The 52903-nt window shown below is 42.4% G+C and overlaps 2 protein-coding genes across 3 annotated transcripts; one reads left to right on the top strand and one right to left on the bottom strand.

The window, feature by feature from the left end:
- Positions 1-23108: 23108 nt before the first annotated feature.
- KLF3 (KLF transcription factor 3) lies at positions 23109-33675 on the top strand. The gene is made up of 5 exons (XM_083368077.1): positions 23109-23187; positions 24982-25468; positions 27242-27386; positions 29518-29678; positions 33163-33675. Exons 1-5 carry the CDS (start codon positions 23131-23133, stop codon positions 33342-33344), a joined length of 1032 nt encoding a protein of 343 aa, XP_083224203.1. The 5' UTR covers positions 23109-23130; the 3' UTR covers positions 33345-33675.
- A 314-nt stretch (positions 33676-33989) lies between these two features.
- LOC310643609 (toll-like receptor 1) lies at positions 33990-48977 on the bottom strand. 2 transcript variants are annotated; one of them, XM_083368082.1, is made up of 2 exons: positions 45444-48977; positions 33990-36222 (listed from the first exon to the last, which is right to left on the bottom strand). In XM_083368082.1, the coding sequence occupies exon 1, from the start codon at positions 48796-48798 to the stop codon at positions 46681-46683; it is 2118 nt and encodes a 705-aa protein (XP_083224208.1). In that variant the 5' UTR covers positions 48799-48977; the 3' UTR covers positions 33990-36222; positions 45444-46680. The 2 variants fall into 2 exon arrangements, with proteins under 2 accessions (XP_083224208.1, XP_083224207.1); XM_083368081.1 differs by lacking the exon at positions 33990-36222 and adding an exon at positions 43176-44694.
- Positions 48978-52903: the final 3926 nt, after the last annotated feature.

The raw sequence follows: 52903 nt of genomic DNA, 5'->3' as shown, positions 1-52903 counted from the left end.
AAAGGCGGGGGTGGGGTGGGGGGGGTTACTGCGAGGAAGGCTCAACGTGTCCATTGCCAGGCGAAAGGGGTCTTGGAGCGCTCGGGCGGCGCGGCGGAGCAAACGGAGCGGTCCGAGACGGGCCCCGAGGTTGCTCCGCGATGGAGAGAGAGGAAGCGAGCGCGCGGCTCTTTTTTATCGACGTGGCGGGCCAGGACAAAAGTGCCTCTCGGTGAAAATCTTGGCAGTTGCAAAAGAGAGAGAGAGAGAGAGAGGGAGAGAGGGAGAGAGGGAGGGAGAGAGAGAGAGAGGGAGGGAGAGAGAGAGAGAGAGAGAAGAGGGAGAGAGAGAGAGAAGAGGGAGAGAGAGAGAGAGGGAGAGAGAGAGAGAGAGAAGAGGGAGAGAGAGAGAGAGAGAGAGAAGAGGGAGAGAGAGAGAGAGAGAGAAGAGGGAGAGAGAGAGAGAGAGAGATGGGGGGGAGCTCAGGGAGGAGATCTCTCCCCCACCCCCAGAGCCGGTGGAAACTCGGGGGAGGCTTAGTGGGAGGACTGGTGGGGGGGAGCCAGCAGCCTTGTCCCCCCCCTCCCCTCTCCTTTCCACCGGGATCCGTGGCCGGAGAGACGCAACGGCTTGGCCATTTCCAGGGATCTCCTAATCTGCGATTGGCTGGGAGGGGGGGGGGGAAAGGAAGAGATGTTTTTAGGGTTCGGGGGAAATCTTTGTATGTGTGTTTTTCTTCCTCTTCTGTCAGTTGGGTTAGCTGGGGCGGTGCGGGGGGGGGGGGGATGGAAGGAAAGGAAAGACATTGAAACAAAAGGCCCCCCCTCCCCGGTGGTTTGAGAGAGCTTTTTGCAACAACAACAATTGGACTATTTGTAGGGGGGCATTCCTGGGAAAGAGTCTTTGTGAGCTTCTCTCCCCTTCCCCACCCCCCTAATGGGTGACCTGATTTCTTGACACCCAATGTGACCCTTTCAATTCCCAACTTGGGAGAAATCCATTTAAATCAGTGCCTGCTTTTTTTTTGTCCCTTTTAACCATTCCTCAGTCCCGTTTCTCTGGATTTCTCTCTCCGGACATCATCCGCCAAAAGATGGAAACACCGGTGGGTTGTCATTATTTGGAATTGGCAGGGTCCCTCTTGGGTCCCTAAATAAACACGGCGATTTGTTTTTATTTACTTAGAAAAATATTTTATCGGCCGCCCGTCTTACTTGGACAAAATTAACACACTCTTAAAAGAGTTAAAAGGGACACGGTGGCTCAGTGGGTTAGGACACTGAGCTTGTCGATCGGAAGGTCGACAGTTTGGTGGGTCGAATCCCGAGTGCCGCGTAGCAGAGTGAGCGCCTGTTACTCGTCCCAGCTTCTGCCAACCTAGCAGTTTGAAAGCACGTAAAAATGCAAGTAGAAAAATAGGGACCACTACGGTGGGAAGGTAACAGCGTTCCGTGCGCCTTTGGCGTCTAGTCATGCCGGCCACATGACCACGGAGATGTCCTCGGACAAGCGCTGGCTCTTCGGCTTTGAAACGGAGATGAGCACCGGCCCCTAGAGTCGGAAACGACTAGCACGCATGTGCGGGGGAACCTTTACCTTTACCTTTTTAAAAGAGTTGGGTAGAATATGAGTCCGTGTGTTTTCATACCCCCCCCCAAAAAAAAACAACAAAAAAGATTGGATCTAACTTCAGAATACATATGTTTTGATATGGAGATACCGTATTGCGGTGTGACATTGCTCCTGGTTTTTAAAGCGCACACACTGTGCGTGTACACATATAGACACCTATATTTATGACATCTGTATTTGTGTTAAAATGGCAGCAGTGTTTATATAACACCCCTAGAAATGCCAGATTGATGGGTAAATAGTAGAACATTTAAATCTAATTGGAAAAGACATCAACGGTTGACTTTTTTTTCCCCCCTTCCAAATATTGCTTTTGTGGTTGTTTAAGAAAAGTGTAATGCTGCTTATTTGGAAGGCTTGCGAGATGCAGAGTGTGTGTACTTATCCTTTGAAGGTAATTCTTGAATACGTTAAAAACTTGCGACCCCCTGTTTGTTGCAGAAATTGGTATCAAGAGGGGAAAATTCACGCTTTTCTACATTATAGTTATCAGTGGGTAATTAATTGTCATTTAAGTTCTTTTTGCGTAGTTGCAAATGTCATAGTTTACACCAGGCTCAGGTGGGTTTCTCCCCCCCAGTTTCTGGGAAAATGTAAACGTTGACGTTGAAGTCAAAGTCAGATAGTCAAACTATTGATGTGAAGTCCTTAGCACATAGAGTCACAGTTTTTAACTTACAGATTTTTCTTCTGTTGTCATCAAGGTTGCTTTTCGGCATCCCAGAGTAGTTTTCAAAGCTTCAAGCGTTTGGCCAATTGTTAACCACAGACTCGATCAAAACAAGCTTCTGTCAATCTAATGTTACCGCCGTATTTAGGCGCAAGTTACGTGTTTTGTGTGTGCTTGTGTGGCACGAATGCTTCAGCTGACAGCACGAGTGCCACACAAGGCACAGAGCACACAAAATGTACAATCACCCGGGCGCTTGCCAAAATGAACCAACAAGTTCAGACTTCTTCTAGCTTTGCATTTTCCCGAATGTTACACCGATAAAGAAACTTGACATTGAAAATAAACTCGGAGGATAAGAGTGATTAATAAAGAAAGCTGATTCTTTGAACCTTACGCCTTTCTTTCTTTTTTTTTTTACAAGTAGTCAGAAATAACACTGTGACCTGTTATGTAGAGAAGAAAGTCTGTTTTCCTGTGTAAGATAGTCTGCTGCAGATCCCACCCTTCAAGTTATAATAATAGCTGGGCCTCTGCTGTTCAGGTTAGTAGAGATAGTATAATCTACAGGGCAACAGGTTAGAAAAAACTGGAATATTTCTTTGGGGGAAAAAAGAGGTAAACATATTAATCAAAGGTTACAGCACTGGGTATATATTTACTTTGGGGTAAGCTGCCTTTAACTCATTTTTGACTTCGTTCCGAATAAGCGTGGACTGTGTGTGAGATTGCTTGATGCACAACATTTCTCTTTATTATTAATTAAGAGTTGGGTCCCCCTAATCCAGGAGTCTTCCAACCTGGCCCTTTTGTGACTCGTGGACTTCAACTCCCAGGATCCCTCAGCCAGCCACATGTCATAAAAGGGCCAAGTTTGAAGACCCCTGCCCTAATTTAAGTTGTTTAAAAAGTGCTGAGTAGCTGAGAAAGTGTGGACTTCACTAGTAAGCTATGGAGATGGGAGATTGAAAGCTTTGCTTCAGTTTTCCGGGCTAATGCAAAGTGAGGAGGGTTTGTGTGCAGTTTTGCTTAAGGGTGTGATTGTTAAACATCGGTATTATTTTTAAAAAAAAAACAATGCAAAGTGTAGGCACCGCTTTTCAAAAAGAGCTCCGGTGTTGCGATAGACATGGCAATCTATGGTTTACTGTGACAGAAGTGTACCGAAGGTCAAGCGAATTTAGAAATGGTGTTTGCTCCTAAAGGTTGGTTAATCCTTATTATGCTTTGTTTGAACAGAACCAGCTTCGTCACTGGTCCAAATGTAGCCTTCCGTTTACACCGGTTCATTTACTGACCGTTCAAAGCTTCACCGCCGCTGCAAAAAGTGACCTACCACCGTTTTTCACAGTTACGACCTTTGCGGCATCCCCAGGATCGCATGATCCAAATTCAGGCACCTGGCAACTGGTTCATACTGATGACGGTTGCTATGTCCCCCGGGGTCACGTGATCCCCTTTGACAAGCAGCATCAATGGGGGAAGCCAGATTCATTTCACAACCGGTTTACTAACTTAACCAGCTGCGGCGATTCACTCGAACAAATGTCACAGGACAGGTCGTAAAATGGGGCAAGATTCACTTAGCCAATGTCTCGCTCAACGGCAGAAATTTTGGGCTCAGTCGCGCCCGTAAAGTCAAGGACTAGCCGCGTACCTGAGTTGCGGCATATTTCAAGCAAACAATTTAAGAGGAAGCCTTGCTTTGTTGTTCCGTCACAAAGCTCAGTGAATAAAAACCAGAACGTTAAAGCTTCTGAATTTCTCAAACACGACCTAGATAGAACAAGAGAGAGAAGGTGGATCCACATGTCATCACACCGTGTAGATATCACTAAATCCTGCGTCGCTCGTTTACATTCTAAACAAAAGCTTAGCTTAAAGTTTCAAGATTTAGTTGCTGGTGTATTATTATTTTGTTTCCTAAAAGATAATCTTGGATAGAGACAGGGCTGTAAGTTTTCAGCAGTTTTGGACTGAGATCTCCACAAACTTAAGCATCATCTCATCTGGTTAATACGCCGTAAGATCCCAGATCTGTAAAACTGGATGGGAAGTCAGAAAACGCGCAGAAGTTGGCAGTGGTAAACCTCTTGTTTTTCTTGCCGCTCAGAAAATTACACGGGCATGTTCAGATCGTCACTGAGCTGAGGGTGGCGTTGCCTATTTACTCCGTAATACTCAAATTGTGGCATTCTCAACGGAGATTCTTCTATCGAACTGATTTGCGTGAATAGATGTACCAAGGTAGACTAGAGACAGGACAGCCGTTTGTCTGAAACGATATGGGGTTCTCCTGCTTGAGCGGGGTGGGGGGGGGTTGGGCTAGAAGACCTCTTAAGGTCCCGTCCGACTCCGTCGCTCTGCTAGCCTAAAACGATGCTCCGATTTTATTTTCATTTTTATGTGGTCGACATAACGGGAATCACCCTTAGGGTCCCCGTTCGTTATTTTTGGATCTTACGTTAAAAGTCGCTTTAATGTTTTGGAGCAGCTTGGGGTGGAGAAGAACCATCGGCGGCGGCGGTGGCGGCGGCGTTGCCTTACGGCAGATCCTAATCCGGTTTCCTAAGGAATAGAGAGACTGTTGTTTTGATTCCTCTTCATTGACCGACGACTGACTGTGTTTGCGAGTTTGTTGGTGGCAGAAGCCGTCTGCCCCTTCTCCGTCTGACAGCCGGGGAGGTCAGGAAAGGTCACCTAGATGTTTCTCCGGCCTTCTAGCCAAGAGAGAGAGAGAGAGAAAGAAAGAAAAAGAGAGCAAGCCACCAGCCCTGTTTCCTGTTCTTTGTTTCAAGGCTGGTCTTTGCGTCACACATTCCAAGTAGCATATGTGTGTTCTTTCCTGTTTCAGGCTGTTTTCTGCTCGATCAGTAGCCCAGACCTGTCCCCCTTGTCGCTGCCCCAACAACGCACAATCTCCACCCAGCAAATTATCATGTCTCTGCACACTCCCGGATTGCCTTAAAAAAAAAACAACCGCCTGCGTTATGTCACCACCGAAGAGTCGGGTCTTAACCCTTTTTAACTCGCTGCAGGCGGCAATCTCGTTTATTTTAGCCTATCCAACCGAGGAATGATTTCTTTTCTGGATTGGATTGCATTTTTATTTTTTAAAAATTTTTGGAAGGAAAGGCGTAGAGGTGGTGCTTTTTTTATTTTTAATGGGGTGGTGATATATTTGGGAAACGAGAAGGAAAGCCGTTTGGCAGTTTCCACCAACACGCATCAGCTCTGCAGGAACGTCGGGCGATGAGACCTCTTTTAATTCTACTTTTCAGGGCACCCTGAAAAGACGCTTTTATCTGCACATGACCTGTTAAATAACAACGCGTAAATGTACACCTCTAAAAAAATGGGGGAGAACGGTTGTGTAAGCTTGCGCTCACAAATGGTTGCTGATGGTTTCTGTCCTTGGGGGGGGGTAGGGTTTTGCGTTGCTCATGTTATTATTGATTGTGTGTTTATTGCTCAGGGAGACTGACTAGATGGACAGACCGAGAACTTTATTCTGCCTGGCTGTCCAGTCAGCCTCAATTTTGCAAGTTTTCCGGGAATCGTTTAGGATTAGTTTCAACAACCGTTTGCGACAGAGATTCTGAGCGATCTTGGCACTTCCTCACAGCCCCTGTGTTCACAACCCGAGGAAGCAGAATTTCAGAATTCAGGATGAAAAAATAATAATAATAATCAAATGTGTAGGAATTAGGAAGGCCCTGGGTATTTGGCTGAGTTCAGATTTTGCACTGGGTCCTGTCTGTGCATCAACCTGGGGAAATAGACACGATGCAGTTTAAAACTCTTTCAGAAAGGAATCCGCTTGATGGTTCTTCCTAATAACAGAAAATTATGCTTAGGCTATTTGATCAGACACATTCCCTGGCCTATCAGCTGAGAAACAGGACACAATCAACAGTGTGAGCAAGTAGGCACAAAATGCTGACGGGGAAGTTTCAAGTGAGAACTTTAAAAATCTACATGATTATTGCTCGGTGTTGCTAGCAAATGAGCTAAAGTTGCATTTTGCACACACCGCATCTTCCTGAGGACTCGATGACTATTTATAAATAAGTGAGACGAGAGGGCTGAGACAGTGTCCCCAGTCAGCTGTAATTCCATACCATTAAAATACTAATTTCCTCACCCAGCTTTGTATGAATTAAAAAAAAAAAAGTAAAAACATACAGAAATTAAACAGGCCCACTCTGGTGTGTTTGCGTACAGAAGGAAAGGTTGCAATTCTCTGCATTTTGTCCACATCGAAAAATAACTTATTCAAGGAAACTACATTGTTCCATTATTGGACAAGGAACAGCTGGAAGTTTTTCAATAAACAAAACAGCTTAAATTCTTTCACTTTGCTTTTTTTTCTTTCATGTAATAAAATTTCAGTCCTTGATTTAGGTTGAGGGACCGCACAAAGTTAACAACAAGTTAACAACAGCACTGAAAGAAAAGTGATTTATTTATAACCATTTTTCCACACCACCGTTACGGCATCCCCACGGTCAGTTGATCAAAATTGGGACGCTTGGCAGTGGACTCGTATTTATGACAGTGGCAGTGTCCAGCGGCCTTGTGATCCACTTTTGTGACCTTTGAACAGCCAAGTTTTGCTTAATGACCGTATTCCTAGCTTAACCGCTGCAGTGATTCGCTTAATATGCGTGGACAGAAAGGTCGTAAAATGGGGCAACATTCCCTTAACAAACGTCTCACTTAGCAACTGAAATTTTACTCAGTTGCGGTTGTAAGTCGGGGGGGAGAGACTACATGTATTATCTTTTACGTTGTGCTGTCTCAGTCAAGAGTAAAAAGTTTATGCGGAGTAGCAGATGTCTATATTTGCAGGACTTTGAGCAGGTCATAGACAAGGTGTGTATGTAGCCACCCAGTTGCACTGCCAGTTGGATTCTTTTGACACGCAAAGAGGCGGGAAAATTTTTTTCACAACATCCTTGTCTTGAGGAGTCACAGCTAAAGGATGCAACTGAAGGCAGATCAGGTTGTGCGTGTTGTCTAAGGGAGACTGTTTCACACACGTGCCGCCGTCTCTGGTAGCTCGCCGCTTTCTGTCACATGAAGCTCCACCCGTGATCAGAGCTGGATGCAACATTTACCTCAGTGGAATGTTTGTTAGCCTAATTGATTTGGAGCTGGGGATTGCCATATTTTACCACTAAAACTTTGTGGTGCAGTTAGCTGGATTTTTCTGGCCAGTTACACAACGCACAAAACCTGGGGTATCCAACAAAGAAGAGCAACAAAGATGATCAAGGGACTGGAGGCTAAAACATAGCGAAGAACGGCTGCAGGAATTGAGTATGTCTAGTTTAATGAAAAGATGGATTTTGGGGGGACACGATAGCTGTATCCCAGTATCTCAGGGGCTGCCCCAAAGAAGAGGGAGTCAAGCTATTCTCCAAAGCGCCTGAAGGCAGGACAAGAAGCAACGGATGGAAACTAACCAAGGAGAGAAGCAACCTAGAACTAAGGAGGAATTTCTTGACAGTTAGAAAAATTAATCCGTGGGACAACTTGCCTCCAGAAGTTGTGGGTGCTCCAACACTGGATGTTTTTAAGAAGAGATTGGACAACCATTTGTCTGAAATGGTATAGGGTTTCCTGCCTGAGCAGGGGGTTGGACTAGAAGACCTCCAAGGTCCCTTCTGATTCTGTCATTCTATTCTATTCTATTCCTATTCTATTCTATTCTTATTTCATTTCTATTCTATTCTATTCTATTCTATTCTATTCTATTCTATTCTATTCTATTCTATTCTATTCTATTCTATTATTCTATTCTATTCTATTCTATTCTATTCTATTCTATTCTATTCTATTCTATTCTATTCTATTCTATTATTCTATTCTATTCTATTCTATTCTATTCTATTCTATTCTATTATTCTATTCTATTCTATTCTATTCTATTCTATTCTATTCTATTCTATTCTATTCTATTCTATTCTATTCTATTCTATTCTATTCTATTCTATTCTATTCTATTCTAGGCAACTTCAAGACCTGTTGGACTTCAATTCCCAGAATTCTGGGGGTTGAAATCCACCAGTCTTAAACGTTGCCAAGGTTGGGCACCCCCGTGTTAAACCACGATTTGGGAAGCAGAATAAATTTTGCTTCGTGTTAGGGTTAACAGCATTTTGAATCTTACTGACTGGCGGATTGCAAGCAAATAAACAGTATTTAGCTTAGGAGAACTTTGAGCCTAAGCTGGTTTCTTTAATCTAACCCCAGTTAAACATAACTGTCGTCCAAAAACAGAATGAGGCAACGTGGAAGTAACTCCCCCAAAGAAGCTTAATCATTCTTTTTCTGATCTATACAAAAGAGAGTCGAGGCTTGTTACAGCCTGTTGCTATTTCTGCTTGTCACTCTAAGCAAGGTTTTGCAGAGGGATAGGCAGAATAAAAATATCTAGAGCTGATCGTGGGGAAGGTAAAAAAGGGAGGGAGAGGAGAGGAGAGGAGAGGAGAGGAGAGGAGAGGAGAGGAATGGAAGGAAGGAAGGAAGGAAGGAAGGAAGGAAGGAAGGAAGGAAGGAAGGCATAATAGGCAAAAGAAAACGAGGGAGAGAAGGAAAAAAGGTAGGTTAAGGAGAATTCATGACTAGAAAATGAGATTACGTTCTCAGAAGGTTAAAAAAAACTCAAAATAACTCGATTTTTTTTAGCATAAGATGAGACAGACAAAAACCTAGCCATCCTGTCCATATTGCATTAATTCACAACAATAAACTAGCATTTCTGGAATCCCTACAATATCTGTTTCTCCATCTGGCCTACTTTGAAGGGCTGGGGCATCGTCGGAAGACTAAGCCAAGCGAACAGGCTAAGAGGATGTAGACTTGACCAAGATCACATCGTGGAATGCTGGCCAATTCCAGCTTACCTGAAGTAGAGCAGAAACCATCTTCGTCTTTCTGTTTACATGGGAGACGGGTGTGTGTGTGTGTGTTCACCAGCTTAGTTGGACTTTGCCTGCTAGACATGCATGCTCTTGAGAAGGTTGGGGCGGCCCTTTTGCAGAACTGCCGTTAAGTTGCAAAAAGCTTTTCCTCGTGTAAAGGAGTATGCTTTGCACCTCAAACACCGCAACGTAGTTTGCCTAATCCTGGTTGATTGAAATCAACGTTAATTGGCTGGATTTGCAAAGCTTAAGCCACCTTGGTTGGGTTTGCAGAAGGGGTGGGTCCTCAAGCGGGCCACGTTTCATTACCCATCTGGAGAAGGTCATCAGTGCTAGAAGGCTAAAGCAATCCCCACTCCCTACTAGCACTGATGATGTTCCCTAGTTGGGTAACGAGACGTCTGCAAGAAAAACTCGGAGAACATCAAAAAAACCGCTTCCGAGAGAAGATATTTTTGTGTTATGTTTTTCACTTGGATACCACTTTGGATTTTGTGCTTGTGACAAAAAAGAGAGGGAACTTTGGTTTTGTCGATTAGATACATTTGTCATGATAGAAACGGCTAGTTCTATATTAATGTGAAACAGCAAACAGTTGAGACTGGAGTGTTGCTATCTTGTACTGTGCTAAAACAAATCAACGCCTTTTTTATTTACTTATTTATTTTCCCTTGTGCCTCACACCTTCTTTCTCTCCTTTTCTTTCCCTTAATCTATTTCTATTTCTCTTTGCATTTTATATATTAAATAAAATTTAATAATAATAATAAAAAAGGAGTAACACGTACCTAGACGTTCCTTTTTTTCCCCCATTACATTCTAATCAACTTCAGTCAGAGAATTTTTTTTTTCTTCCCAGGACACCTGGATGGCAATACATTTTTATTTAATTGCAGCAAGGTAAATTGCTTAATTGCATGCTTAAGCATTGTGTGTGTGTGTGTGTGTGTGTGTGTGTGTGTGTGTGTGTGTGTGTAGGGCACCGTTTTGCCAACTCCATGCTTACTATGGACAACCATTGCTTTCGTGAGTCTTAAGATCATGGCAGGCTGTCTTTGTAATTTAGTTTTTTAAAACGATGGGTGCAAACTTTCGCTTCGCTGGAAATTTACACTGCAATAAAATATGATTAAAGAAATATACCGTTGGCAAAAATGCATGGAATTTTATGTGGCAATAATTGGGCAATATAAGCTATCTCTTGAGAGAGAACTGTCAAGATTTTTATTTTTATTTTTTTTGCCTCCTGGCATCAGGACGAGAAGGAAATAAGAGACTAAATAGATTTAAAAGCATTATAGAAATATAGTGTAAACAGCCATCAAAGGACCCAGATCTCATGTTTCTCTGTATCAGAGAATAAAAAGTTTCTTTGAAATAGGCCTTCAGACCAAAAGGCTCTTTGGTTTGAAAATTTGTGTCTTTGATGGCGCAGTATCCAGAATTTAACACCTTTGCTTTGAAGTCAAAACCATTACATTCATTTTTAATTACATTCATTTTTCTGTGTTCTTAGAGCTGTGGATGCGTTCCTAGAATTTTTGGTCCCCATCCAGGTGGACCTTACTAATAATTTTTACAATAACGTTATGAAAAGCAGTCCACAAATTAAAAAGGATATGGCAGTTGCATTCTTAAACCGTTATGCACCTAGGTTTTACATACAGTCCTCAACATACAACAGTTCATTTGGTGATTGTTCAAGGTTACAACGGCATTGGAAAAATTGAATTATGACAATTTTTCACCCTTAACGGCCTTTCAAAATTCAGACGCTTGGCAACTGACTCACGTTTATGACAGTTGCCCTGTCACGGGGGTGGGTGGGAGGGTGTCACGTGATTTCCCCCTTTTGCGACCTTCTGTCAGTGGGGGAAGCCAGGATCACTTCATAACCGTGTTAGTAACTAAACAGCTGCAGCGATTCATTTAACGACCGTGGCAAGGAAGGTCGTAAAATGGGGCAAAACTCACTGAGCAACTGTCTCAGTTGTAGCCACAGACAGTTTGGGCTCATAAGTTGAGGACCAGCTGTAATTTCCGACAGAATGGAGGCTGCCCATCACGTTTGTAAGTTGCGACAGTCGTTAATCGGATCACCCAAGGGACTGACCCAATTTTACAACGTTTTTGCAGCGGTCATTTAAGTGAATCCAACGGTCGTTAAGCAGACCAATGGTTTGCTATGGCTGGGTTGGGCTAAAAACTGGAGGTAAATATCAGCTATCGGCAAAGCTGTCGCAAAAGACAGTCACTTGGCCACAGGCCTCTGCGAACGGTGGATCACAAAAGTGGATCACATAAGCACAGGGACAACTGGCCATCGGACGATCAGAATCAGCTCATAAGTATCCCTAGGGATGTCTGTGGTAACGTCGGCCTCTAAGTGGCTGGTTATAAACTGAGGACTACCCACATGCCAGTATAAAATGTACTTCTTTGATGCCTCTCAAATTTGTCGTGTCATTGTAGACCGTCTGAGGACCTCTTTTTTGAGATCATGCGGATTTTTTCTGTTTTATTGAAGGTATTTGAAGATTTCTCATTTTTCACTAACAGTTGCGAATTAAAAAGCTGTATCGTTTCCGCAACTTAAACTAATGTGTATGTTTAAATTCAAAAATTTAAATGTATTTATCCCATTAAGATTGATCATTATTGTAGGATTAATCCCATTCAGAGGACCTCAAGTGTAGTGGACAAAAAAAATCTTATTTAGGCTTCACCCTCAGATAAAACGTAGAAGTCTGTGGCTTTGAAAATACACCAGGCGATTTTCATAAACACAGATAGTCCTCGGCTTACGGTCACAGTCGAGCCAAAAATTTCTGTTGCTAAGTGAGACATTTGTTAAGTGAATTTTACCTCACTTTACGACCTTGCTGAGTGAACTACTGCAGTGGTTAAGTTAATAACACAGTTGTTAAGTGAATCTGGCTTCCCCATTGATCTAGGTGACCCCAGGATATGAGACAAGTTGTCAAGCAGCTGAATTTCGATCATGGGATGCCACAACAGTCGTAAGTGTGAAACATGGTTGTAAGTCACTTTTTCCAGGGCCGTTGTAACTTCGAACGATCACTAAGTAAACTCTCGTAAGTCGAGGACTACCTGTATTGTATAAAGCTATGTCACATGGATAAATTACGGACGCTACATAAATGTGTATGAAGTAAGTGAATTTTATGAAAGTCAAGTACATTTGAATTTAACAGAGATTTGGCTACCTCAGATACCCATTGCCTTCCAGTTGTGGCCGAACCGGTGTTTTAATTCCAGTGAAGATAAATCAGGAAAAGATTGTGCATTTCTGTTAACCATCTTGGTTAGATTTAGCCATAAATCAGTGTTTTATTGTAACTTTAATGCTCTTAGTCATAGGAAGTGCTTTATAATAACGAGAAAGTTTCTCTGCAGCCAACACGGAAGTTTTTTTTTTCATTCCAAAGACTAGTTGATTCCAGCCCAATAATTTGATATTTGGCAGGGATGGTCTAAGAGGAATAGATTTAAATCTTCTTTATGCTACAATCTCATCCAGGGCCAGACTTTCCTTATAGGATTTGTAATAGCCATTGTTTATATGATCCAAGAGGATCCAGCACAACAGGGATAGGAACAAAACACACAGCTAGGGGACTTGAAATTCAAACATTAGTCATAAGTAAGGCTTATAAAAAGAGATGTTTATTACAAGCAGCTTAATTGTTTAAGCCTTCTGGTCTCTTTGGGTGGGGAAAAAAATATCCCGAGTTCATTTCATCATATTTTTTTTAATTCATCATCTTTCTGGTCTCTGCTTTCTTGTTTGTTTTTTCATAATTGGTGTGTTGCCTCTCTTCGGATTTTCCCATCTTACTCATATCGAGAGCATGAATTTTTTTATCGCTTTCTGACTTTAGGAGGCTTTGTTCAATCCGTCGGCACGCATGAATTGGAGCACACAGGCCTCTCTTAAAACACCCCCCCCCCTCTGCTTAGCGGTCGCATCGAGCTTTAGCAAGATCCGCGGTTGGCGTAAATCGGGAATTAAGGAAATCCCCAGGAATGTAGCCACCTTTCAGCCCACAGTTGTCTGATGAGCGCTGAATGTGGCTAGCATAAAACGAAACTCTGCGGGAAGGATGCAGCTAACACTTCTGTCCCTTGTCATCAAACCCTCTCTTGTGTAAGTGTGATGTATGCACAACCCACCTGAGAGAAGGGACAGGCTTCAGTGTGGCACAATGGCAGCTGCCATCTTGGGGTGTTGTTACTGTTGTTTTGGCCTCCCCTCCCCGGATGCCTCCGCTCCTGGCATTTTCTGCGGTGGCCTATTTGGATTAGCTTGAAATGTGTATATTTAATTAAAGTGACGGACGGGCTAATGTGAACGGTTGTCCTTCTAGGACAGAGGTCCCCCTAACCTTTTGGGCACCAGGGACCGGTTCCGTGGAGAAGGTTTTTCTGCGGACTGCAGGGGGGCGTGGTTTTGTGTGCTGCCTGCATCCCGCGGATGGGGCTTTGCTTGTTTGTGCAGACCGGTTGCTGGCATGCCGTGGCCCGTTAACCGCTCCACGGACCAGGGGTTGGGGACTCCTGATCTAGGAAATAAGGTAAAGGTTCCCCCACACATGCGTGCTAGTCGTTTCCAACTCTAGGAGCCGGTGCTCATCTCCGTTTCAAAGACGAAGAGCCAGCGCTGTGTCCGAGGACGTCTCCGTGGTCATGTGGCTGACATGACTAGACGCCAAAGGTGCACGGAATGCTGTTACCTTCCCACCGTAGTGGTCCCTATTTTTCTACTTGCATTTTTACGTGCTTTCGAACTGCTAGGTTGGCAGAAGCTGGGACGAGCAACAGGCGCTCACTCTGTTACGCGGCACTCGGGATTCGACCCGCCAAACTGCCGACCTTCTGATCGACAAGCTCAGCGTCCCTAACCCACTGAGCCCAACGCGTCCCTTTTTGATCTAGGGAATACGAATGTGTAATTTTGTAATACTTATTGGACGATTGCCGTTTTTATCGTTCAGCTTGCATTTGAACTGCTCGGTTCTGGTAAGGTTTATATTACCCTAAAATGTGAATACAGTGGTTCATTTAATTGAAAGTTACAATGGCGCTGGGGAAAAAATGGACTTAGGGCTGGTTTTCCCACTTACGCAGCATCCCCAGGGTCACCTGATCAAAATTCAGAGGCCTGGTAACTGACTCGTATCTATGACGGTTGCAGTGTTCCAGAGTCGCGGTGGTCCCCTTTTGCGACCTTCTAAGACCAGCACAACCAGTGGGGAATCCAGATTCGCTTAAGAACCTCGACATAGGGCCGCAACCAAGCCCAACGTTTCGGCGGGTAAGTGAGATGTGTTAAGTGAGTTTCGCCCCGTTTTACGACCTTCCTCCTCACAGAAATGTTAAATGAATCATTGCAGCTCTCAAGTTAATCCACTCAACAACTGTGGCAAAAAAGGCCGTAAAGCAGGGCAAAACTCGCTTGAATGTCTCACGTAGCCCCCAAAACGTTGGGCTCAGCCGTGGCCGTAAGTCAGGGGACTCTTTGTAAGTCTCCTAGTGACATTTCGGGATGCTGTTCGAATATTGGCAGGATTTTGTGAGGGGGCACCCTCTGCTCCCTTCCTCACTCTGCGTGTTGAAAAGTCGGCAAATTTGAGGTGTGGCTTCCATGTAGAGAAGCCATGAAGTTTTCATGTGCACCGTGACATCATCACGCAAGTGACGCCACTTTTGTGATTTGCCTGGGTCACATTGGGACAATTAATGATGATGATAAATTCCCACAATCCCGCTTATCCCACTCCCCCTCACAGTGGACAGCCGGGCCCTTCTAAGTTCTCTACATTTGAGGCGTTAACTATCTAATTACTCCAGACTTGGGACTTTATTTCCCCTGAACTCGTATATCAATAATTTATTCTGATGTTTCAGAAACAGCCATAATTTTATTTTATTTTATTTTTTCCCATTGCTGTAGAAAAACCCAGTGATAAGATTCCATGAATCTAATTCTAAAACTTGGAAAACCTCTACAGAGATTGCAGTTTTGTGCAAAGTACCGAGAGGAGAGAAATTTTGTTTGACTGAATCTCCAATTCAGCCCGGGTGAAAAGATAAAAGGTGTCTTAGTAGGAAGATAAGAGCTGGTAAGACTTTCCTCAGAAAAAAAAACTGAGGAATTTTGAGTTGTACTGGGTTCAGTGCCAGAGTTAACAAGACCCTTTAACAGAGAATTGTGTTGTTTGGCAGAATCTCTAAGAGATCACCACTTCCAAAGTCCCTTCCAGCTTCTATTCTACTCTACTCTTCCATTCCATTCCATTTCCCTATTCTATTCTATTATTCTTATTCTATTTCTATTCCAATATCTATTCTATTCTATTCTATTCTATTCTATTCTATTCTTATTCTATTCTATTCTATTCTATTCTATTCTATTCTATTCTATTCCTATAATTCTATATTCTATTCTATTCACATAATTTTATATTCTATTCTATTCTATTCTATTCTATTCTATTCTATCTATATTTCACTGCCAATTGTCACTCCGGATGGTCATTAAATGAACTGTTGTAAGTTGAGGACTACTTGCACTTCATTGGCTTTTAAATGTCTGCTTTTTTATCATGTTCTCTTTCATGGCTGAGTTTCTCTCTCTGGAAGCTGAAGCTTAAGACAGGAAACCTGATAACTTTCTGCTCCGATAAGGAATTCATTGTCTCTCAGAACTGGCTAGAGACTCTAGACTCTCTCTGCAGTGTTTCATAGATTTTAAACTTGGAAGATCTTTGGTTGCTTACTTAGTAACTTGATTTATGAGCTGTTCTAGGCTAAAATGACTCCGAGAGGCTTAGACCCCATCTTTCAGTAGGAAAGTTAAAAGAGAAAAAGGGGGAACAATAGCAACCACATAACCATTAAGAGTTACTGTTGGAATACAATGTTTGTGTATTTTATACAACTGCAGCGGTATTCCATAGAAAGAGAGATTCTTCAACCAGTAGATGGCAGTGTTTATAAGTTTGCAGTTGCATTCTATGGTATCTGCTGTGGCTTCTCTCTGAATAAAGTTTCCTGCTTCCTTCTGGCAGTTAAGCAGAAATCACATGTGGACCTGTGCATCGTCTGTTCTGTAGGGCTATATACATTAGTCAAATAGATAATCAGAGGGCCACATAGATTCAACCGCACACCAAACAAAAATACTGCCTAATATCACAGCATAAAGAAGGTTTTCGTGGAAATTGCAAAATCAGGTAATATGTTTCCCGTTAAAGAAAGATAAGACCACCTTTCTGTAATGGTATGTGAGAAGAAGGATAGGATAGGATTAGGATAGGACTAGGACAGGACAGGACAGGACAGGCAGGATAGAATAGAATAGTTGGAAGGGCCCTTGGAGGTCTTCTAGTCCAACCCTCTGCCCAAGCAGGAAACCCTATACCATTTCAGACAAATGGCGGTCCAGTCTCTTCTTAAAAACTTCCAGTGTTGGAGCACTCACAACCTCTGGAGGCAGGTTGTTCCACTGGCTAACTCTTGTAAGTTTCTCCTTAGTTCTAGGTTGCTTCTCTCCTTGGTTAGTTTCCCATCCGTTGCTTCTTGTCCTGCCTTCAGATGCTTTGGAGAATAGCTTGACTCCCTCTTCTTGGGGCAGCCCCTCAAATATTGGAATACTGCTATCGTGTCATCCCTGGTCCTTCTCTTCATTAAACTAGACAAACCAAATTCCAGCAGCCGTTCCTTATATGTTTTAGCCTCCAGTCCCTTAATCATCTTTGCTGCTCTTTTCTGCACTCTTTCCAGACTCTCAACATCTTTTTTTACTTAATCATCTTTGCTGCTCTTTTCTGCACTCTTTCCAGACTCTCAACATCTTTTTTACATCGTGGTGACCAAAACTGGATGCCATATTCCAAGTGTGGCCTGACCAAGGCATTATAAAATAGTAATAATAACAACAACAACAACAATAACAAAAGTGTTGCAAGGGACCTTAGAGGTCTTCTAGTCCAACCCCCTGCTGAGGTATTAACACGTGATCTTGATTCTATCCCTCTGTTAATTTTCTTTTCCTCCATTTCTTTGTGCTAATGCAGAGTTCCCCAATCTTTTCGCCTTTGCGGACCGGCGAAGTGGGGGGAGGACCGGATGGTTGCATTCCCCTATGCTAATAGATCTTTTCTTCTCACAAAACTAGTAGCACAAATGGGAAGGATCTAATGAGATCACAAAGACACAATGGAAGCATAGCATGCACAAACAAGGGCTTCCTTTGTTCTGTTGAGGAATTTTGACTCAGATCCCTAACTCTGTAATTCCTCAGGTTAAAGAATGTCTTCGTTCTTCCGAAATAAGACGTGAATGGAATAGATAGCTGAGTGGATGGACTAATTCTTCTTCAAAGTTCACTTATATTGCTTGCTCTGGGGTGGCAATAGTTTAAAATAAGTCAATCAGTGATTTTTTTTTAACACCATTCATTGTTACAGTACTTCCATTATGTTTTAACACATCCAGAATTCAGTGAGACTTAAAATATTAACTCAGCCTCTTCGCAGTAGACCTGGGATTGAATCATAGAGTTTGGAACAAGCCAACATCTTTCTTTGAATTTCTAGGCACTTTGTTTCAGATTTTCAAGTTCGGATTGCATCCTGGATAAGGGTTTAAAGAGAAACCAGGATCTTTTCTTCGGTGAACAACAGCTACCAAAACAAAAATAAATTTTTTAGCTGGTCATTCTTTTTCTCCTTAAAAACTGGGGGGGAGGGTGTTTTCCCCTTAAAACAAAGCAAAAACAGAACAAATTGTGGGAAAATAAAGAAGGTTACAGTTGCAAGATGGCAACAGCTGTATCCTTCATATATATATTATAAAATAAACAGTGTGATCAAAGCTTTATCTGACGGTGTGTGTTCAGTTCATTCACTTGGAATCCCATTAATCTGCTTCCAGCAATTTTCTCTCCCTCCAGATAAATATGATCGGATTTCTTTATGGGTGTGAACCATAGAATTATCTTAAGACTTTTAGAAAAGGCGTAGTTTTGATATGTGCCATTCACTTGTTGGCAAAAAGCAGCTTGATTTCTGTTTTCATTCTAGTAGCATGTTTTTTAAAACTATTTTCTCCCTAAGTTGCACAAACCTGGGTCCCTGCTTCTATTTTAGGCTGCGTTGACATATTTGTGCCAAAACACTTAAAGAGCACTTTGTTAAACTAAGAGAACGTTGTTAAATGTATTTTCTTGGACTAATGAAGGAAAAGTAAATGTTTTCTTTTATGATGGCAGCCCTGGTTTCTAAGCTTTAGGAATTTTGAGAGCAATAATTAAGTGAATTTCACAATGCCATTGGAAGGAGTTCCTTCTTCCTTCCTTTCTCATGTGAAAATGGGGATTAAGGAAAATGTATTTACAGAAACATACGGGATAGGTAGAAGCAAGCAAGAGAGTGATCAAGATTGTGGCCTGGATGGTAAACAACCGAATGAAATTCAGTGGTGAGAAAAGTAAGGTTCTGTATTTAGGCAAGAAAAACCAAATGTGCAGGTCCATTATAGGTGGTACCTTGCTCAATAGTAGTAACCCTGAGAGGGATCTTGGAGTCCTAGTGGACAATCACTTCAATATGAGCCAGCAGCTGCTAAAAAATCCAATACAAGGGCCTAGGTCACAGGTCTGCAACCCGCGGCTCTGGAGCTGCATGTGGCTCTTTCAGCCGTCTCCTGCGGCTCCCAGTCCTCTGCCATGTGCAGTCCCAAAAAAAAAAGTGGGACTAAAAAAGTTTAACCAATCAATTCAAATATGCAGGGTAGGTGCATATCTCGCCTTGGCTCCACTCTTCAGTCAAACCCTGTTCTGCACATTCGTGCATGTACACACATGCGCACACATTTTTTGCGGCTCCCAGTTTTTCCTTTTGTGAGGGAACCGGTTCCGAGTGGCTCTTTCACTGTTTCAGGTTGCTGACCCCTGGCCTAGGTTGCTTCAACAGAGGGAATGGAATCAAGATCACGTGAAGTGTTAGTACCGCTTTATAATGTCTTGGTAAGTCCACACTTGGAATCCTGCACCCAGTTTTGGTCAGCACAATGTAAAAAAGATATGGACACTCTAGAAAGAGTGCAGAGAAGAGCAATGAAGGTGATTAGAGGACTGGGAATTAAAACATATGAAGAATGGTTGCAGGAACTGGGAATGTTTAGTCTAGGGGGGGAAAGGACTAGGGGTGACATGATAGCAGTCTTCCAATATCTCAGGGGTTGCCCACAAAGAAGAGGGAGTCAAGCTATTCTCCAAAGCGCCTGAAGGCAGGACAAGAAGCAACGGATGGAAGCTAAGCAAGGAGAGAAATAAGGAGAAACCTCCTGACAGTTAGAACAATTAATCAGTTGCCTCCGGAAGTCGTGGGTGCTCCATCATTGGAGGTTTTAAAGAAGAGATTGGACAGCCACTAGTCTGAAATAGTAAAGGGCAGGGTTAGGCAACCTTGGCTCTTTTATGACTCGTGGACTTCAGCTCCCAGAATTCCTCAGTCGGCCATTTTGATGAAACTGCAGGCTTGGATCCAGACCAGGGGTCTTCAAACTTGGCCCTTTTATGACTTGTGGACTTCAACTGCCAGAATTCCTCAGCCAGCGTGCCTATGCTGGCTCAGGAATTCTGGGAGTTGAAGTCCACGAGTCATAAAAGAGCCAAGGTTGCCTACCCCTGGTTATAGGGTCTCCAGCTTGAGTACGGGGTTGGACTAGGAGACCTCCAAGGTCCCTTCCAACTCTATTTTGATTGAAAGGGACTTATTTATCAAATTTATTAGCTGCCAATCTCGCCGAAAGTGACTGGACTTACGACCGGTCCTCCCTTTTATGACCATTGCAGCGTCCCCACTGTCAAGTAATCAGAGTTTGGGCGCTGTACCATGTTTGTGTGTTTACGGCAGTTGCAGTGTCCCGGGGGGCCATGCGATCACCATTTGTAACCTCTTATCCGGCTTCCCACAAGCCAGAAGGAAGCCGAGTCCACTTTACGTCCATACAATTCCTTTAACACACGTAAATTCACTAAGTGAATTAACACACACCATATGATTCACTGAACAATGGTGGCAGGAGTCGTAAAATGGGGCGCAACTCATGTAACAACGGCCTTGCTTAGCAGTGGCTCAATGGTGGTCCTAAGTTGAGGACTCCCTGTAGATACGATACATGTGCAAAGAAATAAAAATAAAATCTCTTTCCTCTCGTCTTGCTTTCACTGGATGTGATTTTGTCTCTCTCTCTTTCAGCCGAGAAATTGTGGAGAAGAAAAGAGATTTCATTTTTTGCACTCTCCCGGTTATCAGACCTCTGGCTTAGATCTTGTTTGCTTCTTACCTTTATACCTGGCCTGATTTGCATACAAAAACCCTATTTCTTCACTTAGCGCAGGGCGTGAGCAAAATCTTATCAAAACTGTGTCCTGTTTGGACAAGTTGCTTTGCCTTGGCATCGATCCATAGGGTGGAGCAACAGGGAGGAGAAGGGAAAAACTACACTATGCAGGGTTTTGTGGTTGGTTTTGTGTGTGTGTGTGTGTGTGTGTGTGTGTGTGTGTTTTTAACCCAAGGGACAAGGCTGTTTTCTTAAGGAAACAGAAGAGTTCACACTTCGATTTCTTATTAATGCTATCTGCCGCTAGACGTTTATAAAATGTAGGGCACGGGGCTTCATCTTTGAACTTCACCCACTTATTTAACTTTTAAGAAAGTTGCCGAGTCTTGCAATCTCACCGAGTCGGTTTTTTGGGGGGAGGGGGTTGGAAAACATAGCTCCCGATTGCCAAAACAAAAAAAAAAAAAGGTGGAATTAGACATTTTTAAAAATCCATTGAGGGAAAATGAGTTTTGAAAAGGCAGGAGAGGCAACCCCTCCAGTCTTTTACCTTTTCAGGGGGAAAAAAAAATCATCAATTCTCAAAGGTTTTCCGGATTAGTCCTTAGAGTTTACTCAGCCAGTTTTTTTTCCAGAGGTGGTTTGCCGTCACCTCCTTCGTAAGGCTGCGAGAAAGTGACTGTGCTTCGTGCACGAAGCAGGACTACAACTCACAGTCGCCCAGTTCGTAGCCTGTTGTTTAAGCTCTCCTTTTGTCTGAAAATTGGGCAAGGCTCTGAAACATACCAAGTGATTGGCTTGTGGGTCAACAAGTATGAATTTGAAAGTATTTTACCCTGTCAGTCCTACGTTTTGTTTTTTTTTCTAATCAGGGAGTATTTAGTTTGGGGTTTGAATTATTCTTGCCGGATTCTTCGCCTATTGTGAAAAAAAATAAACATTTGTGAAAATCACACATAGAAATATTGAAAGCGCTATCCTTCATTTGGTAGGCATTAGGGACACGGTGGCTCAGTGGGTTAGGACGCTGAGCTTGTCGATCAGAAGCTCGGCAGTTTGGCGGGTCAAATCCCGAGTGCCGTGTAACAGAGTGAGCGCCTGTTACTCGTTCCAGCTTCTGCCAACCTAGCAGTTCGAAAGCACGTAAAAATGCAAGTAGAAAAATAGGGACCACTACGGTGGGAAGGTAACAGCGTTCCGTGTGCCTTTGGCGTCTAGTCATGCCGGCCACATGACCACGGAGACGTCCTTGGACAAACGCTGGCTCTTCGGCTTTGAAACGGAGATGAGCACCGGCCCCTAGAGTCGGAAACGACTAGCACGCATGTGCGGGGGAACCTTTACCTTTACCTTATGGACAAAGTGGGCTTATAAAGCCAGATGAGAAGATATCATGAGCCAGAATTCGGAAGATCTTTGCCATCGATTCAGTTTTCTATTCACCTTCCTTAGCTTGAATTAATGTAGCAAAGTCACATTGATTCTAGGTCCGCTTGGTGTTTAATCCGCGATTAATCATTCGTGTTATACTTAGGAACGTCTGAACTGGCATTTTTCATCTCAAAAAGACCCAGCTGGAAATGATTCTCTTTAGCTTGTGGGTTGACATCCGGAAGGGCTGTTCAAAAATTGGCAATCCAGTTTGTACCAATAGGGTCGGTTTTTAATACATTTCTAGCGCCACCTATGGACGCAAATAGAGTATTACGTGTTAACAGTTGAAGATAGTTCCATTTCGTGACCGCTCAAAGTTACACCAGGACTGGAAAAAAGGGACCTGAGCTTGTTTTTCACACTTAAATGACTGCTCCGCGGTCATGTGATCAAATTTCAGATGCTTGGCAACTGACTCATATTTATGACGGTTGCAGTGTGATCCCCTTCTGCAACCTTCTGACAAGCAAAGTCAGTGTGGGAAGCCAGATTCACCTAATGGCTGTGTTATTAACTTAATAATTAGTGATTCGCTTAACAAGTGTTGCAGGAAAGGTCATAAAATGTGGCCAAATTCACTTAGCAACAGAAAGTTTGGGCTCGACTGTAGTCGAAAGAGCCGAGGACTCCCGGTACTGAATAACAGTGTGATATATTGCAAAATATATCTAAGCTCGGGCTCCAGGGTTAATTGATGCACCTTTTTCCCTTGTAAAATTCCTGCAAACTCTCAAAACCTTCCATCCTTTTCTCTTTACCAGGTTTTCTATGGCTCACAAGTATTCAAAACTTCGTTTTAAAATGTGCGTCCTTATTCCAAAATGTCACGTTGCAGTCATGCTGCTTTTTAAAGGATCTTGGGTTTAGAATTTGAACAGGTTGTGCATCGTAAACACAGAGACCACAAGGAAAACCTTTTAGGTTTTGAAAATGCCTTTCATCTGATTTTTTTTTTCCTTAATGGTTTGTTGATTGCTGCAATCCACAATTGAAATACGCTTTGTTAATGCTAAGCCCCGTGCTTAAATGATGGAAAATAAAAAAATGCAACTGTCCTTTTTTTTTCTCCCCTGTTTTTTTTTTTAGAAAACCGGGTATTTATCTCAAGAAAAAATGCTAATGTTTGACCCAGTCCCTATCAAACAAGAAGCCATGGAGCCCGTTCCGGTGGTCAGTATTTTAAAATGTCATAAATATTAATATTTACTCTCATTACATTGTGATAAGGCTATTTGTAATAACCGTCCACAATTTTGTTCAGTTCTGAAAGATGCAAGATGACAAAATAGGGCACGGGTGGCCAAAGACGCATTCTGGGCCTTTGCAACAAATAAACCGGATTTACATACAAACTTACTGCAGGTATCAAAAAAGTGTTACCTGGTTCCAGACACGATTGCTTCAGCCGAGGCATAGATTTGAAATGTAGTATTTGGATTGGGAGACACCGACAAATGGGAAACATCTCTGGATGTGGCAAAGAACAGAAGCCAATTTGGTGCAGTGATTAAGGTGCTGCTGGCCTAGAAACAGGAGAGGTGGGAGTTCTAGTCCCGCCTTAGGCATGAAAGCCAGCTGGGTGACTTTGGACCATTCACCAGGAAACTGGGAGTTCTAGTCCCGCCTTAGGCATGAAAGCCAGCTGGGTGACTTTGGGCCATTCACCAGGAAACTGGGAGTTCTAGTCCCGCCTTAGGCATGAAAGCCGGCTGGGTGACTTTGGACCATTCACCAGGAAACTGGGAGTTCTAGTCCCACCTTAGGCATGAAAGCCGGCTGGGTGACTTTGGACCATTCACCAGGAAACTGAGAGTTCTAGTCCCGCCTTAGGCATGAAAGCTAGCTGGGTGACTTTGGACCATTCACCAGGAAACTGGGAGTTCTAGTCTCGCCTTAGGCATGAAAGCTGGCTAGCTGACTTTGGGCCATTCACCAGGAAACTGGGAGTTCTAGTCCCGCCTTAGGCATGAACTGCTAAGCTTGTAAGCCGCCCTGAGTCTTCGGAGAAGGGCGGGATATAAATGGAATTTAAAAAAAAAAAAAAAAAATGAAAGCCAGCTGGGTGACTTTGGGCCATTCACCAGGAAACTGGGAGTTCTAGTCCCGCCTTAGGCATGAAAGCCAGCTGGGTGACTTTAGACCATTCACCAGGAAACTGGGAGTTCTAGTCCCACCTTAGGCATGAAAGCCAGCTGGGTGACTTTGGGCCATTCACCAGGAAACTGGGAGTTCTAGTCCCACCTTAGGCATGAAAGCTAGCTGGGTGACTTTGGGCCATTCACCAGGAAACTGAGAGTTCTAGTCCCGCCTTAGGCATGAAAGCCAGCTGGGTGATTTTTGGCCAATCTCTCTCTCTCTCTCTCTCTCTCTCCCTCTCCCTCCCTCTGTCTCTCTCTTTCTTTTCTCTCCCTCTCTTTTTCTTTCCCTCTGTCTCTCTGTCTGTCTCTTTCCTCTCCCTCCCTCTCTCTCTCTCTCTTTCCTCTCTCTCTTTCCTCTCTCTCTTTTTCTTCTCCCTCCCTCTCTCCCTCTCTCTCTCTCTCCCTCTCTCTCTTTCTTTCTCTCTCTCTTTCTCTCTCTCTCTCTCTCTCACACACACACACAGAGGGCTGTTATTATGGGGATAATAGGGGGAAGGAGGAGCATTATGTACGTTTGCTGCCTTGAGTTACTAATAAAGTAAGAAAGGCAGGATAAAAATCTAATAAATAAGTGAATAGTTCACTAGAGCGGGAATAAGTGTTGTATCTGCGCAGCGTTGTCCTTTCTGGTGTGGCTTTCAAAAAAACGGTTTCTCTACATTCAATGAACTTGAATTTGACGTCTAGTAGAACTCAAGTCAGAGCATGACCGAAACGAGTCACAAGTAGATCCTATTCTCCAGTACGTTTTTTTGTGTTTTTTTTTCTTCCTCTCTTCTGCCCCCCGTTTTTCATTCGTTCCTTTCTTCCCTCTTCTCTTCGGCAGTCCTTCAACTCGACTTACATGGACCACATGAAGTCAAACAAGTACGGCGTCATCTACTCTACACCAAATATGATGTCCAATAAGTTCTACCAGATTCCGGATGGACTGTGCAATGGGGTTCAGATGGAGCCAGTTGACCTTACGGTCAATAAACGTAGCTCGCCCCCTTCGGCTGGACATTGTCCTTCCCCTTTAAAATTCCAGACTCTGCCTCGAAGAGCATCCCCTGGATTAAATCTTCCTTCATCCAGCCCTCCCATGAAGAAACTGGGTCCACCGGGAATGCAGCCTTTTACGATGCCCTTAACTATTCCTCCAGTGATGGCGGCTCTTTCACGTCACGGACTCAGGAGTCCTGGAATACTTCCTGTTATTCAGCCCCTCGTCGTCCAGCCTGTCCCTTTTATGTACGCCCCGCACCTCCAGCAGCCTATCATGGTGTCCACTGTTCTTTCGGAAGAGTTGGAAAACCCTAGCAGCGTGCCAGGTGAGCATCTGTCTTCCTCTTTGTTTTGTTTCTTTGAGGACTTGGTGGTTTTTTGTTTGTTTTTTAGGAAGTCCGCCTAAAGAATCCGTTCACCTTCTACTTCAAACTATAGCGGCAGTCCTTAGACTTATATACTGCTTCATAGTCCTTTACAGCACGCTCTAAGCGGTTTACAGAGTCAGCCTCTTGGGTGGGGGCCCCCGGACAATCTGGGTCCTCATTGTATCGACCTCGGAAGGCAGATTCAACCTTGAGCTGCTCAGGATCGAACTGCTGACAGTTGGCAGAATTAGCCTCCCGTGCTGCATTCTAACCACAGCGCCACCAGAGAGAGAGAGAGAGAGAGAGAGAGAGAGAGAGAGAGAGAGAGAGAGAGAGAGAGAGAGAGAGAGAGAGAGAGAAAATATAGACAGAGAGATATTGTAGATAGAAGATAGACGGTCAGAGAGATAGATAATAGATAGACGATAGCAATAGCACTTAGACTTATATACCGCTTCATAGTGCTTTATCGCCCTCTCTAAGCGGTTTACAAAGTCAGCATATTGCCCCCCCCCATAATTTGGGTCCTTCTTTTACTGACCTTGGAAGGAAGGAAGGCTGAGTCCACCTTGAGCTGGTGAGAATCGAACTACTGGCAGTCGGCAGAATCAGCCTGCAATACTGCATTCTAGCCACTGTGCCGCCACAGTTCTATAAATTATCCTCGACCTGATAGTGTAAATGGGAGCTTATAAAAAGAGATTCTGAGCCATGAAGAGCATCCATAGGACTGAAGAAAATGGTTCTTCCTAAGTCAGGGGTCTTCGAACTGGGCCCTTTTATGAGTTGTGGACTTCAACTATCAGAATTCCTCAGCCAGGCACGCCTGCCTGGCTGAGGAATTCTGGGAGTTGAAGTCCACAAGTCATAAAAAGGGCCAAGCTTTGAAGAACCCTGTCCTAAGTAGTCTTTAGCTAAGCTTTCTCTTGGTTTAAGCTATCCCATTGTCATAGTTGCTGTTGTGATAAATGCAACTTGTGGGCTGACCTTCCATTTCCTGGAGGAATGCAGTCTCTCAAACATATACAGCTAAAGTGTTTCAAATATACTTGCTGAACGTGCTAAATTGTGATGGCTATTACTCTATTAAGCACTGGGTGTTCCTTTAGGAAGCAAAGCAATATAATGGAAGCCACTGTAGATTTGTCTATATAGTGACAGAACAAAGAGCTGGGTTATAAGGTTCATTTATAGAATGGCATTTTTGTTCAAGTTATGTAGATTAATTCAAATGGAAGTCTAGTTCAGGGGTAGGCAACCTTGACTCTTTTATGACCCGTGGACTTCAACTCCCAGAATTCCTGAGCCAGCATGGCTCAGCTTGGAAACCTCTCCCTTTCCCCTCAGCGTGGCTGGCTCAGGAATTCTGGGAGTTGAAGTCTACAAGTCTTAAAGCTGCCAAGTTTGAAGATCCCTAATATACAATATATGTATAGACCAGGGGTAGGCCATCTTGGCTCTTTTATGACTCATGGACTTCAACTCCCAGAATTCCTGAGCCAGCCACGCTGAGGGGAAAGGGAGAGGTTTCCAAGCTGAGCCATGCTGGCTCAGGAATTCTGGGAGTTGAAGTCCACAAGTCATACAAGAGCCCAGGTGGCCTACCCCTGGTCTAGTTGTATTTGCAGTCTACATTTTTAAGAACGATGCAGCAAGAACGTGGTGACAGACGACTCAAATGCCAGGTTTTCTCTTCATTTACCCTTCACTGACTCTTCTTCCTCCTGATAGTATCTGTCATCGAATCTTACGAAAAGCCAGCACTAAAGAAATCCATTAAGGTGGAACCGGGCGTGGAATCACCAAGGGACGACTACTATCCTGAGCAAGTTTCTCCTCCTCTGATGACCTCATTGTCACCCCACATGCTACAAGAGTGAGTGGCTTAGAGTTTTCGAATCTCGCCAAGGGAAGATGAAGTGAATTGTGGTTGAAAGCTACATTACTCGGCCTTTGACTGAGCAACGGTGGACTTCTTGCACACTTAGCCTAATTCAGAAATCTCAGGGTTTCCGTCGCTTTCATTTGCATAGGGCTGGGGCCATTCCAATGTTGAGATTTTTTTAAAAAGAGTGCAGAGGAGAGCAGTGAAGATAATTAGGAGACTGGAGGCTAGAACGCATGAAGGTGGCAGGAGTTGGGTATGTCTAGTCTAGTGAAAAGAAGGACTAGGGATGATATGATAGCAGTCTTCCAATATCTCAGGGGTTGCCAACAAAGAAGAGGGGGTCAAATTATTCTCCAGAGCACCACAAGGCAGGACAAGAAGCAACGGATGGAAACTAGTCAAGGAGAGAAGCAACCTAGAACTAAGGAGAAACTTCCTGACAGTTAGAACAATTAATCAGTGAAATAAGTTTCCTCCAGAAGTTGTGAGTGCTCCAACACTGAAAGTTTTTAAGAAGAGACTGGACAACCATTTGTCTGAAATGGTATAGGGTTTCCTGCCTGAGCAGGGGGTTGGACTAGATGACCTTCAAGATCCCTTCCAACTCTTCTCTTCTCTTCTCTTCTCTTCTCTTCTCTTCTCTTCTCTTCTCTTCTCTTCTCTTCTCTTCTCTTCTATTCTATTCTATTCTATTCTATTCTCTATTTCTATTCTAAAAACAATACAATGCAATTGAAATTTGGGTGTCAATTTCCCTTGACCTTATTCTGATGCAAACGGATACAGATCATAAAATTTCTAATTTAATTGACATTAGTTTTTAAAAAGAGATTGGACAACCATTTGTCTGAAATGGTATAAGGTTTCCTGCCTGAGCAGGGGGTTGGACTAGATGACCTTCAAGATCCCTTCTCTTCTCTTCTCTTCTCTTCTCTTCTCTTCTCTTCTCTTCTCTTCTCTTCTCTTCTCTTCTCTTCTATATTCTATTCTATTCTATTCTATTCTCTATTTCTATTCTAAAAACAATACAATGCAATTGAAATTTGGGTGTCAATTTCCCTTGACCTTATTCTGATGCAAACGGATACAGATCATAAAATTTCTAATTTAATTGACATTAGCTTTTGAAAAGAGATTGGACAACCATTTGTCTGAAATGGTACAGGGTTTCCTACTCGAGCAGCGGGTTGGACTAGATGACCTCTAAGGTCCCTTCCAACTCTGCTATTCTGTTAAATCTCAGAGGTGATGTCATTTGATTTGTTCAATTGAGATTACTCCTTACCGTTGGCCAGAATAAAATATAATCTGTTCTATGTCCTAATTTTTAGTACCGCGATCAGGTTTTCATCAATATCTAAAACTGTGGTCTGCGTGAACTATGCTGTGCATCTCCCCTGAATTATAGTATTCAGGAGGAATGCTACAAATGTCATTTGTGGAAGCCAGAGGCACTGTTTGAGAAAGACAAAAGAGTGCATTTCTGTGTAATCATAAATCTTAGCTCTACTTTCAGGAAAGGCCTTGAGGGCCAAAGAGTTTGCACCCTTGTGGTGGCACCAAACCAGAAATTCATAATTGGGCTCTAAAAGAAATAGATGAAGAGTAACATCTGTTGAGTTTTAGTCTGTAGAGCAAAGAAAATGGATAGAATTCATTGCACGTGGGGGTGGGGTGGGGAATCTGTACCATTAAGAAAAAAACACCCTTTGCTAAGAGATTTAGAAACGCGTGTAAACGAATAGAAACGCTGAGGTTTCTGAATTCTGCTGGCCTGGAAAACAAGATAGCGGCTTGAAATATTCAGTCAAACCCTACGGTTCTGAAGAAAAGAAAAAATGAGGGGAAAAAAATTAGGAGAAGGGGAGATGTCTTGTTGCTTCCAGAGAATAAATGAAACCAAATCTCTATCCGGAAAGTCAGCCAAACTATGACCGCAGAAGTCCATGACATTTGCTAAGCTTGCTTGAATTTTTTCCACATGTATGTAATGTGGTGGAGGCTGCCAGAAGACAAATGGGGTATTGAAGACTGGGGTATAGGCCATTTTAAAAAAAAGAGAGCGAGAGATTTAATTGAAAAGGTTGTAGTTTTTAACATGTGATTCAACTTAACACAGGAATCACCCTTCAGTTATAGTCCAGCCTGGAAAGAGGCCTCTACCTGTGGAATCTCCAGACACACAAAGGAAGAGACGGATACACCGGTGTGACTACGAAGGCTGCAACAAGGTGTACACTAAGAGCTCTCATTTAAAAGCCCATAGAAGAACGCACACAGGTAAGAAGCAAATGTAATTTTATTTTTATTTATTTTTATTTTTGGTCGGGGCGTTAGAAACCTGAATGAAACGGTAAAACGACAACAGCAACAACCAGCCCCTACTACTACAGGTAGTCCTTGACTTACTACAGATTGCTGAGGGACCGTTTGAAGTTACAATGGCACTGATAGAAATGACGGGTGACCGTTTTTCACACTTAACGACCGTTTGCAGCAATTCCCATAGTCAGGTGATCAAAATTCAGAGGCTTGGCAACTGACTCATATTTATGACGGTCGCATTGTCCCAGGATCACGTAATCCCCTTTTGCCACAGAAACGTTTGACCTCAGTTGTGCTCGTAAGTCAAGGGCTACCTGTAAATCCCTATACCAGGGGTAGGCAACCTTGGCTCTCTTATGACTCGTGGACTTCAACTCCCAGAATTCCTGAGCCAGCCATGCTGGCTCAGGGATTCTGGGAGTTGAAGTCCACAAGTCATGAAGGGGCCATAGTTCCCCTCCATGCTGGCTCAGGGATTCTGGGAGTTGAAGTCCACAAGTCATGAAGGGGCCATAGTTCCCCTCCATGCTGGCTCAGGGATTCTGGGAGTTGAAGTCCACAAGTCATAAAAGAGCCAAGGTTGGCTACACCTGCCCTATATATACCCTTTGCAAATAGGTTTCACTGGGTTTAGTGCTTTATTCCCTCAGAAGTAGATACAGCACTAGATTCAAGAGACTGATATTTATTTTCTTCTTGGTACATTTTGCCTCTCTGTCTGGTAGCTAAGTTTTATTTTGTTGGCCTTCTAACTGTGACTCAGTGGAATATTCAACAACACACACCCTACTATATTGGCAGTCAACGCCTTCCCCAAAACACTGAATTGTATTTAAAAGTGTCTGGTGGTCTTTTTAAAAAGCAAATAAAAGCTTCTTGGGGAGAGAAATATGAATATTTTTCTTCTTTCCATCTTTCCAGATTTTTTTCCATTTAATGGCAGCGTCGTTGGAAGCAACTTGAAATGTTGCCGTGACATTTCTCAGATTAAGAAAGATTGGATATTGGGATTTAAATAATAATGGGCTATAATCCCTGGCCCGAGCTCTCTTTAACACCACTGGCTATACAGATAGCCCTTGATTTACAACCACGACTGAGCCCAAAATTTGTGTTGCTAAGTGAGACATTTGTTAATGCAACCTTTCTTTTCACATTAAGTGAATCATTGAAGTTGTTAGTAACACAGTTGTTAAGTGAATCTGGCTTGTCAGAAAGTCGAAACAGCTGATCACATGACCCCGGGACTCTGCAACCGTCATAAATATGAGCCAGCTGCCAAGAGTCCCAATTTTTATCACGTGACCATGGGGATTTCTGCAACGGTCGTAAGTGTGAAAAACGGTCATAAGTCACTTTTTTGAGTGCCGTTGTAACTTTGAATGATCACTAAACGGACTATTGTAAGATAAGGACTGCCTGCATTTTTTGATACGAAACCTTTAGTTACATTGCAAAGGTCATAATATATTCATTTATCAAATCCATAAGTAATAAACATGATATTACAAAAGATTTGAGGTCCCCCGTTAAAAAAATAGACTATGATGTAATTGATTGGTGTATAAAAATTCTACACAAAATCCTACCAGAGATATAAAGGTAAAGGTAAAGGTTCCCCCACACATGTGTGCTAGTCGTTTCCAACTCTAGGGGCCAGTGCTCATCTCTGTTTCAAAGCCGAAGAGCCAACGCTTGTCCGAGGACGTCTCCGTGGTCATGTGGCCGGCATGACTAGACGCCAAAGGCGCACGGAACACTGTTACCTTCCCACCGTAGTGGTCCCTATTTTTCTACTTGCATTTTTTACGTGCTTTCAAACTGCTAGGTTGGCAGAAGCTGGGACGAGTAACAGGTGCTCACTCTGTTATGCGGCACTCGGGATTTGATCCGCCAAACTGCCAACCATCTGATCGACAAGCTCAGCGTCCTAACCCACCGAGCCACCGCGTCCCTTACCAGAGATATAGTTTCAGTCAAGTACAGTAGCCTGTTCATATCTGAACTCTGATAGATTCATCAATCAATAATGATCAACCCTCTCGTAGAAATTATGTGAAATTATTTGGAGTCAGACAACCAAGATGAGTTTAGAATTTGGACAGAATTTAGAATGTAGACAAGGGGAGAGTGCTGATTAAAGAAACAGAATGAAAATGAAGCGTGTAAACCGAAGCACGGTGAAGGAATGCCCCATCTGAAGTTCTTCCAAGCAATATTCATTCATAACATTAAGAACTGGAAAAGTCTCAGTGGGTGCAAATTGAGTGAGCATCGAACTTAAGGACCGATCTGAGTTAACACCCTTATCTTTCCACATTGAAAAATGAATACCTCCTGTATCAAGACAGCATTTAAAATGACAGAGTCAGCTTGAATTGGGGCAAATTATAAATATTATAAGTAGATAAGTGTTTGAATTAGGTGAAATCGCTCTTGGGCTCCTAATCTTTGTCCCCTTCTCCATTCGTCCATTGAAGCATTTCTTTCTAAATACAGGCAGCCCTCCACTTACACCAGTTCATTTAGCGACCATTTCAAGTTACAACGGCACTGGGAAAAGTGACTTAACGACCCTTTTTCACACGGCTGTTGCAGTGTTTCCCCCCCCCCCATTGTCACATGATCAAAATTTAAGACGCTCGGGAACTGACTCGCATTTCTGACCGTTGCAGTGTCAAGCTTGTAAAATGAGGCAAAATTCACTTTAAAAAAAAGTCTCACTTAGCAACAAAAAAATGGGGGCTCCATTGCAAACGTAACTCAAGGCCTTACTGGTATAGCGAAACTTCCACAGAAGCGTATGTACTGTTTATAAGATTCCCCAAATTTGGGAAGAAATCAAGTTAAGCTCATTATTATTTAAAACTCTTTACACTTAAAGCACCATTAATTGTCTCAAAATCTGCTGAATCATTCCAGAGCTGAATTTGAGGAAACTTTTTGCAGTACAGAGGCGTTTCAAAAAATAAAAAAAAATTTGCTTCAGCAAGTTCATCCGGACTTGACTCTGCAAATTATCCACAGCTAGCAAGGTCACTTTTTGTGGCAGATTTTGAATGTAGAAGGACCTATTTTAAAATCAAAACGTCTCTTGGAAAAATAGATGTAAGGGAAGAAGTGGCAGAAGTTGGAGGCGGAGTTAAAAGAGTTATAAGCCTAGAATCCCTGTGTAGTCACAAGCAAAATAAATCATGGAATGCCATTGCCCCTTAGCTGGTGTTAACCAAGCTGAGGAGATTTTTGTGCACAGGCTGCTTAGCAATATATCAGTTTAATTGGACCTTCACGTGTGTATTTCACGCCTGACATTAGGCGTGTTCAGTGCAATTACAGGTGGTGAAGAAACATTGCTGCTCTTGTAAGTTTTTTTTATGTATCGTTGAAATAATTTCCTAAAAAAAAGTATTCTCTTTTTTAAAAAAATAAAAATTCACAGGTGAAAAGCCTTACAAATGCACTTGGGAAGGTTGCACATGGAAGTTCGCTCGATCGGATGAACTGACACGGCACTTCCGAAAACATACCGGAGTCAAACCCTTCCAATGTCCGGACTGTGATCGCAGTTTCTCTCGTTCGGACCATCTTGCGCTCCATCGGAAACGCCACATGCTAGTTTGAAACTCTTTCACTTCCGCTGCTTTTCGTTTTTCCCCCTTCTCTTTTTCTTTTTTCTTTTTTTCTTTTTTTGACCTGAGCTTTTTAATTCAGATTCAGCTGGACTGGATCTTTGGATTTTATCTCCTCGCAAGCTTTCTGATGGTCAGTTTAAAAAAACAAAAATCATGTTTGCTTGGCCCTTCTTGATTCTTGCCGTCAGCCAGACCGAAAGAATGTGAACATAGTTTTTTGTTTCCCGGGAATGCTAAGCATGTTCCTAATTTGCCAGCAAATAGATTCTATTTTCCTTCGGACTAAGAAATCTTATAATCACGCTGATTAGTTTTGCCATTTAATCAGCATATGTGTATATATATATATATATATATATATATATATATATATATATATATATATATATATATATATATATATATATATACACATACATACATACATATACATACAGTATATGATAGTTACTGTTTTTCAAAATCCAGTTTGCTAATCCTTGCCAGAGATTTTTGTGTGCCTGTAATTAAAGGATACACATCTCCTTTTTATGCCCAGCAATGCAATGAATGGATCTTTTTTTAAAAAAAAAATAGCGTTGGTTAGACAAGCATGTTCCAGAAGACGCTTCTTGTTCTTTTTTTTGGGGGGGGGGGGAAGTGGGGGATGCAGAAAATGAAATCCTCAACCCTGGGAATGAATGAAAAAAAATATATTCTCCGCTTATCACCAGAAAGTGGACGTCCACGCAGATGTCGTACATCCTGATCAACGTTGCCTTTTTTTAATGTGTCTGCGGGGTTGTGTAAGTTGTTCTTCTGTTTTGCCTGGGATCGAGTGTCTTGGTAGATTCACTAAGCAAACGCTTCTCACTGGGATGCAGTGATCTGGGTTTTGTTGTTTTGTTGTTGTTTTTTTTCTCATGCAACTGTATGAATGGGACACACAAGGTACCGGTGTGACATTCATTGATTTAAATTGATCAAAATCTACCTCGCTGGGGGAGTGCGGCAGGCATAGAAATTTTCCCCACTCCTTCGGCATCTCCTGCCCTCGACAAACCTCTCCACCTGCCTTAGCTGAGAAAAGCCACAATTCCAGGCCAAATAAATTCAGCTCTTCCTTGTTAGAAATGAATTTCCATCCGAGACACTTCCGCATTCGCGCGATACTGAAGAAAAAGATTTCTTTTAATTGAAGCGCTTCCAGAGATGGTCACAGATGGCCACAGATCAAGAAGGTAACACTTTTAAAGACCCCGTCCAAACATTTTTTGCCGGCTTTATATGAAAACGTCCGCAGACAAGCTCTGACCAAGTGTCTTTGCAATACTTACTCAGTATCGATAATTTCTCCCCCCCCCTCAAAAAAAAAAGAAAATAATAATAACAATTGAAAGATTGGATACGTTTCATGCTCCACATCTTCCATAGCTTCAGAGATGGAAATTTTATTTTTTTTATATTAAGGAAACGAGACTCCTTGTAATCCACCAGCGTTTTGTCCTTTTGCAGCTTCTTCTCCTATGTAGAAGAAAAAAAAGAAGAAGAAAGACAAAGAAAGGTTAAAATAATGGAAGCCAACGATGGCAACAAAAACCCAGAGGCACGAAGCAGGAGGGGAAGGGATTGCAAAATGTAAACTAAACACTTTATAAAGTAAAAATCACATACATTTCGAGTAAATAATTGCTCAGGGGCAAGTTGACGTACTCAAAATTGCTTGTTGTATTGTTCCATAAATTGTATTTAGCTTCAGTTGTTCTGGTATAAACTTTTCTAGCACTTTTTCATCATCCTCTTACTTTTTTAAAAGTTGTATTACCTAACTCTCATTAAACCAGTGTAATTTAGAACCCTTTTGACTGGACCACGTCCATTGTTTCCGGTGCAAAGGTTTTCACGCCTTAGTCAAGTCTTGTTCAGTTCCTCCCAAAAATGCTATTTAAATTCCAGATTAGCTGGCCTTCTTCCCCCATCTCCATATTTTTGGATATTTCTGAAATAAGATTCTCACAAATATGAGACGGTTGCCCAGCTTCCGGATTTTGATCAGGGGACCAGGGAAATGCTAACACAGTTGAAAATGTGAAAAATAAAAATAAAAATGGATCATGAATCAATTCAGCATCGTCGTAACTTTGAACAGTCAGCAAATAAATAGTTGTACATTGTGGTCTGCTTGTGTGTGTTTCAAATTGTCCTTGGCCCCAAGATGAAGGAACACTTGCCCATTTCAGTGAAGGAGGCAAAAAAGGACATGATTTTTATGAAAGCTAAATGGCGTAGGTAGTCCTCGTCTTACAGGGGTTCATTTAATGACTGTTTGAACTTACGACGACACTGGAAGAAGTGATTGATGAGCACGTTTTCCTCTTAAGACCGTCGCGGCATCCCCGCGGTCATGTGATTAAAATTTCAGGCGCTTGGCGACTGGTTCATATTTGTGACGGTCGCGGCGTCCCCTTTTGCGACCCTTCTGACGAGCAGAGTCAAGGGTTCACTTAACAACCGTGTTACTAATTAAGGAACCGCAGTGATTCGCTTGACAACTGTACCGAGAAAAGTCATAAAATGGGGCCAAATTCACTTCACAACTTTTTCCCTTAACAACCTAGATTTTGGGCTCCGTTGCGGCCGTAAGTCGAGGACTCAGCTGTATCGAGTCTGCCATGTCACCGATGTCGGTAACGCCTCTCCCAGCATTTTCAAGGTGTCGGAGAAACGCCAGATGGAAACAAGCTTATCTCTGTGCGTTCGAAACAGGGTTGTCCTGAATTCAAAATGTGCACAAAATTGAAGAATGGCCGTCATTGGGAAGAAGGGAGAACAAAGACGAACGTTTAGTGACCAGCTCGCTTGAGATTGGATATGCAGGTAACCCTCGACTTTACGACCACAACTTGAGCTCAAAATTTCTGTTGCTAAGCCAGACAAGTGTGAAACGAATTTTGCCCCATTTTGCGACCCTTCCTTGCCACACCTTGCCACACCCTTCCTTGCACCTCAGTGCAGCCGTTGAGTTAGTAACACGGTTGTTAAGTGAATTTGGCTTCCCCGTGAACTTGGCTTGTCACTAAAAGAGGATTTCGTGACACGCACACACCCCCGGGGATACTGCAACCATCCCAAGTATGGATCAGATGCCAAGCATCTGAATTTTGATTAGTGACCAGGGGAACGCTGCAGTGGTCGTAAGTGTGAAAAATTGCCAGAAGTCGCCGCTTTCAGTCGGGTCACTAAATGAATTGTTACAATCTGAGGACTCTCTGAAGCCTGTTCCCAATTCGATGTCAAACCTTAAGATAGCCGTGCTCTGCATGTACATTGGGAGTAGTTCTTTGAATACGGCGCATTTATGCTGCTTTTTGAATATCGGCTTATACCAGGAGGAATTGTACGGTTATTGGAATATAAATTAAGACTTATCTGCATTGCAAAAATCCAGACGATCGCTAATTGATAATAAGCCAACAACGGAGGAATCATGAACTCTGCAATCTAGAAACCGTAGCTGTAATGGAACAAAAATCTCTTGCGTTTTTCTGCTGTATTGTCAAACCAAACGGATCATTAGACTTTTAACACTTGTCCGGTCCGGGTGCGAGAAGAGGAGGGGGGTAAAAAAAAAAGCAAGAAAATTAATTTGCTTTTTAAGTGTCAGGAACTCGACGCTGGGACATTAAAGTGGAGAGAATCGCAACTACCAGCTGATCCTTTGCGTCCCCTCTAAAAATAATCGAGATTTTTTTAAATAAAGCACTAGAAGGCGGTGACAGCTGTGCATTGAAAGCACACACCCATCGAGAGCTGAAACGAACGTGATTTACCAAGTGGTGCCTTTGCATAAAATAGACAAATATTTTTCAAGCTCCTTCGGTAAATTTTATCACCAACATTTTGTTAAAAAAAAAAAAACAACAACAACAACATGCAGTGCCGTAAGCCTTGGTTTTGCGTAAACTTATTTCCTACGAAGCGTTTTGGATTTATTTATTTTTCCCCCACCCGACTTCAATGGGGGTTGACGCCATCAGATAATTTACCATAAAATGAAATGGAAGGAGGAAAAAACTTCCCCTAATTCTAATTTGCTAATAAAAGCTTCAGAATCTCTTCATCTGCTTCCCTGTTTTAGATGTGTCGGGAGTTTTTATTTTATTTTCCTTAATTCTGAGCAAAAAAAAAAGGGAGGGGAAGGATACAGTTTAGCCGCCATGCAAATCTGTATAACTGGCTAATTAATTTGAGGCCAACGCTATGAAAAGTTTCTTTGTATTGATGCGGACGAATATGTGGCAGAATGAAAGGAAAAGAAAAAAAAACCACAGCAGATTTTATACCCTTTGCAGTTTGGTCAAGACATATCGTCCTCAACATACGACGACAACTGACCCCCAAATTTACGTTGCTAAGTGAGACAGTTACTGAGTTTGGCCCCTGTTTGACGGCGTTTCTTGAAACAGTTGTTGAGTTGTTATGTGAAAGTGGATGATTCCCCCTTTTCTCGGCCACTAAAGACGAGCGTTCTTTTTACACAGGTTGTCCTTGACTTACGACCGCAACTGAGCGCAAAATTTATGTGGCTAAGCAAAGCCAGCTATTGAGTTTGTCCCCTTTTTTCGACCTTTCTCGCCACCGTCGTTAAGCGAAAAGCCGCAATTAAGTCAGTAACACGGTCGTTAAGGGAATCTGGCTTCCCCCGTTGACTTTGCTTCTCTGAAGGTCGCAAAAGGGTGTCGCGTGACACCACACACACACCCCGGAGACACTGCGAGCGTCGTAAATATGAGTCGGTTGTGCCAAGGGTCTGAATTTTGATCACGTCACCGTGGGGATGCTGCAACAAAGTGTGAAAAGTGGTCACTTTTTTCCAGTGCTGTTGTAACTTTGAGTGGTCACTAAACAAATGGATGTAAGTCAAGAGTGACCTTTAGAAGTGAACCCCGTACTCTGGAATCTGTAGACCTAAATCCACGTCTAAGAAAGATCTTCTTTCACTAAGTTCTTTAAATAACCCAGTTAGCGACGGTTCCCACAAAAGCTTGTAGGGATGTAGAAAGGCAAGCTGCTACCGACAGATTGCTGTGGTCCTCAAGATCTTGACTACCAATGAGATTTGGACCCAGAATAACAGAGTTGGAAGGAGGTCTTCTAGTCCAACCCCTTGGTCAGGCAGGAAACCCTCTACCATTTCAGACAAATGGATGTCCAGTCTCTTCTTGAAGACTTCCAGGGTTGGAGCGTTCACCGCTTCTGGAGGCAGGTTGTTCCACTGGTTAGTTGTTCTCACTGTCAGGAAGTTTCTCCTTAGTTCCAGGTTGCTTCTCTCCTTGACTAGTTTCCATCCGTTGCTTCTTGTCCTGCCTTCAGGGGCTTTGGAGAATAGCTTGACTCCCTCTTCTTTGGGGCAGCCCCTGAGATACTGGAAGACTTGCTATCGTCATCCATCCCTGCTCCTACTAAGTCCATCTAAGCTCTGAGTAGGACCTAGCCAGCGCTTAGATGAGAGCCAAAGACCAGAATGGACAAAAACGTTCTAGAAAATAAGGAATTGGGAATTGCTTGCAAAATTTACGTCCTTTTCGTCCTGGCAGGAGCGTCATAAATAGGGGTCAGTTGCCAAGCATCCGGATTTTGATCAAGTGACCATGGAGAGACTGTGACGGTCGTTAAGTGTGAAAAATGGCGATAGCTCACTTTTTTTTCCCCAGCGCCGTTGTAACTTGGAACGGTCACGAAATGATCTGTTTTAAGTCGAGGGCTATCTGTACCAAAGAAATCGGGAAAACATCCATTTCTCAGGCCCCTCGTCCACTAGTAGAATTGCACTCTATAGGATACATCTTTTAGGATGCCTTTTTTTAGTCGCATCTGATGAAGCGTGATGAAAAAGGGTTTTTTCCCCAGTTTGGGGCTGTTGAGGTTTCCAAAATTTTGTCTTCAGTTAGGGCTGTTGTTCTGTTAAAACACACACGCATATAACACTTTCATGATAGAACCGTGTTTATATTTTTGACTTCTGGCTTAGCAAAGTATATCTTTTCCAATAAAACTGCGGAAAAAAGTATTTTAAAGGGCTATAATAATTCCCATTACGTTTTGCAAATATTAGCACTTTCTTAACTATTTATATATTTTGAAAATGTTACACAGGCAAAATAATCGTCTCGCTTAAGCCTCTTTTCAAATCCTCGCCTGCAGATGTAGCTGGAACATTACATTTATTCTACTTCTCATCTAAAAACTATGCAGAATTTTTTAAAATAAAATAAAATATAATATATTTTATAAGCTAATAATAATTGGGCAAATAAAGGTTTTTAGCATGTCTTCCTATTGTTTGCGGATACTGAAAATTTTGGTAATCTTTCTTTGCTAAAGATGTGAATGTTTCAATGTTCCTATGCTGTTTCTACTTTTTTGGTAATCCGATGGGGGAATTCCGCAATGACATTTTGTCATGTCAAACTGTGAATATAAATTTGTACTGTACAGTCCTCATATGTCATATATAGTATGGAAAAATGTATAAAATACTTGTTAATGAAACAAGACGCATAGTAAATGTCAGTGTGTAAATAACACTCCCGGCAAAGTTGCATTCTTTTTTTTAAAAAAAAAAGAAAATAAAATGAAAGTAATTGGGGGGAAAAAGAAGTACAGAAGGGATATTTAGAGCAGATCCATTAAATTTAGGAACAGAATAATTACAGATAGTCCTCGACTTACGACGATAATTGAGGCCAAAATTTATGTTGTTAAGGGAGACATTTGTTAAGTGAGTTTTCCTCCATCTTACAACCTTGATCGCACGGTGGTTAAGTGAATCTGGCTCCCCCCATTGACTTTGCTTGTCAGAAGGTCGCAAAAGGAGAATCACACAATCTCAGGCCCCGGCAACGGTCACGAGTATGAAGCAGTTGCCAAGCATTCTCAATTTTGATCACATGATCCTGGGGAACGCGGCAAAGGTCGTAACTCTGAAAAAGGGTCAAAGCCACTTTTTTCCCAGTGCCGTTGTCACTTTGAACGATCACTTAACGAATCGTTGTAAGTTGAGGACTGCTTCCATTTATGATTACTATTCCATTGATTTAAATGGACCTGGTGGGCATGTGATTATTTTTCAAATGTCCTTAGGATTCCGACTACGTCATCCTAAACGTTGTTGCTGCTGTCGTTGCGTCGGAAATATGACTTCAGAGTTGGCGCCAACGAGCCACCTTGTTCCTCGCGTTCTTTTTGTTCCGTGATGTTACCGACACACCTAACACCAAATGAGGGTTTATTCAGAGGCACCGCTTCAAGCGGAAATTCATGCACGTTCATTGTTGGTTAGGCAAAAGTTAGGTATCTAAAGAATCGCCTCTACCTTTTCATCCTTGCTCTCCCTGGCACAACCAATCATAGATGAAGGCCTACTGTAGTTTTATATAAAGTTAAAATGGGCCACGGTTATTCTATTCTGTCATGATTTCAATAGTTAAACATGTCAGTATGGATTCCATCAAGTACCTATAGAAAAGAATATTTGTAGCTCAGGGTTGAACTAAGGGGGGTCCTTGGTGCTCTCTGAGCTTGGTAATCTTTTTTTGCAGACATTTCATTACCCAACTAGGTAACGTCATCAGTGCTAGAAGAGAGTGGGGTTTGCGGAGAGGAGGCAGGGGAGTATGGGACCTTTGCTGCTTTCTGAGCTTGGTAGTTTTCTTGCAAATGTTTTATCACCCAGCTAGGTAAAAGAGCAAAATCCACTCGCTTCTAGCACTGATGACATTACCTAGCTGGGTAATGAAATGTCCATAAGGAAACGACCAAACTCAGAGGGCACCAAGGACTTCACGTTCCATCTTCAAAACGTACACCAGTTGGTCATTCCACTCTACAACAATTAAGCCAACACCACCTGCTACGACTCTTAGAAAAAATGAGGAAGCTAGTAATTAGTTCCTAATTAGTGGAACAAGAGTTCCCTGGCCGGTTTAACGGAAGGGGAAACTGCCACTCGAGTTTCTAGTCCGACGCTTAAACGCCTTCATGTTGCATCCCGTGAAAATCTACCCTACCTCTTAAGCGCAAGTGGCGAAAAGTTTCTCAAGACTTCCCAACTATCTTTTGACCCGGTTCTGCTCAATCCACCAGATTACTCTATTTGCAGTACAAGACAGACAGGGTAGGACAAGCCTGGCTGGCCATTGGCGCACCGTGTTGCTAACTTTCTTCACGTGGCCCAACTAATTGGGACACCTAATTAGCCAAATCCGGCAATGTCATTATCTCTGCTCATCATCCGGCAGAAGAATCTTGCAAAGCCGCGTGAAGAAGGCGTCCTTTTGTGATTTGGTAAATGCCATTGTGACTTGCAGGAGGTAACTGCTCCACGAAGCACCCCCGCACACCTGTTTGTGTTGCCATGTGGGGAGACTGAAGCAACTTCCGCCTTCACACACGACTGTTCCCTGTTCCTGGAATTACAGGTCGTCCTCGACCTAAGAACAGTTTGCTTAGGGACCATTCAGAAGTTACAACAGCCCTGAAAAAAGCGACTTACAGCCGTTTTTCACATGACCGTTGCAGCGTCCCCACGGTCATGCGATGTACATTCAGATGCCACACAACGGGCTCGTATTTATGACGGTTGCGGTGTCCTGGAGTCACGTGATTCCCCTTTTGTGACCGTCTGATGAGAAGCGTCAATGGGGAAGTCAAATTCACTTCACACCTAACTAATGTTCTCACTTAGCAACAAAAAACCTGGGCTCAATTGTGATCATAACCTGAGGACTACCTGTATATCAGTAAACCTGTCTGCTGACTTGAGGACAAGAAGCCCAGCGGGAAAGGAGAGCAGTAAATAGTGGTGTCATGATTTATATATTGTGTTGACCCTACGTATTGCCCGTGTTTGTCGAACTTGTGAATCTGCCTCCAGACAGAACTCAGGAATAGAGCTGTACAATAACTCAAGACTTGTGGGAGAAGAGCGGGTAGATAAAAGAGAACATCTGCAGCTCAGGGCTGGAAGGAGGGGTCCTGGAGCGTGGCCGTTTTCTTTTCATTACCAAACTAGGTAACATCAAGGGAACAAGGGAACGAGGTTTGCAGAGTGGAGGAAGAATGGGAATGTGGGGGTCCTCTGATGCTCCCTTCAGCTTGGTTGCTTTCTTGCAGGCATTTCATTACCCAACTAGGGAACATCATCAGTGCTAGAAGGGAGGGAGGGAGGAGGAGGAGGAGGAGGAGGAGGAAGAAGAAGAAGAAGAAGAAGAAGAAGAAGAAGAAGAAGAAGAAGAAGAAGAAGAAGAAGAAGAAGAAGAAGGGAAGGAAGAAAGAGGAGGTGGGGTCCTTGGTACTCTCTAACCTTGGTGATTTTCTTGCAGACATTTCATTACCCAACTAGGGAACATCATCAGTGCTAGAAGGGAGGGAGGGAGGAGGAGGAGGAGGAGGAAGAAGAAGAAGAAGAAGAAGGAAGAAGAAGAAGAAGAAGAAGAAGGGGGGAGGGGGAGGTGGCAGAGGAGGAGGAGGAGAAGAAGAAGAAGAAGAAGAAGAAGAGGGGGAGGAGGAGGAGGAGGAGGAGAAGAAGAGGAGGAGGAGGTGGCAGAGGAGGAGGAGGAGGAAGAGAAGAAGAAGGGAGGGGGAGGAGGAGGAGGAGGTGGCAGAGGAGGAGGAGGAAGAGAAGAAGGGGAGGAGGGGGAGGGGGAGGAGGAGGAGGAGAAGAGGAGGAGGAGGGGGGAAAGGGAGGAGGAGGTGGCAGAGGAGGAAGAGGAGGAAGAGAAGAAGAAGAAGAGGGGAGGGGAGGAGGAGGAGAAGGAGAAGAGGAGGAGGAGGAGGTGGCAGAAGAGGAGGAGGAGGAGGAGGAGGAGGAGAATGACGACAACTGTGGGGTCTTTGGTGCTCTCTCAGCTGGGCTGTTTTCTTGCAGACGTTTCATGACCAACTGTGGTAACATCATCACTGCTGCTGCTGTTACCTGGTTTGCATAATGAAACATCTCTAAGAAAACAAGCTCAGAGAACACCAAGGACCCCTCAAGTGCAAGCAGAGCTGGTGGAATGAAATGCACCATCAGCTTAGCGTCCTTGCGTTGTCGTGAAATTTAAATCTAGCCTCCTTGAATTCCACGGAGCTTTACCTCACACTAATTGAGTGCTGACCATTAATTCAGGGGTTCCCCAACCCCCAGTCCGTGGACCAGTATTAGGCCGCAACATGCCAGCAACCGGTCCGCACCAACAAGCAAAGCCCCATCCGCGGGACGCAGACAGCACACAAAACTATGCACTCGTTAGTCTGTGGAAAAACCTTTCTCCATGGAACCGGTCCCTGGTCCCCAAAAGGTTCACTGCATTAGTTAACTAGATTCTTGTCTATAAGCTAGGCCAGGGGTAGGCAACCTTGGCTCTTTTATGACTCATGGACTCCAACTCCCAGAATTCCTGAGTCAGCATAGCTGACTCAGGAATTCTGGGGGTTGAAGTCCATGAGTCATAAAAGAGCCGAGGTTGCCTGCCCCTGGGCTAGGCCAATAAATCTTTCTGGACTACAACTCAATCTGTGATCTTAAGCCTTTGACATAACAACTGTATGGCCCAAGGAGGTTAGCTAGTCTTCAAATGAAGGATCTTATCTGATGCTGTCAGAAGAATGGACCCGGTATTGCTTATTTTTTTCCTGCAACGAAGACCATTTTATAGCCACAGCTTTTCATCATAAAAAATGTCCCGTATGAGTAAATGTGACGTGTTTTTTCTTATTCCTTCCAGTAATAATAGGCAACATGAACCTTGCCTTTTCTAGGAATATCTAACACCACTAGATGTCACTAATGTTCCATGACGATTTTACATATTACTGTATACGAATAGAATAGAATAGAATAGAATAGAATAGAATAGAATAGAATAGAATAGAATAGAATAGAATAGAATAGAATAGAATAGAGTAGAATAGAATAGAATAGAATAGAATAATGAAATGAAGAATAGAATAGAATAGAATAGAATAGAATAATGAAATGAACAATAGAATAGAATAGAATAGTGAAATGAATAGAATAGAGTAGAATAGAATAATGAAATGAAGAATAGAATAGAATAATGAATAGAATAGAATAATGAAATGAAGGAATAGAATAGAATAGAATAGAATAGAATAGAATAGAATAGAATAGAATAGAATAGAATAGGACCTTGTAGGTCATCTAGTCCAACCCCCCACCCAAGCTGAAGACCCTACACCATTTCTGAAAGATGGCAGTCCAGTCTCTTCCTGAAAACTTCCAGCGATGAAACTCCCACAACCTCTGAAGGCAATTTCTGTTCCATTGGTGGATTGTTCTCATTGGTACAAAAACTCTCCTTATTTCCAAGTTGCTTCTCTCCTTGATTAGTTTCTATCTGTTGTTTCTTGTCCTGCCATCAGGTGCTTTGGAAAAGAGGTTGACCCCCTCCTCTCTGTGACAGGCCCTCAAATACTGGAAGGCTGCTACCATGTCTCCCCTGGTCCTTCTCTTCATTAAACTAGACATGCCCAATTCCAGCAACCGTTCTTCACAATGTCCCCTCATCATCTCGGTGGCTCTTCTCTGCACCCTTTCTAGAGTCTCAACATCTTTTTTTATAGTGTGGAGACCAAAACTGGTTGCGGTATTCTAGGAGTGGTCTTACTAAGGCTTTATGCAGTGGCATTAGTACCTCATGTGATCTTGATTGAATCCCTTGCTATATCAGAGCATGCACCGTCTTATTGTGCTGAGATAACCCAGGAATAAATACGGTAAACAGTGGTTTGTGTCAAATGGTAGTTTATATTACACTATCTACAATATACACTAGGAACAAAATACACACACACGTGCTAATACAGCAAACTCCAACAGACAGCATTTACGGCAGGAAATGGATGCGAGAGGACACAGCAGCAAAAGACTACCCTTTTATACTCAGGCTCTTAAAGGGACGCAGATCCTGCTGAGTCATTCCTATCATTGCATCCTCCACCTTCTGCTACATTACCTCATTGCAGAAGCTGTTTAGCTATTAAATTATTGGCTTGACAAATGACTACAAGTTTGTGTTTGTGTCTCCGACAGCTGCTGTGCAACTCTGTGGACAATCGGCCTTGACAAAGTCACCATTGGTCAGTTGCAAAAGGCAATTGGAATAGCTTACATCCTCCAGCGCCATCAGTCCACATCTGCCTATGCCAGGTCCTTGAGAAGGACTTGACGGGTGCCTAAAAATGCCAAATCCAGCCTAAACATTTGGCTTTAACAGCATTAGCCTACTACACAAACCCTCATTCTGTTGGCATCGTTGGGGTGTACTAAAGGGAAGCTGGAGATGATAGAAGTTGATTTTTTCCCCTTCATGTTTTTTTCTTTTTGAGGGAAAATTTCTTTTCCCCACCTCGCTTTTTTTATCCAGAAGATACCTCTGTGAGATGGAGTTGCACAATGAATCACAAAAGAGCGGTTGCCACACACTACAATCAAACAACCTGCAACAGAGCTTCTTTCAGAAATTGTCACTCTGCCGTGGTATCGGAGGACAATTGCTTGCAAATGTCTCTGGACTACAACCTGATTGTCATTTTTCTTGGAATAAGTCCCATGAGATTAACCCGGATTTACACTGGGGAAGATGTGGGTGTTTTTTTTTAAATAAAGTTTATAAAAGTTTTATAAAATAGTAATCATTCGGAAAAAACGTGTTATATGAGCATCTTATTCACTAATACAAATTAAATTCCTAATCCCTAAATCTTTTCTTTGATTGGGGAAGATGTTTATAGGTTGCAAGAAGGCCAATATAATTCAGCTGATTGTCAGCGTAGAAAGAGCAACTGAGATTTTTTTTCATGATTTTTTTGTTGTTTGTTTAATTTTTGGAACACCTAGATCATTTTTAAACAAATCCAAGGTGACTCTAGCCAAAAAAATCAAACCTAATACAAAAAATTAGGAAGGAGAAAAGTCAGGGAAATTATAGCAAATAAAAAAAAGCCATTTTAAAAGGTCTTCAAATATATACCCATCAGGATGCAGGGAACATTTTTTTTTCCCCCTACAGAAGTTCTTAGATGTTTTCATATCCGATGTGGAACTTGTGTCGTCCCGTGTCAGGATGCGAGAACAAGAAAAGGGAAAATTATTAATTTAATATTTTTTTAAAAAAAATAAAATAAAACCGGTACGGATAAAGTTGAGTTAGACGTCCATCTCCTCTATAAGTCAGGGTCCAAAGGAGAACTTGGTTTTTTGTAACTACGCTACCGAAAACGATTTGTCTGTCATTAAAAGAATGACGGACACCAATGTCTTTGGTCGTCAGCATCCTCACCTAGGGCTCTTTCATTTCTTCCGGGTTTGGCAATTTAATCTGGAGAGCCGCTCTCAGATTAGCCCAGAAAAAGGCATGTTTTCTCTTGTCTCTTGGCCATTCCAGGTAGGTCCTCTTGGCCATCAAGGCTTTGAGTTTGTAGTACCTGGCGGGAATGAGGTAGGCCGGGATGGGCTCCAACAAAATCAGAATTAAACCGTCGGCGTTCTCGCTGAATAACTTGTGGTGAGCAAAATACAGCTCGTAATGGCACCACTCGCTCTGCACGAAATTGGGAGACAGCACAAAGATGGACTTGTAGCTCTTCTCTATGGAGTCTATGATGTTCTCCACAATGCTCTTCCCGGCGATGAAGTTCCTCTCGTGTTGACAGATCCTTAAGGACCCGTCTTCCTTCTCCAGATTGGGAATGAGTTCGGTTTTGACCCAGGGAGCATCATGCTCGCTGTAGGACACAAAGGCATGATACTGGACGTTCTCAGAGATGTCTTCCGATTTATTCTTCCATATCCGCTGCTTCACTTGGCTCCAGCGCCAGATCATCTTGAAATACCAAGGAATGTCAAAGCGAATGCAGAGGAAGGCTACAACGGCGATTACCAAGAGAGTAACCGCTAGAACAATCGTAATCAAGACAGTCACGTTGCACTCAAGTTCAGAAACATGGAAATCTTTTAAACGAGTTTCTCTTATGTTGCTGGGATAGGCACACCTATAAAAGTCAGGCCAGCCAACTAATGCCACGGATTCTTGTTTTTGAAGATTAATCAATTGCCTTAATTTACAGTTGCAGTGGAAGGGATTATGTCCTCCTTTTAATCTTTGGATATTCTGACAGGTCTGGGAGAATTCAGAAAACTGGTCCAGGACAAAATTATTTTCTACGTTGAGCACCTGAAGGTTTTTAAAAGGGCCGCATCCTGGAAAGGCATTGAGTCTGTTAGAAGCCAAGCTTAGCTCCTTTAAAGCAGTCAGGTCAGCGATCTCTTTAGGCACAGCTGAAATACGATTACTTTGTAAGTCCAAAATTTGGATGTTGTTCGGTAAACATCTAAAAACCGAGTCTGTTAACTTGTTGAATGACAAGTTCAGTTTCGTTACATGTTCGCCCCAGTTGCATTCGTTTCCACTGTCTTTGTAATACAAATGATTCTGGCTTACATCCATATAATTCAGGGACATCATGTTGCTTGTCATTAAACTCACCTTGGTGAGATCTTCAAGCCTATTCTTTTGCAAAAGGAGCGTTTGTAGCATAGCTAAGTGTTCGCAGCCTCTGAGCATTGTGTCGGTCAATGTGTTGTTTTGAAAACATAAATACTTAAACCGACTGGGTTTTTCAGGACACAGCGTATATAACATCCCAGAATCAGAAACAGTCAAGCTGTCAATGTTCAAGTTGGAAAATGTTGAGTACGCAATGTCCTGGTTAAATGTCGCTGTACCAAGGAGTGTATATTTGATGGTTAAACTCTTTAGCGAGAGGTCCGCATTTTTAAAAGCTCCAGCGTCGAACGTAGTAATGGTTGGGTATAAGAGGGTTAAATGATTAATGCTGGATTTCCCCACTGCCTTCAAAACGTTGACGAGATCTGCCCAACTGAATTTCGTATCGGTTATGGTTAGATTTAGCAATGTGCTTTTTGACAGAAGTGTTCTTAAGTCTTCGGTTTGCCCCAGTGGGATCTTAGAAAGTTCTAAATGTTCTGTGCCGTTGAACCCCAGATTCAAGAGGAGGCGAAATTTTGCGCTTTGAGGGAGCACAATCTGAACCGTCTTTGCCCTGAACACAAGAAGGCTTCCGGGCCTATCTTTATGAAGATTTTCTAAGTCCAGAAACAGAGTATCCACTTGTAAATGCATAACGGCGTTGACACTTGAAAGCGTTCTAGTACTAATTCCAAAATAGCCCAGCTTTGTGACCTCGATGAATTCGGAGGACAAATGCATGGTGACGAAGTCATTGTAAGCCAGATCTAGATGCTTGAGGCTTTTCATAGGGAAAGCAGACACATTCCTTAGATTGTTGTGAGATAGATCGAGGTGCTCCAAGATTTTGTTGTGCCGGAAAACACCCAAATCAATTTCTCCGATAGAATTATGAGACAGAAGTAGCATTTTTAAGTTGGGAAGGGAGAGAAAATGAGACACTTCTAGCTTAGATAGATAATTATGCGACAGATCCAGAATGGTTGTTTGGGTTGATAAGTCTTTGGGAACGGCAAAGAGAGAACTCTTTGAATAGTTCGCTATAAGTTCGCTTTCCGTGGCTGAGTGGGCGAAATTCCATGAGGTTATCACAAATACACAAATGGAGAGAAAAGGCTTTGTAGCTGACATTTTCCTTCCAGCTATAAGGACAGGAGAACTGAAGGCTCCACTCAGCTGGGCATCGTTCTGCAAAAAAATAATTCGCGGTACAATATTACATCCGCCTTTAATAGTTCATTGTTCAGCATCCTTTATTCTTTCGAAGGATAATCAATGAAACTTTAACAGGATAACAGCAAAATAATATGTGACTGGGGGAAAATTCAAAAAGAACTGGAGAGTTGGGAAAAACTGCAATTGTCTTTGTTGGGACGGATTGCAGCAGTGAAAATGAATGTCCTGCCCAAATTTTTATTCTTATTTCAAATGATACCGATTCTTAAGAAAGACTCTAACTTGGAGGAATGGCAGCGTGGTATCAATAAATTTGTGTGGGCAGGGAAAAAGCCACGAGTTAAACTTAAGATTATGCAGGATACTCGTGAGAGAGGTGGCCTTAAAATGCCTAATTTTAAATTATATTATGAAGCTGCTGCACTAGTAGGAATAAGTGATTGGATTAATTTGACACAATTGAGGTTATTAAATCTTGAGGGCCATGATCTGTTGTTTGGCTGGCATGCATATTTGCTGTATGATAAGAAGGTAGATACTGTGTTTAGGATGCATATTTTAAGACAGGCATTGCTGAGAGTTTGGAAGAAGTATAGACATAAGTTAAGCAGCAAGATACCATTGTGGGCAATCCCAAAACACGCAATAGAAAATATACATGCTGGTTTCAAACATGATGAGACTACTTACAAGGAAATTTTAAGTTTGGAAAGGAATATTTGGTGCTTGAAATCATATAGTTTCTTGCGAGAAGAGAAGGTTGTTCAGACTTGGTTTCAGTATATTCAGTTACAGGCCAGGTGGAAAGAAGATCAAAAAAATGGATTTGCAACGACTGATGAAAATTTGATAAAGCAAATTAGAAATCAAGGACCAGCACATATTAAACGGATATATCTTGCATTGATAGAGATCGATTCAGAAACAGAGCTTGTTAAGGATTGTATGATAAAATGGGCCCAAACATTCAGGAAGTTATTACAATGGACACGTGGGAAAAGATCTGGGTGAGGAATGTAAAATTCACTCAAGCTCAAAGTTTAAGAGAGAACTTTTACAAAATGTTTTATAGATGGCATCTAGATCCTAAAAAGCTTGCAAGTATGTATCCGAATTATCAGCCTAAATGTTGGAGGTGTGGTGATGAAGAGGCAACATATTTTCACATATGGTGGACATGTAAAAAGGTCAAGGCTTTTTGGATAAAAGTCTGGTGGAATATGCAGAAGATTTTTAAACGGAGGATAAAGTTTTGTCCGCAATTTTTTTTGTTGGGAATAATTGTTGACGCTACAGTTGTGGACTCTAAGTTGATGTTGAATTTAGTTACGGCAGCAAGACTTTTGATAGGTCAATATTGGAAGAAAGAGGAACTGCCGACTATACAAGAGTGGATTTTAAAGGTTTCCGACTTGGCAGAGATGGCGAAGATTTCGGCCTATTTGAAAGATTACTCGCAAGAACATTATATTATGGAATGGAGAAAATGGATTGAGTTTATCCAGAATAAGTATAGGGTCAAGAAGTTTTATCTAGCATTTGAATAAGTCTTCTTTCGTTTTCTTTTTTCTTTTTTTATTTTGTCTTCTATATATATTTAATAATGTTAAGTTTTGTTTGATCCTATATAAGTTAGAGAGTGATGGATTTTAGAATTTATAGTTGTTAGTATATGGTTGTTTATGATTGCTTTTTTATATATATATACCTTGTATTTAGCTCTGGGAGGTCCGGGGGGGGGAGGGGGGTTAGGGGGAGGTGGGGGGGGAGGAGGGAGGGGGGGAGGGGGGGGAAGGGGGGAGGTAGGGAGGGGAGGAGGGAGGGGGAAGGGAGAAGTAGCATTTTTAAGTTGGGAAGGGAGAGAAAATGAGACACTTCTAGCTTAGATAGATAATTATGCGACAGATCCAGAATGGTTGTTTGGGTTGATAAGTCTTTGGGAACGGCAAAGAGAGAACTCTTTGAATAGTTCGCTATAAGTTCGCTTTCCGTGGCTGAGTGGGCGAAATTCCATGAGGTTATCACAAATACACAAATGGAGAGAAAAGGCTTTGTAGCTGACATTTTCCTTCCAGCTATAAGGACAGGAGAACTGAAGGCTCCACTCAGCTGGGCATCGTTCTGCAAAAAAATAATTCGCGGTACAATATTACATCCGCCTTTAATAGTTCATTGTTCAGCATCCTTTATTCTTTCGAAGGATAATCAATGAAACTTTAACAGGATAACAGCAAAATAATATGTGACTGTGAAATTTCACATTGGTCTTCTAAGATACTAGAAACATGATGCCTAGGATAATTGGATAGCCCTCTGTGATTCTATAAGACGATTTAATTGGGGTGGAAACTAATCAAGGAGAGGAGCAACCTGGAACTAAGGAGAAATTTCCTGACACTTGGAACAATTAACCAGGGGAACAACTTGCCTCCAGAAGCGATGAATGCTCCAAGACTGGAAGTTTTTAAAAAGAGATTGGACAGCCACTAGTCTGAGACGGCATAGGGTTTCCTGCCTTAGTAGGGGGTTGGACTAGATGACCTCCAAGGTCCCTTCCAACTTTATTATTATTATCACTATTATTACTACTACTATTATCGGAGGAGTTAAGCAACACACACACACATTTTCTTTCTGTTTTGAGCTTTTATAAAATCATTTGCATGTTTCCTCTTCTAGTTTCTTTCTTACTCAGGGGCCATACAAGAAGTTGTAGTAGCAACTACTTCCTCCACACTGGGGCCCAACTATCTTCTTTTTTTTTTATTGAAAAGTTTTAAAATACAATTTTCCTTTAAAAAAACCTCCCTTCCCCCTCCCTCCTCCCCCCCTACCTCCCCTCCTCCCCCCTACCTCCTCCCCCCCCTACCTCCCCCCCTCCCCCCCCCTACTTCCCAGAGCTAAATACAAGGTATATATATAAAAAAAAGCAAACCTAAGCAACCATATACTAACAACTATAAATTCTAAAATCCATCACTCTCTAGCTTATATAGGATAAAACAAACCTTAACAATATTAAATATATATAAAAAACTAGAATAAGAAAAAGACACTCTCTAGCTTATATAGAATGGAACAAACCTTAATAGTATTAAATATATATTAAAGACAAAAAAAAGAAGGAAAAAGAAAAAAAAAAGCCCCTTCTCAACCCTATACTTATCCTAAATAAACTCCATCCATTTTATCCATTCCATGATATAACATTCTTACAAATAATCTTTCAAATTAACCAAGGATCCCAAATCAGAAAACTATCTTCTTAAATCTCAGTGGCCAAATTTGTTTAACCCAGCAGTCTTGCCACAGCTGCCTAGATCTTCCCGTAACATTTTGAATCCTTTTAAATAATGTCCTTTGCATCTTTTGCTTCTGTTTAAAGTTCGGCTACAGATTCAAGTTCTGTTAAAAGGACCCTCCTTGGTTTTTCACGCCCAAAACACTGCCGTGGAATTTGATTGATTTCTCTCCCCCCACTTTTGTTTGTTGTTTGTTTGCCTGTTGTGGCCAAGAGAATCTAACTCTCTTTGGTTCTTAAAGAAGTTTTCATCTTCTTTAGTTCTCTTTAAACAAAATAAATAAAATCCTGAAATACAGTACCCTTTTTTTGGGGGGGGGGGACAAGAACAAAATAGCTCCGTGAGAAGGGCGGTATATAAATAAAATTATTATTATTATTATTATTATTATTATTATTATTATTATTATTATTATTATTATTATTATTATTATTTATTATTATTATTATTAGGCCTATTACGGCCACAACGGAGCACAAGATTTCCGTTGCTAATTGAGACAGTTGTTCAGTGGGTTTTGTCCCATTTTATCACGG

The sequence above is a fragment of the Vipera ursinii genome (assembly GCF_947247035.1).
Source record: "Vipera ursinii genome assembly, chromosome: 7".
In the NCBI taxonomy this organism is placed as follows: Eukaryota; Metazoa; Chordata; class Lepidosauria; order Squamata; family Viperidae; genus Vipera; species Vipera ursinii.
Note: the sequence above shows the minus strand (reverse complement) of the source record. Positions and strands in the feature narration are given on the sequence as shown.

What these genes read in the sequence shown, in the direction of transcription:
- KLF3 (XM_083368077.1), top strand. Translation starts at nt 23,131, where the DNA reads ATGCTAATGTTTGACCCAGTCCCTATCAAACAAGAAGCCATGGAGCCC. An exon ending in CCATGGAGCCCGTTCCGGTG is followed by an intron (nt 23,188 to 24,981) that starts GTCAGTATTTTA and finishes TCTCTTCGGCAG; the next exon opens with TCCTTCAACTCGACTTACAT. An exon ending in AAACCCTAGCAGCGTGCCAG is followed by an intron (nt 25,469 to 27,241) that starts GTGAGCATCTGT and finishes TCCTCCTGATAG; the next exon opens with TATCTGTCATCGAATCTTAC.
- LOC310643609 (XM_083368082.1), bottom strand. Translation starts at nt 48,798, where the DNA reads ATGCTACTTCTGTCTCATAATTCTATCGGAGAAATTGATTTGGGTGTT.